Source organism: Salmo salar, unplaced genomic scaffold (genome assembly GCF_905237065.1).
Source record: "Salmo salar unplaced genomic scaffold, Ssal_v3.1, whole genome shotgun sequence".
Lineage (NCBI taxonomy): Eukaryota > Metazoa > Chordata > Actinopteri > Salmoniformes > Salmonidae > Salmo > Salmo salar.
In genome coordinates this window covers 54,727-126,815 of record NW_025548792.1, presented here as the reverse complement: position 1 = coordinate 126,815, position 72,089 = coordinate 54,727, and the positions used below count along the sequence as shown (strand labels likewise).

The window sequence follows — 72,089 nt, the reverse complement described above, 5'->3', positions numbered from 1 at the left end:
GCTGTGACTGATGGTCAACATAGTCTACCTAGATATCTACCTCTGGTGGGAGCAGATCTCACTCCTGGCTGTGACTGATGGTCAACATAGTCTACCTAGATATCTACCTCTGATGGGAACAGATCTCACTCCTGGCTGTGGCTGATGGTCAACATAGTCTACCTAGATATCTACCTCTGATGGGAGCAGATCTCACTCCTGGCTGTGACTGATGGTCAACATAGGTTACCTAGATATCTACCTCTGGTGGGAGCAGATCTCACTCCTGGCTGTGACTGATGGTCAACATAGTCTACCTAGATATCTACCTCTGATGGGAGCAGATCTCACTCCTGGCTGTGGCTGATGGTCAACATAGTCTACCTAGATATCTACCTCTGATGGGAGCAGATCTCACTCCTGGCTGTGGCTGATGGTTAACATACCTAGATATCTACCTCTGATGGGAGCAGATCTCACTCCTGGCTGTGACTGATGGTCAACATAGTCTACCTAGATATCTACCTCTGGTGGGAGCAGATCTCACTCCTGGCTGTGACTGATGGTCAACATACCTAGATATCTACCTCTGATGGGAGCAGATCTCACTCCTGGCTGTGACTGATGGTCAACATACCTAGATATCTACCTCTGATGGGAGCAGATCTCACTCCTGGCTGTGACTGATGGTCAACATACCTAGATATCTACCTCTGATGGGAGCAGATCTCACTCCTGGCTGTGACTGATAGTCAACATAGTCTACCTAGATATCTACCTCTGATGGGAGCAGATCTCACTCCTGGCTGTGACTGATGGTCAACATACCTAGATATCTACCTCTGATGGGAGCAGATCTCACTCCTGGCTGTGACTGATGGTCAACATAGTCTACCTAGATATCTACCTCTGATGGGAGCAGATCTCACTCCTGGCTGTGACTGATGGTCAACATACCCTAGATATCTACCTCTGATGGGAACAGATCTCACTCCTGGCTGTGACTGATGGTCAACATAGTCTACCTAGATATCTACCTCTGATGGGAACAGATCTCACTCCTGGCTGTGGCTGATGGTCAACATAGCCTAGATATCTACCTCTGATGGGAGCAGATCTCACTCCTGGCTGTGACTGATGGTTAACATAGGCTACCTAGATATCTACCTCTGATGGGAGCAGATCTCACTCCCGGCTCTAAGGTGATATACCTTTACTTCTATCTGCACCTGACTACTGGAGTAATGCATATTTATTATTATTTTTCAAGTTTCTCACTTTTTGCTATTTATATCTGTCACATGTGTCGTAGTGGAGAGAAGACCAAGGCGCAGCGGGAATGTGGATACTCATCTTTTAATCAAACATGAGAAAAGCCACAGGGGAAAAAACAATAAACATTACTCACGACGGCAACAGTGTAGCAGGCTCACAAACAATTACCCACAAACACACAGACAAACACACCCTACTAATATAGGACTCCCAATCAAAGGCAACTCAACACACCTGCCTTCAATTGGGAGTCCCACCCCAATTAACTATACATAGAAAACCAAAGCTAGACAGAATGTAGACACACATACCAAAACACAAAGACCTCTGCCACGCCCTGACCAAAACTAATACAATTACTCCCTCTGCTGGTCAGGACGTGACAATATCTGCAGTAAAGGCAGTGAGCGCTTTGTTTCTTGGGCTGGCAGTTATCTTTGAGTGAGAATAGTGTCAGCATAACAATCATTTAAATCTATATGATATGCAGCTCTGGTTTCTTCTCAGTTTTACTGGAGTTTGTAATTGTTGTTTATCTCGTAGTACTTCCTGTTCTATATTCCACTTTGTTGTTGTCTATAGTTTCACTCAATGCTAGGGGGTTAAGAAATCATGTAAAGCGCCTAAATGCCTTATTATTATATTGTCAAACAGCTTAAAACAGATTTACGTCAACTTCTGCAGATGTCAGTGGGGAAATGATTTCTGTCTCTCATGGTTCTGTACTCTCTGATGGAGTTATCACTCTAATTAATCATTTCAATGGTTTCTGTCTCTCTCATGGTTCTGTACTCTCTGATGGAGTAACCACTCTAATGAATCAGTTCAATGGTTTCTGTCTCTCTCATGGTTCTGAACTCTCTGCTGGAGTTACCACTCTAATGAATCATTTCAATGGTTTCTGTCTCTCTCATGGTTCTGAACTCTCTGCTGGAGTTACCACTCTAATGAATCAGTTCAATGGTTTCTGTCTCTCTCATGGTTCTGAACTCTCTGCTGGAGTAACCACTCTAATGAATCATTTCAATGGTTTCTGTCTCTCTCATGGTTCTGTACTCTCTGATGGAGTCACCACTCTAATGAATCAGTTCAATGGAAGTATTTTGCACTCAGATTGGGACCCTATTGGTCACTTTCTTTGTCTTGTCATCAACTGTGACATCATCATCATTATTACCAACATTTATTGGTTCAATTCCAAACTTGAAAATGATCAGTGACCTGAATCTTTGGAAAATCCTATTCTCTATTGGCTAACCAAGTTCCCTAATGCTTTACTTATAGTAGGTGGGGATTTTTTTATTTCTCTGAATCATTTAATTGACAGTTTATGTAAAGGTTTGATATTATTCATGTTTGGAGAGTAAAGTTTCCTAATGACTAGTCTTCCACTTGGAGTAACTAGACCCGGTCCAGACAATCACCACAGATCTTTGGTTGGTGTCTAAATGGTTTGATAAACAGGCTATTTCTGTTAACATCCTGGTCACTCCCCTTACTGATCATAGAGCTGTTTATATTGACATTACACTGTTTATCTCTGATAATGGCCCTTACTGATCATAGAGCTGTTTATATTGACATTACACTGGTCATCTCTGATAATGGCCCTTACTGATCATAGAACTGTTTATATTGACATTACACTGTTTATCTCTGATAATGGCCCTTACTGACCATAGAGCTGTTTATATTGACATTACACTGTTTATCTCTGATAATGGCCCTTACTGAACATAGAGCTGTTTATATTGACATTACACTGTTTATCTCTGATAATGGCCCTGGCAGAGCATCCTATTGGAAGATTAATAGCTCTATTAAAACATGAGTTGGTCCAGATGGAGATAAACAATGTAATTACACACTTCTGGAACAAAGCTCTAAATAACAATTCATACAGTAATAACTGGGAGCTTTTTAAATATGAGGTTGGAAAATATGCAAGAAAACATGGGAGTATTGTTGCCAAGACCAGGAGAGCTGAAGTAGAAAGTGTTATTACAAAGATCACCTGTCTTGTTCAAAAGCCTGTTGAAAGTGTTTCAGAGGAGGATAAATCTGTTCTGTTTGATCTACAACACCAGTTGGATGATATTTATAGACTGAAAGCAGACGGAACCTTTGTCACATGTAGGTAGAAATGGCTAGAGGAGGGTGGACAAAATTAAACCAGTTTTTCTTTTCAGGTTAGAAAAATACCACTCTAAAAATAATACAATTCAGCAATGAAATATGACTGGTCTCATCACAGATGATCCCATATTAATAATCTCCATCTTTAGTTCAACTTCTACAGTATTGTGAGGTGTCCTCAACTCTTTGTTTTGATTGTCTGGGGGATGTGAAATCAGTTGGTGAGGCTGACAGGGAACAGTGTGAAGACCCTACTATAGTTGAACACATCATTTATTCTATTGAACAACTTAAACATAATACGTCTCCTGGGACTGATGGTGTATCTGCTGAGTTTAACACAACTGTTTCTGTTGGAGGTCTCCTGGGACTGATGGTGTATCTGCTGAGTTTAACACAACTGTTTCTGTTGGAGGTCTCCTGGGACTGATGGTGTATCTGCTGAGTTTAACACAACTGTTTCTGTTGGAGGTCTCCTGGGACTGATGGTGTATCTGCTGAGTTTAACAGAACTGTTTCTGTTGGAGGTCTCCTGGGACTGATTGTGTATCTGCTGAGTTTAACAGAACTGTTTCTGTTGGAGGTCTCCTGGGGACTGATGGTGTATCTGCTGAGTTTAACAGAACTGTTTCTGTTGGAGGTCTCCTGGGGACTGATGGTGTATCTGCTGAGTTTAACAGAACTGTTTCTGTTGGAGGTCTCCTGGGACTGATGGTGTATCTGCTGAGTTAAACAGAACTGTTTCTGTTGGAGGTCTCCTGGGACTGATGGTGTATCTGCTGAGTTTAACACAACTGTTTCTGTTGGAGGTCTCCTGGGACTGATGGTGTATCTGCTGAGTTTAACACAACTGTTTCTGTTGGAGGTCTCCTGGGACTGATGGTGTATCTGCTGAGTTTAACACAACTGTTTCTCAACAGTTGGTATCTTTTCTGTTGGAGGTCTTTTCTGAAAGCATTGTAAATAATTCTCTCCCTCCCAGTTTGACTCAAGCTCTGACTACATTAATACCTGACCCCAAGAAAGACCTGTAAATGTATTAAACTGTGATAGAGGATCACTCTGTAAATGTATTAAACTGTGATAGAGGATCACTCTGTAAATGTATTAAACTGTGATAGAGAATCACTCTGTAAATGTATTAAACTGTGATAGAGGATCACTCTGTAAATGTATTAAACTGGGATAGAGGATCACTCTGTAAATGTATTAAACTGGGATAGAGGATCACTCTGTCAATGTATTAAACTGGGATAGAGGATCACTCTGTAAATGTATTAAACTGTGATAGAGGATCACTCTGTAAATGTATTAAACTGGGATAGAGGATCACTCTGTAAATGTATTAAACTGAGATAGAGGATCACTCTGTAAATGTATTAAACTGTGATAGAGGATCACTCTGTAAATGTATTAAACTGTGATAGTCATATAGGTTCACTTTGTAAACGCTTAAATCCCCTTTATGTCATTATTAAATCACCTTTATTATGTCATTCGTACAGCACCTTAATTATGTCATTATTAGATCACCTTTATTATGTCATTATTAAATCACCTTTAATATGTCATTATTAAATCACCTTTATTATGTCATTATTAAATCACCTTTAATTATGTCATTATTAGATCACCTTTATTATGTCATTATTAAATCACCTTTATTATATAATTATTAAATCCCCTTTATGTCATTATTAAATCACCTTTATTATGTCATTATTAAATCACCTTTATTATGTCATTATTAAATCACCTTTATTATATAATAATTAAATCACCTTTATTATGTCATTATTAAATCACCTTAATTATGTCATTATTAAATCACCTTTATTATGTCATTCTTACAGCACCTTTATTATGTCATTATTAAATCACCTTTATTATGTCATTATTAAATCACCTTTGTCTTCTTACAGCACCTTTATTATGTCATTCTTACAGCATTTGTATCTATTTATAAATGTTGATTTGCGACAAAATGGTTTATCAACTTCCATACTGATGCAGTCTGTTTGTAATTACTGTAGCTATCGAGGAGAAGGTCAATTCTGCTACTTGGCTTCGAGCTCAACTCAATTATAGTTGGATTGTCACGTCCTGACCCTAGTAAGTTGTCATTTTCTATAGTAGAGTGGTCAGGGCGTGACAGGGGCTGTTTTGTGTTTTCTATGTTTTCTACAAGACAAGACCGTGGGACAGGATTCCTGTTATATAAGGACAAGACAAGACCGTGGGACAGGATTCCTGTTATATAAGGACAAGACAAGACCGTGGGACAGGATTCCTGTTATATAAGGACAAGACAAGACCGTGGGACAGGATTCCTGTTATATAAGGACAAGACAAGACCGTGGGACAGGATTCCTGTTATATAAGGACAAGACAAGACCGTGGGACAGGATTCCTGTTATATAAGGACAAGACAAGACCGTGGGACAGGATTCCTGTGAAGACACTGTAAGGACATGGAAGTGTAGTCACCAGCAGACATGGCAGAGGCCTTAGGAGACCCTTTAAGGCATGTCTGTCTGACTGACCAGCTGCACCAGACCAGCCACGATGAGGACGCTCTTCAGAAAGTAGAGTTTTAGGGCACAACTTGATACAAAAAAACTCTAATAAAAAACAGAAAGTAAAAAAGGTCAGGTTATGTTAATAGATAATGCGTGTGGTTCTTGTTAGAAAAGAAGGACAAAGCCTTTCTCACTCAGATTTCCTTGGGATATAGTGTAAGCGCAATGGCTCTGTCTCAGCTGTTGAGATCATTGACAATTTATTGTGCAGACCTTATTGAGATAGTGGGATACGGACAGGGTTCCACTAAGGACATTATAAGGACACTAGGGTGTACAAGTACCAGCAGACATGGCTTTATCATCACACTGAAGGGCTTTACTTCAACAGGTGGACATGTACCTTATACAATGGCAGCCATTGGAAATGCTTTGATGTCATAGCATATGAGGTTTTTTGGAGACCCTTTAAGAATGGTCTAATGTTCTGTTGGCCATTAGCCCTGTATGGAATGTTTGTGCACATTCCTCAGAGGAAAACAGGAACCAAGTCGTATACTTAGGCCAGGATTCAAATGGAGGCTGCGTTGGAGAACACTTGACAGTTAAAGGTAATTTCCGATTCAACCGACATCTGCAGCGTTTACCATAAATTCCATCACTGCTGACACAGGAACATTGCCTTTAAAAAGGTCTAAGGGCCCAGGGATGGGTTTCTACTAAGCTGACATAGGGAATTGTTTTAAGATGGTCATACCAAGTATCATTTAGATAATTCATTTGGACTTTTAGGACCCCTGTAAGTAATGAAAACAGATATTTGATTAGACATTGAATTTGGCCTTACTGCTATTAGCCCACAGAAACACATTGAATAACAACAGTTCTGTAAGGTTATACATGTATATGATGTAGCCTACATAGATAACGCATGCAGACACGTGCACAAAAAACACACATGCAAGCACATGTGTCGGATAGCTACGCACGCACACACACATCCACACACAAACACACCCCAATTAATGATGCGATGGAAGTGAGTCAAATGACCAAATTTCCCTCTAGTGGCCTCATGGGTGGAACCTTATTAATATGTTTCATCATTTCATCATTAATAAACATTATATTGGTTTAAACTGAGAAAATATGGTGTTTCTGTGTCAAATGGTTTTGTTATATTTCAGTCTTCTGTGATGTATATAAAGTGTAATATTGGGAGGCAAACTCAAAATTAAATACACTATATATATATATATATATATATATATATATATATATACACTATATATGGACACCCCTTCAAATTAGTGGATTCGGCTATTTCAGCCACACCCGTTGCTGACAGGCGTATAAAATCGAGCACATGGCCAAGCGATCTCCATAGGAAAACATTGGCAGAAGAAAGGCCCTACTGAAGAGCTCAGTGAAATTCAACGTGGCACCGTCATAGGATGCCACCTTTCCACAAAGTCAGTTCGTCACATTTCTGCCCTGTTAGAGCTGCCCCGGTCAACTGTAAGTGCTGTTATTGTGAAATAGAAATGTCTTGGAGCAACAACGGCTCAGCCACGAAGTGGTAGGCCACACAAGCTCACAGAATGGGACCACAGAGTGCTGAAACGGATAGCACGTAAAAATCATCTGTCCTCGGTTGCAACACTCACTACCGAGTTCCAAACTGCCTCTGGAAGCAACGTCAGCACAAACACTGTTCATTGGGAGATTCATGGAATGGGTTTCCATGGCCTGCAGCCGCCACTTTGTGAATGTATTAAACTGGGATAGAGGATCACTCTGTAAATGTATTAAACTGTGATAGAGGATCACTATGTAAATGTATTAAACTGTGATAGAGGATCACTCTGTAAATGTATTAAACTGTGATAGAGGATCACTCTGTAAATGTATTAAACTGTGATAGAGGATCACTATGTAAATGTATTAAACTGTGATAGGGATAGAGGATCACTCTGTAAATGTATTAAACTGTGATAGAGAATCACTTTGTAAATGTATTAAAATGTGATAGAGGATCACTCTGTAAATGTATTAAACTGTTATAGAGGATCACTCTGTAAATGTATTAAACTGTTATAGAGGACCACTCTGTAAATGTATTAAACTGTGATAGAGGATCACTTTGTAAATGTATTAAACTGGGATAGAGGATCACTCTGTAAATGTATTAAACTGTGATAGAGGATCACTCTGTAAATGTATTAAACTGTGATAGAGGATCACTCTGTAAATGTATTAAACTGGGATAGAGGATCACTAAATGTATTAACCTGTGATAGAGGCTCACTTTGTAAATGTATTAAACTGTGATAGAGGATCACTCTGTAAATGTATTGAACTGGAATAGAGGATCACTCTGTAAATGTATTAAACTGTGATAGAGGATCACTCTGTAAATGTATTAAACTGTGATAGAGGGTCACTCTGTAAATGTATTAAACTGTGATAGAGGATCACTCTGTAAATGTATTAAACTGTGATAGAGGATCACTTTGTAAATGTATTAAACTGGGATAGAGGATCACTCTGTCAATGTATTAAACTGTGATAGAGGATCACTATGTAAATGTATTAAACTGTGATAGAGGATCACGATGTAAATGTATTAACCTGTGATAGAGGATCACTTTGTAAATGTATTAAACTGTGATAGAGGATCACGATGTAAATGTATTAACCTGTGATAGAGGATCACTTTGTAAATGTATTAAACTGTGATAGAGGATCACTCTGTAAATGTATTAAACTGGGATAGAGGATCACTCTGTAAATGTATTAAACTGTGCATTTTACCAGTTCCAGTCCCCTTCCTTCTGGGCATACTTTTTGAGAAGCTCTGTTCTGAGAAACTCAGTTCTGGTGACCAAATAAAAGTACATTCTACTCCAAAATGTATCAAAATAAAATTATGCTGACACCATCTAAAATATAATTTACACCTCCAGAAATGAGCCCAATAAGATATTGGTAAAAATGTTAAATGATTTTAACACATTGGAACAAAAAACCTGTATGGATGGTATATTATCAGCTATTAGTAATAAGCATTATCACCTGATGCAGCACAGTGTCTATAAATACATAGGCTGAAGCATGGGGTTTGTCTATCTACATTATCACCTGCAACCCAACTGATGCAGCATAGTGTCTATAAATACATAGGCTGAAGCATGGGGTTTGTCTATCTACATTATCACCTGTATCAACTGATGTAGCATAGTGACTATAAATACATAGGCTGAATCATGGGGTTTGTCTATCTACATTATCACCTGTATCAACTGATGTAGCATAGTGGCTATAAATACATAGGCTGAAGCATGGGGTTTGTCTAACTACATTATCACCTGTAACAACTGATGCAGCATAGTGGCTATAAATACATAGGCTGAAGCATGGGGTTTGTCTATCTACATTATCACCTGTATCAACTGATGTAGCATAGTGGCTATAAATACATAGGCTGAAGCATGGGGTTTGTCTATCTACATTATCACCTGTATGAACTGATGCAGCATAGTGACTATAAATACATAGGCTGAATCATCGGGTTAGTCTATCTACATTATCACCTGTATGAACTGATAACACATGGTCTGATAAACACTCCTAACAACCCCACCACTAGGAGGTGTCCACATGGTCTGATAAACACTCCTAACAACCAGACCACTAGGAGGTGTCCACATGGTCTGATAAACACTCCTAACAACCTCTCCACTAGGAGGTGTCCACATGGTCTGATAAACACTCCTAACAACCCCTCCACTAGGAGGTGTCCACATGGTCTGATAAACACTCCTAACAACCCGACCACTAGGAGGTGTCCACATGGTCTGATAAACACTCCTAACAACCCGACCACTAGGAGGTGTCCACATGGTCTGATAAACACTCCTAACAACCCCACCACTAGGAGGTGTCCACATGGTCTGATAAACACTCCTAACAACCCCTCCACTAGGAGGTGTCCACATGGTCTGATAAACACTCCTAACAACCCCACCACTAGGAGGTGTCCACATGGTCTGATAAACACTCCTAACAACCCCACCACTAGGAGGTGTCCACATGGTCTGATAAACACTCCTAACAACCCCACCACTAGGAGGTGTCCACATGGTCTGATAAACACTCCTAACAACCCCACCACTAGGAGGTGTCCACATGGTCTGATAAACACTCCTAACAATCTCACCACTAGGAGGTGTCCACATGGTCCTAAATCACACCGTTTCCTCATTTTGTATCACATTCCAATGATAAAACTGGTCATGTTGCCTAGTGGTTAGAGTGTTGGGAATGTAGCTGAAAGGTCACTGGTTTGAATACCTGAGCTGTCAAGGTGTAAATCTGTCTATGTGCCGTTAAGCAAGGCACTTAACCCTAATTTGCTCCAAGGGAACCGTACTACTATGGCTGACCCTGTAAAACAACACATTACACTGCACCTATCATACTACTGTCTGACCCTGTACAACAACACATTACACTGCACCTATCATACTACTGTCTGACCCTGTATAACAACACATTACACTGCACCTATCATACTACTGTCTGACCCTGTACAACAACACATTACACTGCACCTATCATACTACTGTCTGACCCTGTACAACAACACATTACACTGCACCTATCATACTACTGTCTGACCCTGTACAACAACACATTACACTGCACCTATCATACTACTGTCTGACCCTGTACAACAACACATTACACTGCACCTATCATACTACTGTCTGACCCTGTACAACAACACATTACACTGCACCTATCATACTACTGTCTGACCCTGTAAAACAACACATTACACTGCACCTATCATACTACTCGAATTACACTGCACCTATCATACTACTGTCTGACCCTGTACAACAACACATTACACTGCACCTATCATACTACTGTCTGACCCTGTACAACAACACATTACACTGCACCTATCATACTACTGTCTGACCCTGTACAACAACACATTACACTGCACCTATCATACTACTGTCTGACCCTGTACAACAACACATTACACTGCACCTATCATACTACTGTCTGACCCTGTACAACAACACATTACACTGCACCTATCATACTACTGTCTGACCCTGTACAACAACACATTACACTGCACCTATCATACTACTGTCTGACCCTGTACAACAACACATTACACTGCACCTATCATACTACTGTCTGACCCTGTACAACAACACATTACACTGCACCTATCATACTACTGTCTGACCCTGTACAACAACACATTACACTGCACCTATCATACTACTATGGCTGACCCTGTACAACAACACATTACACTGCACCTATCATACTACTGTCTGACCCTGTACAACAACACCTATCATACTACTATGGCTGACCCTGTACAACAACACATTACACTGCACCTATCATACTACTGTCTGACCCTGTACAACAACACCTATCATACTACTATGGCTGACCCTGTACAACAACACATTACACTGCACCTATCATACTACTGTCTGACCCTGTACAACAACACATTACACTGCACCTATCATACTACTGTCTGACCCTGTACAACAACACATTACACTGCACCTATCATACTACTGGCTGACCCTGTACAACAACACATTACACTGCACCTATCATACTACTGTCTGACCCTGTACAACAACACATTACACTGCACCTATCATACTACTGTCTGACCCTGTACAACAACACATTACACTGCACCTATCATACTACTGTCTGACCCTGTACAACAACACATTACACTGCACCTATCATACTACTATGGCTGACCCTGTACAACAACACATTACACTGCACCTATCATACTACTGTCTGACCCTGTACAACAACACATTACACTGCACCTATCATACTACTGTCTGACCCTGTACAACAACACATTACACTGCACCTATCATACTACTGTCTGACCCTGTACAACAACACATTACACTGCACCTATCATACTACTATGGCTGACCCTGTACAACAACACATTACACTGCACCTATCATACTACTATGGCTGACCCTGTACAACAACACATTACACTGCACCAATCATACTACTGTCTGACCCTGTACAACAACACATTACACTGCACCTATCATACTACTGTCTGACCCTGTACAACAACACATTACACTGCACCTATCATACTACTGTCTGACCCTGTACAACAACACATTACACTGCATCTATCATACTACTGTCTGACCCTGTACAACAACACATTACACTGCACCTATCATACTACTGTCTGACCCTGTACAACAACACATTACACTGCACCAATCATACTACTGTCTGACCCTGTACAACAACACATTATACTGCACCTATCATACTACTGTCTGACCCTGTACAACAACACATTATACTGCACCTATCATACTACTGTCTGACCCTGTACAACAACACATTACACTGCACCTATCATACTACTGTCTGACCCTGTACAACAACACATTACACTGCACCTATCATACTACTGTCTGACCCTGTACAACAACACATTACACTGCACCTATCATACTACTGTCTGACCCTGTACAACAACACATTACACTGCACCTATCATACTACTGTCTGACCCTGTACAACAACACATTACACTGCACCTATCATACTACTGTCTGACCCTGTACAACAACACATTACACTGCACCTATCATACTACTGTCTGACCCTGTACAACAACACATTACACTGCACCTATCATACTACTGTCTGACCCTGTACAACAACACATTACACTGCACCTATCATACTACTATGGCTGACCCTGTACAACAACACATTACACTGCACCTATCATACTACTGTCTGACCCTGTATAACAACACATTACACTGCACCTATCATACTACTATGGCTGACCCTGTACAACAACACATTACACTGCACCTATCATACTACTGTCTGACCCTGTACAACAACACATTACACTGCACCTATCATACTACTATGGCTGACCCTGTACAACAACACATTACACTGCACCTATCATACTACTGTCTGACCCTGTATAACAACACATTACACTGCACCTATCATACTACTGTCTGACCCTGTACAACAACACATTACACTGCACCTATCATACTACTGTCTGACCCTGTACAACAACACATTACACTGCACCTATCATACTACTGTCTGACCCTGTATAACAACACATTACACTGCACCTATCATACTACTGTCTGACCCTGTACAACAACACATTACACTGCACCTATCATACTACTGTCTGACCCTGTATAACAACACATTACACTGCACCTATCATACTACTATGGCTGACCCTGTATAACAACACATTACACTGCACCTATCATACTACTGTCTGACCCTGTACAACAACACATTACACTGCACCTATCATACTACTGTCTGACCCTGTATAACAACACATTACACTGCACCTATCATACTACTGTCTGACCCTGTATAACAACACATTACACTGCACCTATCATACTACTGTCTGACCCTGTAAAACAACACATTACACTGCACCTATCATACTACTGTCTGACCCTGTACAACAACACATTACACTGCACCTATCATACTACTGTCTGACCCTGTATAACAACACATTACACTGCACCTATCATACTACTGTCTGACCCTGTACAACAACACATTACACTGCACCTATCATACTACTGTCTGACCCTGTATAACAACACATTACACTGCACCTATCATACTACTGTCTGACCCTGTATAACAACACATTACACTGCACCTATCATACTACTGTCTGACCCTGTATAACAACACATTACACTGCACCTATCATACTACTGTCTGACCCTGTACAACAACACATTACACTGCACCTATCATACTACTGTCTGACCCTGTACAACAACACATTACACTGCACCTATCATACTACTATGGCTGACCCTGTACAACAACACATTACACTGCACCTATCATACTACTATGGCTGACCCTGTACAACAACACCTATCATACTACTGTCTGACCCTGTACAACAACACATTACACTGCACCTATCATACTACTATGGCTGACCCTGTACAACAACACATTACACTGCACCTATCATACTACTGTCTGACCCTGTACAACAACACATTACACTGCACCTATCATACTACTGTCTGACCCTGTACAACAACACATTACACTGCACCTATCATACTACTGTCTGACCCTGTACAACAACACATTACACTGCACCTATCATACTACTATGGCTGACCCTGTACAACAACACATTACACTGCATCTATCATACTACTATGGCTGACCCTGTATAACAACACATTACACTGCACCTATCATACTACTGTCTGACCCTGTAAAACAACACATTACACTGCACCTATCATACTACTGTCTGACCCTGTACAACAACACATTACACTGCACCTATCATACTACTGTCTGACCCTGTACAACAACACATTACACTGCACCTATCATACTACTGTCTGACCCTGTACAACAACACATTACACTGCACCTATCATACTACTATGGCTGACCCTGTACAACAACACCTATCATACTACTGTCTGACCCTGTACAACAACACATTACACTGCACCTATCATACTACTATGGCTGACCCTGTACAACAACACATTACACTGCACCTATCATACTACTGTCTGACCCTGTACAACAACACATTACACTGCACCTATCATACTACTGTCTGACCCTGTACAACAACACATTACACTGCACCTATCATACTACTGTCTGACCCTGTACAACAACACATTACACTGCACCTATCATACTACTATGGCTGACCCTGTACAACAACACATTACACTGCATCTATCATACTACTGTCTGACCCTGTACAACAACACATTACACTGCACCTATCATACTACTGTCTGACCCTGTAAAACAACACATTACACTGCACCTATCATACTACTGTCTGACCCTGTATAACAACACATTACACTGCACCTATCATACTACTGTCTGACCCTGTACAACAACACATTACACTGCACCTATCATACTACTGTCTGACCCTGTATAACAACACATTACACTGCACCTATCATACTACTGTCTGACCCTGTACAACAACACATTACACTGCACCTATCATACTACTATGGCTGACCCTGTACAACAACACATTACACTGCACCTATCATACTACTATGGCTGACCCTGTAAAACAACACCTATCATACTACTGTCTGACCCTGTACAACAACACATTACACTGCACCTATCATACTACTATGGCTGACCCTGTAAAACAACACCTATCATACTACTGTCTGACCCTGTACAACAACACATTACACTGCACCTATCATACTACTATGGCTGACCCTGTAAAACAACACCTATCATACTACTATGGCTGACCCTGTAAAACAACACATTACACTGCACCTATCATACTACTGTCTGACCCTGTACAACAACACATTACACTGCACCTATCATACTACTATGGCTGACCCTGTAAAACAACACCTATCATACTACTATGGCTGACCCTGTAAAACAACACATTACACTGCACCTATCATACTACTGTCTGACCCTGTACAACAACACATTACACTGCACCTATCATACTACTGTCTGACCCTGTACAACAACACATTACACTGCACCTATCATACTACTGTCTGACCCTGTACAACAACACATTACACTGCACCTATCATACTACTGTCTGACCCTGTACAACAACACATTACACTGCACCTATCATACTACTGTCTGACCCTGTACAACAACACATTACACTGCACCTATCATACTACTGTCTGACCCTGTACAACAACACATTACACTGCACCTATCATACTACTGTCTGACCCTGTACAACAACACATTACACTGCACCTATCATACTACTGTCTGACCCTGTACAACAACACATTACACTGCACCTATCATACTACTGTCTGACCCTGTACAACAACACATTACACTGCACCTATCATACTACTGTCTGACCCTGTACAACAACACATTACACTGCACCTATCATACTACTGTCTGACCCTGTACAACAACACATTACACTGCACCTATCATACTACTGTCTGACCCTGTACAACAACACATTACACTGCACCTATCATACTACTGTCTGACCCTGTACAACAACACATTACACTGCACCTATCATACTACTGTCTGACCCTGTACAACAACACATTACACTGCACCTATCATACTACTATGGCTGACCCTGTACAACAACACATTACACTGCACCTATCATACTACTGTCTGACCCTGTACAACAACACCTATCATACTACTATGGCTGACCCTGTACAACAACACATTACACTGCACCTATCATACTACTGTCTGACCCTGTACAACAACACCTATCATACTACTATGGCTGACCCTGTACAACAACACATTACACTGCACCTATCATACTACTGTCTGACCCTGTACAACAACACATTACACTGCACCTATCATACTACTGTCTGACCCTGTACAACAACACATTACACTGCACCTATCATACTACTGGCTGACCCTGTACAACAACACATTACACTGCACCTATCATACTACTGTCTGACCCTGTACAACAACACATTACACTGCACCTATCATACTACTGTCTGACCCTGTACAACAACACATTACACTGCACCTATCATACTACTGTCTGACCCTGTACAACAACACATTACACTGCACCTATCATACTACTATGGCTGACCCTGTACAACAACACATTACACTGCACCTATCATACTACTGTCTGACCCTGTACAACAACACATTACACTGCACCTATCATACTACTGTCTGACCCTGTACAACAACACATTACACTGCACCTATCATACTACTGTCTGACCCTGTACAACAACACATTACACTGCACCTATCATACTACTATGGCTGACCCTGTACAACAACACATTACACTGCACCTATCATACTACTATGGCTGACCCTGTACAACAACACATTACACTGCACCAATCATACTACTGTCTGACCCTGTACAACAACACATTACACTGCACATATCATACTACTGTCTGACCCTGTACAACAACACATTACACTGCACCTATCATACTACTGTCTGACCCTGTACAACAACACATTACACTGCATCTATCATACTACTGTCTGACCCTGTACAACAACACATTACACTGCACCTATCATACTACTGTCTGACCCTGTACAACAACACATTACACTGCACCAATCATACTACTGTCTGACCCTGTACAACAACACATTATACTGCACCTATCATACTACTGTCTGACCCTGTACAACAACACATTATACTGCACCTATCATACTACTGTCTGACCCTGTACAACAACACATTACACTGCACCTATCATACTACTGTCTGACCCTGTACAACAACACATTACACTGCACCTATCATACTACTGTCTGACCCTGTACAACAACACATTACACTGCACCTATCATACTACTGTCTGACCCTGTACAACAACACATTACACTGCACCTATCATACTACTGTCTGACCCTGTACAACAACACATTACACTGCACCTATCATACTACTGTCTGACCCTGTACAACAACACATTACACTGCACCTATCATACTACTGTCTGACCCTGTACAACAACACATTACACTGCACCTATCATACTACTGTCTGACCCTGTACAACAACACATTACACTGCACCTATCATACTACTATGGCTGACCCTGTACAACAACACATTACACTGCACCTATCATACTACTGTCTGACCCTGTATAACAACACATTACACTGCACCTATCATACTACTATGGCTGACCCTGTACAACAACACATTACACTGCACCTATCATACTACTGTCTGACCCTGTACAACAACACATTACACTGCACCTATCATACTACTATGGCTGACCCTGTACAACAACACATTACACTGCACCTATCATACTACTGTCTGACCCTGTATAACAACACATTACACTGCACCTATCATACTACTGTCTGACCCTGTACAACAACACATTACACTGCACCTATCATACTACTGTCTGACCCTGTACAACAACACATTACACTGCACCTATCATACTACTGTCTGACCCTGTATAACAACACATTACACTGCACCTATCATACTACTGTCTGACCCTGTACAACAACACATTACACTGCACCTATCATACTACTGTCTGACCCTGTATAACAACACATTACACTGCACCTATCATACTACTATGGCTGACCCTGTATAACAACACATTACACTGCACCTATCATACTACTGTCTGACCCTGTACAACAACACATTACACTGCACCTATCATACTACTGTCTGACCCTGTATAACAACACATTACACTGCACCTATCATACTACTGTCTGACCCTGTATAACAACACATTACACTGCACCTATCATACTACTGTCTGACCCTGTAAAACAACACATTACACTGCACCTATCATACTACTGTCTGACCCTGTACAACAACACATTACACTGCACCTATCATACTACTGTCTGACCCTGTATAACAACACATTACACTGCACCTATCATACTACTGTCTGACCCTGTACAACAACACATTACACTGCACCTATCATACTACTGTCTGACCCTGTATAACAACACATTACACTGCACCTATCATACTACTGTCTGACCCTGTATAACAACACATTACACTGCACCTATCATACTACTGTCTGACCCTGTATAACAACACATTACACTGCACCTATCATACTACTGTCTGACCATGTACAACAACACATTACACTGCACCTATCATACTACTGTCTGACCCTGTACAACAACACATTACACTGCACCTATCATACTACTATGGCTGACCCTGTACAACAACACATTACACTGCACCTATCATACTACTATGGCTGACCCTGTACAACAACACCTATCATACTACTGTCTGACCCTGTACAACAACACATTACACTGCACCTATCATACTACTATGGCTGACCCTGTACAACAACACATTACACTGCACCTATCATACTACTGTCTGACCCTGTACAACAACACATTACACTGCACCTATCATACTACTGTCTGACCCTGTACAACAACACATTACACTGCACCTATCATACTACTATGGCTGACCCTGTACAACAACACATTACACTGCATCTATCATACTACTATGGCTGACCCTGTACAACAACACATTACACTGCACCTATCATACTACTGTCTGACCCTGTAAAACAACACATTACACTGCACCTATCATACTACTGTCTGACCCTGTACAACAACACATTACACTGCACCTATCATACTACTGTCTGACCCTGTACAACAACACATTACACTGCACCTATCATACTACTGTCTGACCCTGTACAACAACACATTACACTGCACCTATCATACTACTATGGCTGACCCTGTACAACAACACCTATCATACTACTGTCTGACCCTGTACAACAACACATTACACTGCACCTATCATACTACTATGGCTGACCCTGTACAACAACACATTACACTGCACCTATCATACTACTGTCTGACCCTGTACAACAACACATTACACTGCACCTATCATACTACTGTCTGACCCTGTACAACAACACATTACACTGCACCTATCATACTACTGTCTGACCCTGTACAACAACACATTACACTGCACCTATCATACTACTATGGCTGACCCTGTACAACAACACATTACACTGCATCTATCATACTACTGTCTGACCCTGTACAACAACACATTACACTGCACCTATCATACTACTGTCTGACCCTGTAAAACAACACATTACACTGCACCTATCATACTACTGTCTGACCCTGTATAACAACACATTACACTGCACCTATCATACTACTGTCTGACCCTGTACAACAACACATTACACTGCACCTATCATACTACTGTCTGACCCTGTATAACAACACATTACACTGCACCTATCATACTACTGTCTGACCCTGTACAACAACACATTACACTGCACCTATCATACTACTATGGCTGACCCTGTACAACAACACATTACACTGCACCTATCATACTACTATGGCTGACCCTGTAAAACAACACCTATCATACTACTGTCTGACCCTGTACAACAACACATTACACTGCACCTATCATACTACTATGGCTGACCCTGTAAAACAACACCTATCATACTACTGTCTGACCCTGTACAACAACACATTACACTGCACCTATCATACTACTATGGCTGACCCTGTAAAACAACACCTATCATACTACTATGGCTGACCCTGTAAAACAACACATTACACTGCACCTATCATACTACTGTCTGACCCTGTACAACAACACATTACACTGCACCTATCATACTACTATGGCTGACCCTGTAAAACAACACCTATCATACTACTATGGCTGACCCTGTAAAACAACACATTACACTGCACCTATCATACTACTGTCTGACCCTGTACAACAACACATTACACTGCACCTATCATACTACTGTCTGACCCTGTACAACAACACATTACACTGCACCTATCATACTACTATGGCTGACCCTGTAAAACAACACATTTCACTGCATCTATCATACTACTATGGCTGACCCTGTAAAACAACACATTTCACTGCATCTATCATACTACTATGGCTGACCCTGTAAAACAACACATTTCACTGCATCTATCATACTACTATGGCTGACCCTGTAAAACAACACATTTCACTGCATCTATCATACTACTATGGCTGACCCTGTAAAACAACACCTATCATACTACTATGGCTGACCCTGTAAAACAACACCTATCATACTACTATGGCTGACCCTGTAAAACAACACATTTCACTGCATCTATCATACTACTATGGCTGACCCTGTAAAACAACACCTATCATACTACTATGGCTGACCCTGTAAAACAACACATTTCACTGCATCTATCGTACTACTATGGCTGACCCTGTAAAACAACACCTATCATACTACTATGGCTGACCCTGTAAAACAACACCTATCATACTACTATGGCTGACCCTGTATAACAACACATTACACTGCATCTATCATACTACTATGGCTGACCCTGTAAAACAACACCTATCATACTACTATGGCTGACCCTGTAAAACAACACCTATCATACTACTATGGCTGACCCTGTAAAACAACACCTATCATACTACTATGGCTGACCCTGTAAAACAACACATTTCACTGCATCTATCATACTACTATGGCTGACCCTGTAAAACAACACATTTCACTGCATCTATCATACTACTATGGCTGACCCTGTAAAACAACACCTATCATACTACTATGGCTGACCCTGTAAAACAACACATTTCACTGCATCTATCGTACTACTATGGCTGACCCTGTAAAACAACACCTATCATACTACTATGGCTGACCCTGTAAAACAACACCTATCATACTACTATGGCTGACCCTGTATAACAACACATTACACTGCATCTATCATACTACTATGGCTGACCCTGTAAAACAACACCTATCATACTACTATGGCTGACCCTGTAAAACAACACCTATCATACTACTATGGCTGACCCTGTATAACAACACATTTCACTGCATCTATCCGCTGTCTGTGACAATAAAACATTTTTAAAGCAAGCTAACATAGAAAATGACAGCATTGATTTTTTTTAATTATATAACAACAGTTAATTTAACAATGCTGGTTATAAATCTTGTTGACATACATCCAAGGACAGCTTGACTTGCATTACACTCTCACTGCAGAAAAATATTCTCATGAAATCACATGACTTCTAGTTAGAGAAAAGGATTCCTGTAAACACGGCCTGCTACAAGCAGGAAACAAGTTATGGACGAACCAGAAATGTCACATATATGTTTGATAGTAACCCTGGATGATGAATGTGTGAACTATCTTGTCATCTTTTTGGGTAACCACAATGGAACATTCTAGTCTTTAAGGACATGAACTGGCAGAACAGGTTTCAGCAAAGTATGGAGTCATTGTTTTCAGGAAGGTGTACCCATGGCCAGTGGTGTAAAGTACTTCAGTAAAAATACTATAAAGTACTACATAAGTAGTTTTTTTGGGGGGTATCTGTACTTTACTTTTGAATTTATATTTTTGCAAATTTTACATCACTACAGTCCCAAAGAAAATAATGTACTTTTTAATCTATACATTTGACCTGACACCCAAAATAACTCATTACATTTTGAATGCTTAGACAGGACAGGAAAATGGTCATCTCTACTGCCTCTGATCTGGCGGAGCCAGGAAACACAAATGCATCTTTTGTAAATTACGTCTTCGTTTTGGTATGTGCCCCCTATCCATACATTTTAAAAACAAGAAAATGGTGACGCCTGATTTTCTTAACAAAAGGAATTTGAAACGATTTATACTTTTAATTTTACTTTTCATACTTAAGTATATTTAGAACCAAATATTTTTAGACTTTTACTCAGGTATGACAATTGGGTACTTTTTCCACAACTGTCTATGATGATAGGAGAGACAGGAGGCAGACTAAGAGCAGCCACCTGAACTACTGCCCTAGAAAAGTCAAGGAGCAGTCTACACACACAGCCACCTGAACTACTGCCCTAGAAAAGACAAGGAGCAGTCTACACAAACAGCCACCTGAACTACTGCCCTAGAAAAGACAAGGAGCAGTCTACACAAACAGCCACCTGAACTACTGCCCTAGAAAAGACAAGGAGCAGTCTACACACACAGCCACCTGAACTACTGCACTAGAAAAGACAAGGAGCAGTCTACACAAACAGCCACTTGAACTACTGCCCTAGAAAAGACAAGGAGCAGTCTACACAAACAGCCACCTGAACTACTGCCCTAGAAAAGACAAGGAGCAGTCTACACAAACAGCCACCTGAACTACTGCCCTAGAAAAGACAAGGAGCAGTCTACACAAACAGCCACCTGAACTACTGCCCTACAAAGACAAGGAGCAGTCTACACACACAGCCACCTGAACTACTGCCCTAGAAAAGACAAGGAGCAGTCTACACAAACAGTGAATCTGAGAAAAATGGTTTCAAGTTAGTTTTTTAGTCCATGCATATCAACCATGACCACTGATCTGACCTATGACCCCTAAAACGCAAAAGAAAAGTTCAATATCTAGAAATCTGAATGTGTTTATTCAGCTTTCTTGTTGTTTTTCTCTTTGATGGAACTAGTTGAGAGTTCTGTGTTATTTCTTATTTTATGTACCTTTATGTACCTTTATTTAACCAGGTGGCCAGTTGAGAACAAGTTCTCATTTATAACTGCGACCAGGCCAAGATAAAGCAAAGCAGTGTGACACAAACAACACAGAGTTACACATGGGATAAATGTCACGTCCTGACCAGTGAAAGGGGTTATTTGTTATTGTAGTTTGGTCAGGACGTGGCAGGGGGAAGTTTGTTTTGTGTGTTTCGGGGTTTTGATGTACGTTCTATATTTTCTATTTCTATGTTTATTCTAGGTTTCTCTTTCTATGTTGTGTTTTTTCAATGACCTCCAATTAGAGGCAGCTGGTATTGTGACCAGTGAGCTGAGATAAGGGGTGGCTTTACCTAGCAAAGGCTTATAGATGACCTGGAGCCAGTGGGTTTGGAGACGAATATGAAGCGAGGGCCAGCCAACGAGAGCATACAGGTCGCAGTGATGGGTAGTATATCGGGCTTTGGTGACAAAACGGATGGCACTGTGATAGACTACATCCAATTTGCTGAGTAGAGTGTTGGAGGCTATTTTGTAAATGACATCACCGAAGTCAAGGATCGGTAGGATAGTCAGTTTTACAAGGGTATGTTTTGGCAGCATGAGTGAAGGAGGCTTTGTTGTGAAATAGGACGCCGATTCTAGATTTCATTTTGGATTGGAGATGCTTAATGTGAGTCTGGAAGGAGAGTTTACAGTCTAACCAGACACCTAGGTATTTGTAGTTGTCAAAATATTCTAAGTCAGAACCGTCCAGAGTAGTGATGCTTGATGGGCGGGCAGGTGCGGCCAGCGATCGGTTGAAGAGCATGCATTTAGTTTTACTTGCATTTAAGAGCAGTTGGAGGCCTCAGAAGGAGAGTTGTATGGCATTGAAGCTCGTCTGGAGGGTTGTTAACACAGTGTCCAAAGAAGGGCCAGAAGTATACAGAATGGTGTCGTCTGCGTAGAGGTGGATCATAGAATCACCAGCAGCAAGAGCAACATCATTGATGTATACAGAGAAAAGAGTCGGCCCGAGAATTGAACCCTGTGGCACCCCCATAGAGACTGCCAGAGGCCTGGACAACAGGCCCTCCGATTTGACACACTGAACTCTATCAGAGAAGTATTTGGTGAATCAGGCGAGCCAGTCATTTGAGAAACCAAGGCTGTTGAGTTTGCTGATAAGAATACAGTGATTGACAGAGTCGAAAGCCTTGGCCAGGTCGATGAAGACGGCTGCACAGTATTGTCTTTTATCAATGGCGGTTATGATATCGTTTAGGACCTTGAGCGTGGCTGAGGTGCACCCATGATCAGCTCTGAAACCAGATTGCATAGCGGAGAAGGTACGGTGGGATTCGAGATGGTCGGTGATCTGTTTATTAACTTGTCTTTCGAAGACTTTAGAAAGGCAGGGCAGGATAGATATAGGTCTGTAACAGTTTGGGTCTAGAGTGTCACCCCCTTTGAAGAGGGGGATGACCGCGGCAGCTTTCCAGTCTTTAGCGATCTCAGACGATACGAAAGAGAGGTTGAACAGGCCAGTTATGTAGTTGTGTTTTCATGTTTTGAATGTTGTATTGTAGTAGGCCTAACCCTCACCAATTATTCTGGTGATGGAGAGAAACACCAGACAAGACACAGAGACATCAACAGAAGAATAGGATATGATGGAGAGAGACACCAGACAAGACACAGAGACAGCAACAGACGACACAGAGAAAGTGATGGAGAGAGGCAGAGGAGGGGAGTGTACAGTGGACTGTATTACTTATAGCTGCTATAGGGGTTCTAATTACTGCACTGTTTGTGAGTCTGTATGTGTGTGTGAGAGAGAGAGGGAGAGAGACAGAGAGACAGAGAGAGAGAGAGAGAGAGACAGAGAGAGGCAGAGAGATAGAGAGAGTGAGTGTTTAGGTACTGTGGGATTCTTTAATCAGTTTGGCTCATTAGACAGGTCAGAGTCTATGTTTGAAGTTCTTGAGTGATTTTTGGCAGTACACTGGTGTTTTATTCATGGTTTTAGCTGTTGAAATTCCGTCCCGGACCCCCCTACTGGCTATGGGCTAAGCCACCAATGTCTTCACATCCTAGGGGAGAGAGAAGCTGCTAACCCTGGGGAGAGAGGACCTGCTACCCCTGCGGAGAGAGGACCTGCTACGACTGGGGAGAGAGGAGCTGCTACCCCTGGGGAGAGAGGAGCGGCTACCCCTGGGGAGAGAGGAGCTGCTACCCCTGGGGAGAGAGGAGCTGCTACCCCTGGGGAGAGAGGAGCTGCTACCCCTGGGGAGAGAGGAGCTGCTACCCCTGGGGAGAGAGGAGCTGCTACCCCTGGGGAGAGATAGGAGCTGCAACCCCTGGGGAGAGAGGAGCTGCTACCCCTGGGGAGAGAGGAGCTGCAACCCCTGGGGAGAGAAGAGCTGCTACCCCTGGGGAGAGAGGAGCTGCTACCCCTGGGGAGAGAGGAGCTGCTACCCCTGGGGAGAGATAGGAGCTGCAACCCCTGGGGAGAGAGGAGCTGCTACCCCTGGGGAGAGAGGAGCTGCTACCCCTGGGGAGAGAGGAGCTGCTACCCCTGGGGAGAGAGGAGTTGCAACCAGGAGAGACTGTGACCCTGCTCGGGAAGAGCTTAACGATTGGTGATTGTTGGGGCACGATTGGCAGGAGCTTCAGTGATGAAGACTGCTGCACTTGCTGATGTTTCACAATATGCCACGGCCGTCTCAGTCACCAGGTCTCAACACAATAGAACACCACCATCCCTCCAATAGACTTCCAGACAGTTGTAGAATGTTTGCCAAGGCTCATTGTAAGAGCTGTAAAGAGAGAGGGACTCGGAGAGAGAACAGGTAGAACCTGATATGTAAATGAGCAGAGCAAACGAAAGCAACTTTCGAAGACCGAATGATCATTCAGACTCTGTTTCTATTGAGAGATAAAAGGTAAGACGACGATTGTTGTGTGTATTCATATAGTTGATGATATTGTTGTGTGTATTAATATAGTTGATGGTATTGTTGTGTGTATTAATATAGTTGATGATATTGTTGTGTGTATTCATATAGTTGATGATATTGTTGTGTGTATTAATATAGTTGATGGTATTGTTATGTCTATTCATATAGTTGGTGATATTGTTATGTGTATTAATATAGTTGATGATATTGTTATGTGTATTAATATAGTTGATGATATTGTTGTGTGTATTAATATAGTTGATGATATTGTTGTGTGTATTAATATAGTTGGTGATATTGTTATGTGTATTCATATAGTTGATGATATTGTTGTGTGTATTAATATAGTTGATGATATTGTTGTGTGTATTAATATAGTTGATGATATTGTTGTGTGTATTCATATAGTTAATTATGTTTTTGGTGGACAGTGTTATAATAGTCCTTCTCTCCTTAAAATGTTTTCGATATAAATTAGATGCGTGGGGTGAATTCGTTCTGTGCCCATCTGTGTGCCCCAGGGTGATCGCTCCTACACTATCTACAATCTAAAAGGGTTCTTTGGCTGTCCCCATAGGAGAACCCTTTGTAGAACCCTTTTTTTGGTACTAGGTAGAACACTTTTGGGTTCCGTGAAGAACCCTTTCCACAGAGGGTTCTACATGGAAGCCAGAAGGGTTCTACCTGGAACCCAAAAGCGTTCTCCTATGGGGACGGCCGGAGGACCCGTTTGGAACCCTTTATTCTAAGAGTGTACTGTATCATAGGTCTATAGACTTGTCTTCTCAAAACAGGCTTAAAACACAACTAGCAACAAACAAACATTTTCTCTTTATAATCTACAGTTAACTCTTTTCACTCAGGAAGGTATGTTGTGTGAAAGAGAGACAAATAAATAATGTTCGAGAGACTAACAACAACTTACACTTCCTCAAAACAGTTTGTGGTATTCATTAGTGCCCACCGTAGCAAAACGTTTGGCAACAGAAACCGTTTAGGTCACATTGTACAGCGTTTAGAGTAAACGGTTCATGTTTTATTTAACATCTTAAAACTGTTGGCTGTGGAGTAAACTAATGAATACAACCCAGGTTGTCGCCTACGACTCGGCATGCTGATACCTGCCTCTTGCTGAAACCTGAACGTAGCCTGAGGGGTATACTATGATACAGGCTTGATATACTGGTTTTCTAAAGCTAGCCAGCTTCAGTTAGCTTCACATTCCAGCTCAGGCCTCACCCATCAGAATATACAGAACAGAACAGAAAAAAATCACAATGAAGTTTCAAGGTGAGAATCCTGCCAGGGATTATTGTAAAGTGTGTAGATAAATTAAATGTAATGTTAGTATAGTGAATGACAGTAAAACACTCCTAACGGTCTACTACTACTGAGACAGGTTGGTGTAATGTTAGTATAGTGAATGACAGTAAAACACTCCTAACAGTCTACTACTACTGAGACAGGTTGGTGTAATGTTAGTATAGTGAATGACAGTAAAACACTCCTAACAGTCTACTACTACTGAGACAGGTTGGTGTCAGTTTAATCAGACAAAATGGAGCTGACTGGATGTGGTCAAGTCAAATTCAATATATCAATATTCAGATACTATAGTTCAGGTGCGACCTGGGTTCACTTCCCTGCCCAGCTGTTTGCTACATTGGTGTCAGAAGTGGTATGGTGTCTGTGAGGTCATCAGAATGGACCGGATGTGTGAGGGGTCTGAGTAGCTGAAGCACGGGACTAATTAACACTGATACTGGGTTAACCCTATTGATACTGATACTGGGTTAACACTATTAATACTGATACTGGGTTAACCCTATTAATACTGATACTGGGTTAACCCTATTAATACTGATACTGGGTTAACCCTATTGATACTGATACTGGGTTAACCCTATTGATACTGATACTGGGTTAACACTATTAATACTGATGCTGGGTTAACCCTATTGATACTGATACTGGGTTAACACTATTGATACTGATACTGGGTTAACACTATTAATACTGATACTGGGTTAACACTATTGATACTGATACTGGGTTAACACTATTAACACTGATACTGGGTTAACCCTATTAATACTGATACTGGGTTAACCCTATTAATACTGATACTGGGTTAACCCTATTGATACTGATACTGGGTTAACCCTATTGATACTGATACTGGGTTAACACTATTAATACTGATACTGGGTTAACACTATTGATACTGATACTGGGTTAACAATATTAATACTGATACTGGGTTAATCTTACTTGGGGCGGCAGGTAGCTGCGCTCCAACGCTCTAGAGCGTTGTTAACCACAGGTGTTAACCACAACCAACATGCTGGATCTCTGTTTAGTTGTCACTGTGTTAACCACAACCAACATGCTGGATCTCTGTTTAGTTGTCACTGTGTTAACCACAACCAACATGCTGGATCTCTGTTTAGTTGTCACTGTGTTAACCACAACCAACATGCTGGATCTCTGTTTAGTTGTCACTGTGTTAACCACAACCAACATGCTGGATCTCTGTTTAGTTGTCACTGTGTTGACCACAACCAACATGCTGGATCTCTGTTTAGTTGCCACTGTGTTAACCACAACCAACATGCTGGATCTCTGTTTAGGGGTCACTGCTCTAAAATGAGTCTCTCTTGGAAGAGAGAGGAGGAGGGCCCTGCCTCTAAAAGGAGTGTCTCTGGGGAACATGGCACCAAATCTAAGAGGTGAGATTAGTTTTGTAAAGAATTTATCAAGAGTTTATATCCAAAACACTATATCCACCATTTCTTCTCATTTGTGTTTTTTCTTCAGAAATTAAGGCTTATGGGTGTGTAAAATATTACTGTTCTAAGATTTAAAATTAAAGATTTTAGCGTATGACATTTTACTGAGAACATCACAGCAAGATGACACAAATATTGTTGCATTCTCTAGATTCTGCATTCATAGATTCTCACACTTCATTTGCGTTATAGAGCCCCACAGTGGAGGTGTCATAATACCCATAACACCTAGCGGTCAAACAGGGAAATGGTTCCAATAGTTTTATAGAGCCCCACAGTGGAGGTGTTATAATACCCATAACACCTTGTGGTCAAACAGGGAAATGTTCCAATAGTTTTATAGAGCCTGTGCCTTCTTCAGGGTGATGTCATCAATACTTGAACCAGGTTATGTAGACAAACAGTGCAATTAGTGCAACCAATGACAATACAGAGGGGTGTGTCATAATTATTAAGTTAATTAGAATGAATTGAGTGAAACTGTTAAAAAACAATAGTTTCTGGCATATTGAATATATCAGGCTATTGTTATCATATAGAAACATAACTGATAATTGTACATAACATTAGCGTCAACATACATTATTGTTTTATTCAATTTCACATATTTAATTGTTTCCTATTTCAATAAAAACGTTTGTTCCATGTAATGTTTTGGTTCAACCATAATGCATAATGAGCATCATCAACAGGGGAACATATTGGATGTACTCTGATAAGCTGTAGAAAGAATATATCCATTTAAAACAGAGAACTGTTCATAAGGGCCTGAGAACAAAGTCAATATTCAGACCACTAGGGGTCCATGTTTTTAGACAGGATCTCCAGTAAGCCTCCCTTTGTAGTAGTAGGATCTCCATGTTACCTCCTCTCCTTGGTAGAGCAACATGCTCAATGCCTGTGTATTTGAGGGAGGAGATTGGATGGTCAGCTTCAACAAAGTGAGCTGCTATTGGACAGTCAATGTTCTTACACCTGATTGAGCTGCGGTGTTCAGCTATGCGTTGTTTTAATTGTCTTTTCGTTTGTCCTACGTAGGCTTTCCCACATGAACAGGTGATGAGATAGATTACTCCCTTGGTGTTGCATGAGATGATCCCTCTAACAGGGATTTTTCTACTTGTATGTTGATGTCTGAAGATGGATGTTTTTATAGTGCTGTTGCACTGTGCGCATGAGCCACGTTTGTAGTTCCCATTTGGGATGGGTGTCAAGAGTGTCTGAGTGGGCTCAGAGGGCAGGTCAGATCTCACCAAACTATCTACAATATTGCAACCACGCTTATAGACCACCAGTGGGGGGTTCCTTGAAGAGGTGTGTGATTGTTTTGTCTGACTGCAGACTATTCCAGTGCTTTTCCAGTATTGCTATCTATCAGAATACTTGGTGTACTTGGTGCAAAAGACGGTTGTTTTCCTTCTTTGGTTGAGTTTTTAGCAATTCCTCTGTTGGTTTTTGAGATATTTTCATCATTGCTGCATCAAGAGTTCTGTCCTTTTAGCCTCTCATTTTGAATTTATCTGTAACTTCTTAGCATTGCTGTCAAAATCCATTTTTTCCCCTACCATACAGTTTTCCCATAGGGAATTATAGAAACACTTAAAATAAGGGATGTGTTTCGTATAGGGTGGGGTGGCGCGGCGGTCCTTGTGGGCAAATTCTGTCATCAAAGTATGTCATTCTCTGGATTTATGGTGTTTTCAAGACAACTGTGAACTGGGAAGTTCTAATGATGACGTCAGTGATCTTCGGGTTGGAGCTCTAGAAAGAGGCCGAGATCCCCACTTGGAATTTCGAGTTGGATGACTGTTCAAACCGTATTTTCTCAGTCGGAGCTCGTTTTTTTTTCAGAGTTGTCCTGAACTCACTGAAGTCTGATATTTCCCAGGTTCCAGTTGTTTTGAACGTTGCAGAAGTCATGCTGGATTCACAGCATGGCCAATGTATTCAACCTTTTCTGTCCCTTGGTGTTGCATGTGAATGTTTATCCTTTTAAGTTTGGAAAAGAGACCCTTAACTTCTCCTGGGATGCTACCGTCCCACCCACGGTTCACACTATTCAACAGCCTGTGAAATGTCAGGGCGCCAAATTCAAAACAACAAAATGTCATAATTCAAAGTTCTCAAACATATCACTATTTTACACCATTTTAAAGATACACGTCTCCTTAATGTAACCACGTTGTCCGATTTCAAAAAGGCTTTACGGCATAAGCATAAAGTTAGATTATGTTAGGACAGTGAAAACACAAGAAAAACCACACAGTCATTTTCCAAGCAGGAGAGGGGTCACAAAAACCATAAATTCAGCTAAAATTAATTAAGCACTAACCTTTGACGATCTTCATCAGATGACACTCCTAGGACTCAATGTTAGACAATACATGTATGTTTTGTTCAATAAAGTTCATATTTATATCCAAAAACAGCATTTTACATTGGCGCGTGATGTTCAGAAAATATTTTGCCTCCAATACTGCCGGTGAATCAGCACAACAATTTACAAAAATACTCATCATAAACGTTGATAAAATATTAAACTGTTATTCAAGGAATTATAGATGAACATCTCCTTTATGCAACCGCTGTGATAGATTTCAAAAAAGCTTCATGGGGAAAGCATACTTTGCAATAATCTGAGTACTGCACTCAGAAAAAGACATCAAGCAAGACAGATACCTGCCATTTTGGAGTCATCTAAAATCACATTCGAAATATTCACTTACCTTTGATGATCTTCATCAGAAGGCACTTCCAGGAATCCCAGGTCCACAATAAATGTTGTTTTGTTCGATAAAGTCCATAATTTATGTCCAAATACCTCGTTGTTTGCGCGTTCAGTAAGCTACTCCAAATGTAGGAAGCGCGGCCAAAATGTCACGCCGAAAAGTAAAAGAAAAGTTATATTTACGTTCGTTCAAACATGTCAAACGTTGTATAGCATCAATCTTTAGGGCCTTTTTAACTTAGAACTTCAATAATATTCCAACCGGACGATTCCAATGTCTTGAAAAACGTTATGGAACACAGCTACCTCATCACGTGAATGTGCGTCACAAAACCCATGTAATTTTCTGAATCACCTAATTCCAGGTCCTCTTGTTCGCTCTGTGTTCACCGCAAAAGCCTGAAACTAGGTTCTAAAGACTGTTGACATCTAGTGGAAGCCTTAGGAAGTGCAAAATGAACCCTAAGTCACTGTATGTTAGATAGGCAATGACTTGAAAAGACTACATGCATCAGATTTCCCACTTCCGGGTTGTATTTTTCTCAGGTTTTTGCCTGCCATATGAGTTCTGTTATACTCACAGACATCATTAAAACAGTTTTAGAAACTTCAGAGTTTTTTCTATCCAAATATACTAATAATATGCATATCCTACCTTCTGAGCCCTAGTAGCAGGCAGTTTTATTTGGGCACATTTTTCATCCGAAATCGAAAATACTGCCCCCTATACATTGACAGGTTAAACGCAGAATTGGACCAGTCCAATCAAAGCCATGGTAGATATAACGTGATTTGACAATTTTATCTGTGGCCAATGACCTTGAGCCTTTTGGATGGGCACTTCTAATGTAACTCTATGGCAGCACCCAATGGGCTTGAATTTTTGAGCTCTCCCTGTAGATTTTGCGGTGACGTAGTGTCTCCATGAGTGACAGAACACTGAGCCAATCAAGGCGCAACTACAGAACATTACCAACCCCTACGCTCAGTATTTTCCTCTGGCTGCCCCACCACCACAGAAAGCACTGAGCTAGGCTGAAACACCTGCATTTAGGAGCTGCCTAACTCAAGACAACAAAAAAAGAGCATGTTTGTATGCAGCTTTATTATTATTTGTTTTACATTGTTTGCAAACTAATATGTGACACGTATTAACTAGGCAAGTCAGTACAAATTCTTATTTACAATGACGCCTACCCCGGCCAAACCCGGACGACGCTGGGCCAATTGTGCGCCTCCCTATGGGACTCCCAATCACGGACGGATTCGAACCAGGTACTGGCAGTGTGTTAGACAACTGTGCCAGTCGGGTGCCAATGTATATTGTATGTTGACTTTGACATGTTGTGGCTTTCAATATAAAAGAATATAAATATGAAGACTCGTATTTCACTTACCAGTCTAATGTAACGTTAGCAGGTAACGTTAGCGTCCTCTCCTTTAGCTGTTGTCTCAAAAAAAAATGTAAGCAAGAATATCGTCAAAAATCTCTATGCTTGGACATTGATTTAGCTTTTCCAGTATTAGTAGCCATATTGTAAGTTCAAAATTTGCAAAACACTTTGTTTTAATAACTTTCATAACTCATAGATATGCGTAACGCGCTTCGCCATATACTTGCATAAATGGCCAAAAGGAACTAGCCTCCTGGTGCGCAAGCAAGCAATTGGTGTGGGATAGGTGAGGCAGGTTTGAGACTGATCTAATGAATTTACAAGAAAAATACACTTTATTTCTCAGCTGCCTCACCAACGTCTGAATGTGAATTAATAACTTTTAATTGGTAAATATTTCCAATAGATGGCAGCATAAGACCACGAAGCATCAGTTATAGGCTACAAGCAGCAATATGATTGACATAAAATAACATGCAACCACAGACTATATGTCCCATGATTTTCTAAAATGGTCACTCATTACTTTAGGTAGCTATATATCTTGTATTAGGCCTGTGTTGCTTTTGGGAGAGCAAATAAACAGTGACTATAGCAGGTATTGAACCCCAGGTAAATAATCACTAGTCAGAACCTCAACCTTATCATTGTGATTAGGATGCATTATAAAAAATCATTTTAAATATCTGATATTGTGAGTAAACAACCTCGGAATAGAAAAGACAAGACTGCATCTTCCATCCTGCCAATAAATTACATCGTACAAACCTCGTGGTTAGAAAATTACCTCAACATGCCCCTCGTTTTGCTCGAGAAGGCAGAGTGCACGTACTGAACCACAGCTACTGTAGTTTCAAATGGGACTAGAAATAAGAATTACAATTCTCAGACCTTACACTTCCTGGTTGAAATGTTCTCAGGTTTTTGCCTGCAATATGAGTTCTGTTATACTCACAGACACCATTCAAACAGTTTTAGAAACTTCAGAGTGTTTTCTATCCAAATCTACTAATAATATGCATATTCTATTTCCTGGGCAAGAGTAGTAACCAGTTTAAATTGGGTACATTTTTCATCCGGCCGTGAAAATACTTCCCCCTAGTCCCAAGAAGTTAAATAATTGTTATATATTTTGTCAACGTTTATGATGAGTATTTTTGTAAATTGATGTGCACATTCACCGATGGTTTTGGTGGGAATACATTTTCTGAACATCACGCGCCAATGTAAAATGCTGTTTTTGGATATAAATATGAACTTTATCGAACAAAACATACATGTATTGTGTAACATAATGTCCTAGGAGTGTCATCTGGTGAAGATCGTCAAAGGTTAGTGCTTCATTTAGCTGTGTTTTGGGTTTTATTGACACATGTCCTTGCTTGGAAAATGGCTGTGTGATTATTTTTGTCTATGTACTCTCCTAACATAATCTAATCTTTTGCTTTCGCTGTAAAGCCTTTTTGAAATCGGACAATGTGGTTACATCAAGGAGAAGTGTATCTTTAAAATGGTGTAAAATAGTCATGTATTTGAGAAATTGAAATTATTAGATTTTTGCGCTAGCGCCCCATGTAGCCCATAGAAGTTAAACAGTTTTAGAAATGTCAGAGTGTTTTTTATCCAATACTACCATGCATATGCATATCCTAGCTTCTGGGCCTGAGTAACAGGCAGTTTACTTTGGGCACGTTTGTCATCGAAACTTCAAAATTCTGCCCCCTACCCTAAAAGCTAATTCATGAACGTTTCTGAAAGTGATATATAGCGTTTTGTAATGAAACTCTTCTTATGTTTCCCCATCTGAGATCAGAGTAGATGAGAGATGTAATGTTTGTCTCTGTTGTGTTGAAGTCCAATCAAGCAGGAGAGACCAGCCTCCCCTGTTCCCAGCTGTGTGTCCATGAGTGACCGGTCTATGGACCAACCTATAAACTTTAGAGAGGGAGACGTTTCTACTGAACAGAGGTAAGAAGAACTCATGGGTCATGGTCAGTGAGTTAAACAACACTGTCTCTAGTCATTTCTCCTCTCCCATTTTCACATTTATTTTGGTTGTTTTCATAATCCACAGGCTAATCCTTTTGTCCATTTTCATAGTCCTAAAACAATATTAAACAAACACAACGTTCCCTCCCTGTGTGTGTGTGTGTGTGTGTGTGTGTGTGTGTGTGTGTGTGTGTGTGTGTGTGTGTGTGTGTGTGTGTGTGTGTGTGTGTGTGTGTGTGTGTGTGTGCTCTCCCTGGATGAGGAGATATAATCTCTATCCTGATTGCCTAGTCACTTTTACCCCTACCTACATGTACATATTACCTCAACTACCTGGTACCCCTGCACATTGACTCAGTACTGGTACTCCTTATAGTCTCATTATTACCTCAACTACCTGGTACCCCTGCACATTGACTCAGTACTGGTACTCCTTATAGTCTCATTATTACCTCAACTACCTGGTACCCCTGCACATTGACTCAGTACTGGTACTCCTTATAGTCTCATTATTACCTCAACTACCTGGTACCCCTGCACATTGACTCAGTACTGGTACTCCTTATAGTCTCATTATTACCTCAACTACCTGGTACCCCTGCACATTGACTCAGTACTGGTACTCCTTATAGTCTCATTATTACCACAACTACCTGGTACCCCTGCACATTGACTCAGTACTGGTACTCCTTATAGTCTCATTATTACCTCAACTACCTGGAACCCCTGCACATTGACTCAGTACTGGTACTCCTTATAGTCTCATTATTACCTCAACTACCTGGTACCCCTGCACATTGACTCAGTACTGGTACTCCTTATAGTCTCATTATTACCACAACTACCTGGTACCCCTGCACATTGACTCAGTACTGGTACTCCTTATAGTCTCATTATTACCTCAACGACCTGGAACCCCTGCACATTGACTCAGTACTGGTACTCCTTATAGCCTCATTATTACCTCATCTACCTGGTACCCCTGCACATTGACTCAGTACTGGTAATCCTTATAGCCTCATTATTACCTCAACTACCTGGTACCCCTGCACATTGACTCAGTACTGGTACTCCTTATAGTCTCATTATTACCTCAACTACCTGGTACCCCTGCACATTGACTCAGTACTGGTACTCCTTATAGCGTAATTATTGTTATTTTGTGTTACTATTTCCTTTTTTTTATTTACAAGGTATAAGGTCAACGTAGCAAGTCTGGTGGACAGGGCAGAGCTCCATATCCGCAGGCAAACCAGCAGAAACTGGATCAGCAGCACTACAAGGTATCACGTCTGGTGGACAGGTCAGAGTTCATATCCTCAGTCAGACCAGTAGAAACTGGATCAGCGGCACTACAAGGTATCACGTCTGATGGAGCAAGTATCAATACTGATAGGATGGAAAGAAAGGGAACGCTGCTCTCGGATCAGTTTTCTCCATTCAGATATTTCCTTAACATTATAATTATGTCACAATACTGACCCAGGATCAGCTTCTATTAGCACCTATGGCTGCAAGTATTGGGGAGGCTTAGTCTAATGCTTACCCAATAAAAACGCACTAAATCACAGATTTGGCACATCATTGTGTTCATGTTTGGATACACATCATGAAATATATTGAGACATATTTCAGACAGTAGCCTACAAGTATCAAAATATTACTCAATATATTGAACAATATGATTGAAATAGTCCTAAAGACTACTGTTCATATTTTAATGTAGTCATCTCAGTTTCATTTGAAGCAAATCTGCAGACGTCCCTTGATTGAATCAAATGCAAAGACATTGGCAACTTCGTATTTGTAGTCAACTTTGTTCTGAATTCATCTGCTGTCACAGAGAGATGGATAAACTATATGATTCTATGTTTAGCAGAGATCTTCTGTGTATAAAGTCAAGTGGAAGGGCAAAAAAAGCATCTAATGACGCACTCAGCTGTTCTAGTGGTCTGAGGGAGGAGGTAGATTACTCAGCTGTTCTAGTGGTCTGAGACAGGAGGTAGATTACTCAGCTGTTCTAGTGGTCTGAGGGAGGAGGTAGATTACTCAGCTGTTCTAGTGGTCTGAGACAGGAGGTAGATTACTCAGCTGTTCTAGTGGTCTGAGGCAGGAGGTAGATTACTCAGCTGTTCTAGTGGTCTGAGACAGGAGGTAGATTACTCAGCTGTTCTAGTGGTCTGAGGCAGGAGGTAGATTACTCAGCTGTTCTAGTGGTCTGAGACAGGAGCTAGATTACTCAGCTGTTCTAGTGGTCTGAGACAGGAGGTAGATTACTCAGCTGTTCTAGTGGTCTGAGGCAGGAGGTAGATTACTCAGCTGTTCTAGTGGTCTGAGACAGGAGGTAGATTACTCAGCTGTTCTAGTGGTCTGAGGCAGGAGGTAGATTACTCAAAATATGGTTATTTGTTAGATTTGAACCTAGCAGTACTACTGATTTCACTGAGAGGCAGATATATATTATTACTGTGTAAAACCTAGCAGTACTACTGATTTCTCTGAGAGTGAGGCAGATATATATTATTACTGTATTAAACCTAGCAGTACAACTGATTTCACTGAGAGGCAGATATATATTATTACTGTGTTAAACCTAGCAGTACTACTGATTTCTCTGAGAGGCAGATATATATTATTACTGTGTATAACCTAGCAGTACTACTGATTTCTCTGAGAGGCAGATATTATTACTGTGTATAACCTAGCAGTACTACTGATTTCTCTGAGAGTGAGGCAGATATATATTATTACTGTATTAAACCTAGCAGTACTACTGATTTCTCTGAGAGGCAGATATATATTATTACTGTGTAAAACCTAGCAGTACTACTGATTTCTCTGAGAGTGAGGCAGATATATATTATTACTGTATAAAACCTAGCAGTACTACTGATTTCTCTGAGAATGAGACAGATATATATTATTACTGTGTTAAACCTAGCAGTACTACTGATTTCTCTGAGAGGCAGATATATATTATTACTGTGTTAAACCTAGCAGTACTACTGATTTCTCTGAGAGTGAGGCAGATATATATTATTACTGTATAAAACCTAGCAGTACTACTGATTTCTCTGAGAATGAGACAGATATATATTATTACTGTGTTAAACCTAGCAGTACTACTGATTTCTCTGAGAGGCAGATATATATTATTACTGTGTTAAACCTAGCAGTACTACTGATTTCTCTGAGAGTGAGGCAGATATATATTATTACTGTATTAAACCTAGCAGTACTACTGATTTCTCTGAGAGGCATATATATATTTTTGTGTCTGCAGTACTTTTTTTTAAGCAGATATATATATTACTGTATACCTAGCAGTACTACTGATTTCTCGAAGAGATATATATTATTACTGTGTATAACCTAGCAGTACTACTGATTTCTCTGAGAGGCAGATATTATTACTGTGTATAACCTAGCAGTACTACTGATTTCTCTGAGAGTGAGGCAGATATATATTATTACTGTATTAAACCTAGCAGTACTACTGATTTCTCTGAGAGGCAGATATATATTATTACTGTGTAAAACCTAGCAGTACTACTGATTTCTCTGAGAGTCAGGCAGATATATATTATTACTGTATAAAACCTAGCAGTACTACTGATTTCTCTGAGAATGAGACAGATATATATTATTACTGTGTTAAACCTAGCAGTACTACTGATTTCTCTGAGAGGCAGATATATATTATTACTGTGTTAAACCTAGCAGTACTACTGATTTCTCTGAGAGTGAGGCAGATATATATTATTACTGTATAAAACCTAGCAGTACTACTGATTTCTCTGAGAATGAGACAGATATATATTATTACTGTGTTAAACCTAGCAGTACTACTGATTTCTCTGAGAGGCAGATATATATTATTACTGTGTTAAACCTAGCAGTACTACTGATTTCTCTGAGAGTGAGGCAGATATATATTATTACTGTATTAAACCTAGCAGTACTACTGATTTCTCTGAGAGGCAGATATATATTATTACTGTGTTAAACCTAGCAGTACTACTTATTTCTCTGAGAGGCAGATATATATTATTACTGTATAAAACCTAGCAGTACTACTGATTTCTCTGAGAGGCAGATATATATACTGCTCAAAGAAATAAAGGGAACACTAAAATAACACATCCTAGATCTGAATGAATGAAATAAATAATCTTATTAAAGACTTTTTTCTTTACATAGTTGAATGTGCTGACAACAAAATCACACAATAATATTCAATGGAAATCCAATTTATCAACCCATGGAAGTCTGGATTTGGAGTCACACTCAAAATTAAAGTGGAAAACCACACTACAGGCTGATCCAACTTTGATGTAATGTCCTTAAAACAAGTCAGAATGAGGCTCAGTAGTGTGTGTGGCCTCCACGTGCCTGTATGACCTCCCTACAACGCCTGGGCATGCTCCTGATGAGGTGGCGGATGGTCTCCTGAGGGATCTCCTCCCAGACCTGGACTAAAGCATCCGCCAACTCCTGGACGGTCTGTGGTGCAACGTGGCGTTGGTGGATGGAGCGAAACATGATGTCCCAGATGTGCTCAATTGGATTCAGGTCTGGGGAACGGGCGGCCAGTCCATAGCATCAATGCCTTCCTCTTGCAGGAACTGCTGACACACTCCAGCCACATGAGGTCTAGCATTGTCTTGCATTAGGAGGAACCCAGGGCCAACCGCAGCAGCATATGGTCTCACAAGGGGTCTGGGGATCTCATCTCGGTACCTAATGGCAGTCAGGCTACCTCTGGCGAGCACATGGAGGGCTGTGCGGCCCCCCAAAGAAATGCCACCCCACACCATGACTGACCCACCACCAAACCGGTCATGCTGGAGGATGTTGCAGGCAGCAGAACGTTCTCCACGGCGTCTCCAGACTCTGTCACGTATGTCACGTGCTCAGTGTGAACCTGCTTTCATCTGTGAAGAGCACAGGACGCCAGTGGCGAATTTGCCAATCTTGGTGTTCTCTGGCAAATGCCAAACGTCCTGCACGGTGTTGGGCTGTAAGCACAACCCCCACCTGTGGACGTCGGGCCCTCATACCACCCTCATGGAGTCTGTTTCTGACCGTTTGAGCAGACACATGCACATTTGTGGCCTGCTGGAGGTCATTTTGCAGGGCTCTGGCAGTGCTCCTCCTGCTCCTCCTTGCACAAAGGCGGAGGTAGCGGTCCTGCTGCTGGGTTGTTGCCCTCCTACGGCCTCCTCCACGTCTCCTGATGTACTGGCCTGTCTCCTGGTAGCGCCTCCATGCTCTGGATACTACGCTGACAGACACAGCAAAACTTCTTGCCACAGCTCGCATTGATGTGCCATCCTGGATGATCTGCACTACCTGAGCCACTTGTGTGGGTTGTAGACTCCGTCTCATGCTACCACTAGAGTGAAAGCACCGCCAGCATTCAAAAGTGACCAAAACATCAGCCAGGAAGCATAAGAACTGAGAAGTGGTCTGTGGTCACCACCTGCCGTACCACTCCTTTATTGGGGGTGTCTTGGTAATTGCCTATAATTTCCACCTGTTGTCTATTCCATTTGCACAACAGCATGTGAAATGTATTGTCAATCAGTGTTGCTTCCTAAGTGGACAGTTTGATTCCACAGAAGTGTGATTGACTTGGAGTTACATTGTGTTGTTTAAGTGTTCCCTTTATTTTTTTGAGCAGTGTATTATTACTGTATAAAACCTAGCAGTACTACTGATTTCTCTGAGAGTGAGGCAGATATATATTATTACTGTGTTAAACCTAGCAGTACTACTGATTTCTCTGAGAGGCAGATATATATTATTACTGTGTAAAACCTAGCAGTACTACTGATTTCTCTAAGAGGCAGATATATATTATTACTGTGTTAAACCTAGCAGTACTACTGATTTCTCTGAGAGGCAGATATATATTATTACTGTATTAAACCTAGCAGTACTACTGATTTCTCTGAGAGGCAGATATATATTATTACTGTGTTAAACCTAGCAGTACTACTGATTTCTCTAAGAGTGAGGCAGATATATATTATTACTGTGTTAAACCTAGCAGTACTACTGATTTCTCTGAGAGTGAGGCAGATATATATTATTACTGTATTAAACCTAGCAGTACTACTGATTTCTCTGAGAGTGAGGCAGATATATATTATTACTGTATTAAACCTAGCACTACTACTGATTTCTCTGAGAGTGAGGGAGATATATATTATTACTGTGTTAAACCTAGCAGTACTACTGATTTCTCTGAGAGGCAGATATATATTATTACTGTGTAAAACCTAGCAGTACTACTGATTTCTCTGAGAGTGAGGCAGATATATATTATTACTGTGTTAAACCTAGCAGTACTACTGATTTCTCTAAGAGGCAGATATATATTATTACTGTGTTAAACCTAGCAGTACTACTGATTTCTCTGAGAGGCAGATATATATTATTACTGTATTAAACCTAGCAGTACTACTGATTTCTCTGAGAGGCAGATATATATTATTACTGTGTTAAACCTAGCAGTACTACTGATTTCTCTAAGAGTGAGGCAGATATATATTATTACTGTGTTAAACCTAGCAGTACTACTGATTTCTCTGAGAGTGAGGCAGATATATATTATTACTGTATTAAACCTAGCAGTACTACTGATTTCTCTGAGAGTGAGGCAGATATATATTATTACTGTATTAAACCTAGCACTACTACTGATTTCTCTGAGAGTGAGGGAGATATATAGCATTTAGCAAAAAAACATTATTTGTCTCTCTGAAATGAAACCATCAAGTGATAGATTTTAAACAAATACATGTCTGTCATTGAACAACCCCATGCCATGATTAGATAGTGAATAAACACACCAATCTCTTTACTAATTTCTTTAAACAATAAAGACTAATTTATGAACATTTCTGTAAAGTGATATGTTCCGTTTTGGAATGAAAGTCTTCTTATGTTCCCCATCTGAGATCAGAGTGGATGAGAGATGTAATGTTTGTCTCTGTTGTGTTGAAGACCAATCAAGCAGGAGAGACCAGCCTCCCCTGTACCCAGCTGTGTGTCCATGAAGAGTGACCGGTCTATGGGTCAACCTGAAGAGTTTAGAGAGGGAGACTTTTCTACTGAACAAAGGTAAGAAGAACTCATGGGTCATGGTCAGTGAGTTAAACAACACTGTCTGTAGTCATTTCTCCTCTCCCATTTTCACATTTCTTTTGGTTGTTTTCATAATCCACAGGCTAATCCTTTTGTCCATTTTCATAGTCCTAAAACAATATTAAACAAACACAACGTTCCCTCCCTGTGTGTGTGTGTGTGTGTGTGTGTGTGTGTGTGTGTGTGTGTGTGTGTGTGTGTGTGTGTGTGTGTGTGTGTGTGTGTGTGTGTGTGTGTGTGTGTGTGTGTGTGTGTGTGTGTGTGTGTGTGCTCTCCCTGGATGAGGAGATATAATCTCTATCCTGATTGCCTAGTCACTTTTACCCCTACCTACATGTACATATTACCTCAACTACCTGGTACCCCTGCACATTGACTCAGTACTGGTACTCCTTATAGTCTCATTATTACCTCAACTACCTGGTACCCCTGCACATTGACTCAGTACTGGTACTCCTTATAGTCTCATTATTACCTCAACTACCTGGTACCCCTGCACATTGACTCAGTACTGGTACTCCTTATAGTCTCATTATTACCTCAACTACCTGGTACCCCTGCACATTGACTCAGTACTGGTACGCCTTATAGTCTCATTATTACCTCAACTACCTGGTACCCCTGCACATTGACTCAGTACTGGTACTCCTTATAGTCTCATTATTACCTCAACTACCTGGTACCCCTGCACATTGACTCAGTACTGGTACTCCTTATAGTCTCATTATTACCTCAACTACCTGGTACCCCTGCACATTGACTCAGTACTGGTACTCCTTATAGTCTCATTATTACCACAACTACCTGGTACCCCTGGACATTGACTCAGTACTGGTACTCCTTATAGTCTCATTATTACCTCAACTACCTGGAACCCCTGCACATTGACTCAGTACTGGTACTCCTTATAGTCTCATTATTACCTCAACTACCTGGTACCCCTGCACATTGACTCAGTACTGGTACTCCTTATAGTCTCATTATTACCTCAACTACCTGGAACCCCTGCACATTGACTCAGTACTGGTACTCCTTATAGTCTCATTATTACCTCAACTACCTGGTACCCCTGCACATTGACTCAGTACTGGTACTCCTTATAGCCTCATTATTACCTCATCTACCTGGTACCCCTGCACATTGACTCAGTACTGGTACTCCTTATAGCCTCATTATTACCTCAACTACCTGGAACCCCTGCACATTGACTCAGTACTGGTACTCCTTATAGCCTCATTATTACCTCATCTACCTGGTACCCCTGCACATTGACTCAGTACTGGTAATCCTTATAGCCTCATTATTACCTCAACTACCTGGTACCCCTGCACATTGACTCAGTACTGGTACTCCTTATAGTCTCATTATTACCTCAACTACCTGGTACCCCTGCACATTGACTCAGTACTGGTACTCCTTATAGCCTCATTATTACCTCAACTACCTGGTACTCCTTATAGCGTAATTATTGTTATTTTGTGTTACTATTTCCTTTTTTTTATTTACAAGGTATAAGGTCAACGTAGCAAGTCTGGTGGACAGGGCAGAGCTCCATATCCGCAGGCAAACCAGCAGAAACTGGATCAGCAGCACTACAAGGTATCACGTCTGGTGGACAGGTCAGAGTTCATATCCTCAGTCAGACCAGTAGAAACTGGATCAGCGGCACTACAAGGTATCACGTCTGATGGAGCAAGTATCAATACTGATAGGATGGAAAGAAAGGGAACGCTGCTCTCGGATCAGTTTTCTCCATTCAGATATTTCCTTAACATTATAATTATGTCACAATACTGACCCAGGATCAGCTTCTATTAGCACCTATGGCTGCAAGTATTGGGGAGGCTTAGTCTAATGCTTACCCAATAAAAACGCACTAAATCACAGATTTGGCACATCATTGTGTTCATGTTTGGATACACATCATGAAATATATTGAGACATATTTCAGACAGTAGCCTACAAGTATCAAAATATTACTCAATATATTGAACAATATGATTGAAATAGTCCTAAAGACTACTGTTCATATTTTAATGTAGTCATCTCAGTTTCATTTGAAGCAAATCTGCAGACGTCCCTTGATTGAATCAAATGCAAAGACATTGGCAACTTCGTATTTGTAGTCAACTTTGTTCTGAATTCATCTGCTGTCACAGAGAGATGGATAAACTATATGATTCTATGTTTAGCAGAGATCTTCTGTGTATAAAGTCAAGTGGAAGGGCAAAAAAGCATCTAATGACGCACTCAGCTGTTCTAGTGGTCTGAGGGAGGAGGTAGATTACTCAGCTGTTCTAGTGGTCTGAGACAGGAGGTAGATTACTCAGCTGTTCTAGTGGTCTGAGGGAGGAGGTAGATTACTCAGCTGTTCTAGTGGTCTGAGACAGGAGGTAGATTACTCAGCTGTTCTAGTGGTCTGAGGCAGGAGGTAGATTACTCAGCTGTTCTAGTGGTCTGAGACAGGAGGTAGATTACTCAGCTGTTCTAGTGGTCTGAGGCAGGAGGTAGATTACTCAGCTGTTCTAGTGGTCTGAGACAGGAGCTAGATTACTCAGCTGTTCTAGTGGTCTGAGACAGGAGGTAGATTACTCAGCTGTTCTAGTGGTCTGAGGCAGGAGGTAGATTACTCAGCTGTTCTAGTGGTCTGAGACAGGAGGTAGATTACTCAGCTGTTCTAGTGGTCTGAGGCAGGAGGTAGATTACTCAAAATATGGTTATTTGTTAGATTTGAACCTAGCAGTACTACTGATTTCACTGAGAGGCAGATATATATTATTACTGTGTAAAACCTAGCAGTACTACTGATTTCTCTGAGAGTGAGGCAGATATATATTATTATTGTATTAAACCTAGCAGTACAACTGATTTCACTGAGAGGCAGATATATATTATTACTGTGTTAAACCTAGCAGTACTACTGATTTCTCTGAGAGGCAGATATATATTATTACTGTGTATAACCTAGCAGTACTACTGATTTCTCTGAGAGGCAGATATTATTACTGTGTATAACCTAGCAGTACTACTGATTTCTCTGAGAGTGAGGCAGATATATATTATTACTGTATTAAACCTAGCAGTACTACTGATTTCTCTGAGAGGCAGATATATATTATTACTGTGTAAAACCTAGCAGTACTACTGATTTCTCTGAGAGTGAGGCAGATATATATTATTACTGTATAAAACCTAGCAGTACTACTGATTTCTCTGAGAATGAGACAGATATATATTATTACTGTGTTAAACCTAGCAGTACTACTGATTTCTCTGAGAGGCAGATATATATTATTACTGTGTTAAACCTAGCAGTACTACTGATTTCTCTGAGAGTGAGGCAGATATATATTATTACTGTATAAAACCTAGCAGTACTACTGATTTCTCTGAGAATGAGACAGATATATATTATTACTGTGTTAAACCTAGCAGTACTACTGATTTCTCTGAGAGGCAGATATATATTATTACTGTGTTAAACCTAGCAGTACTACTGATTTCTCTGAGAGTGAGGCAGATATATATTATTACTGTATTAAACCTAGCAGTACTACTGATTTCTCTGAGAGGCAGATATATATTATTACTGTGTTAAACCTAGCAGTACTACTTATTTCTCTGAGAGGCAGATATATATTATTACTGTATAAAACCTAGCAGTACTACTGATTTCTCTGAGAGGCAGATATATATACTGCTCAAAAAAATAAAGGCAACACTAAAATAACACATCCTAGATCTGAATGAATGAAATAAATAATCTTATTAAAGACTTTTTTCTTTACATAGTTGAATGTGCTGACAACAAAATCACACAATAATATTCAATGGAAATCCAATTTATCAACCCATGGAAGTCTGGATTTGGAGTCACACTCAAAATTAAAGTGGAAAACCACACTACAGGCTGATCCAACTTTGATGTAATGTCCTTAAAACAAGTCAGAATGAGGCTCAGTAGTGTGTGTGGCCTCCACGTGCCTGTATGACCTCCCTACAACGCCTGGGCATGCTCCTGATGAGGTGGCGGATGGTCTCCTGAGGGATCTCCTCCCAGACCTGGACTAAAGCATCCGCCAACTCCTGGACGGTCTGTGGTGCAACGTGGCGTTGGTGGATGGAGCGAAACATGATGTCCCAGATGTGCTCAATTGGATTCAGGTCTGGGGAACGGGCGGCCAGTCCATAGCATCAATGCCTTCCTCTTGCAGGAACTGCTGACACACTCCAGCCACATGAGGTCTAGCATTGTCTTGCATTAGGAGGAACCCAGGGCCAACCGCAGCAGCATATGGTCTCACAAGGGGTCTGGGGATCTCATCTCGGTACCTAATGGCAGTCAGGCTACCTCTGGCGAGCACATGGAGGGCTGTGCGGCCCCCCAAAGAAATGCCACCCCACACCATGACTGACCCACCACCAAACCGGTCATGCTGGAGGATGTTGCAGGCAGCAGAACGTTCTCCACGGCGTCTCCAGACTCTGTCACGTATGTCACGTGCTCAGTGTGAACCTGCTTTCATCTGTGAAGAGCACAGGACGCCAGTGGCGAATTTGCCAATCTTGGTGTTCTCTGGCAAATGCCAAACGTCCTGCACGGTGTTGGGCTGTAAGCACAACCCCCACCTGTGGACGTCGGGCCCTCATACCACCCTCATGGAGTCTGTTTCTGACCGTTTGAGCAGACACATGCACATTTGTGGCCTGCTGGAGGTCATTTTGCAGGGCTCTGGCAGTGCTCCTCCTGCTCCTCCTTGCACAAAGGCGGAGGTAGCGGTCCTGCTGCTGGGTTGTTGCCCTCCTACGGCCTCCTCCACGTCTCCTGATGTACTGGCCTGTCTCCTGGTAGCGCCTCCATGCTCTGGATACTACGCTGACAGACACAGCAAAACTTCTTGCCACAGCTCGCATTGATGTGCCATCCTGGATGATCTGCACTACCTGAGCCACTTGTGTGGGTTGTAGACTCCGTCTCATGCTACCACTAGAGTGAAAGCACCGCCAGCATTCAAAAGTGACCAAAACATCAGCCAGGAAGCATAAGAACTGAGAAGTGGTCTGTGGTCACCACCTGCCGTACCACTCCTTTATTGGGGGTGTCTTGGTAATTGCCTATAATTTCCACCTGTTGTCTATTCCATTTGCACAACAGCATGTGAAATGTATTGTCAATCAGTGTTGCTTCCTAAGTGGACAGTTTGATTCCACAGAAGTGTGATTGACTTGGAGTTACATTGTGTTGTTTAAGTGTTCCCTTTATTTTTTTGAGCAGTGTATTATTACTGTATAAAACCTAGCAGTACTACTGATTTCTCTGAGAGTGAGGCAGATATATATTATTACTGTGTTAAACCTAGCAGTACTACTGATTTCTCTGAGAGGCAGATATATATTATTACTGTGTAAAACCTAGCAGTACTACTGATTTCTCTAAGAGGCAGATATATATTATTACTGTGTTAAACCTAGCAGTACTACTGATTTCTCTGAGAGGCAGATATATATTATTACTGTATTAAACCTAGCAGTACTACTGATTTCTCTGAGAGGCAGATATATATTATTACTGTGTTAAACCTAGCAGTACTACTGATTTCTCTAAGAGTGAGGCAGATATATATTATTACTGTGTTAAACCTAGCAGTACTACTGATTTCTCTGAGAGTGAGGCAGATATTATTACTGTATTAAACCTAGCAGTACTACTGATTTCTCTGAGAGTGAGGCAGATATATATTATTACTGTATTAAACCTAGCACTACTACTGATTTCTCTGAGAGTGAGGGAGATATATAGCATTTAGCAAAAAAACATTATTTGTCTCTCTGAAATGAAACCATCAAGTGATAGATTTTAAACAAATACATGTCTGTCATTGAACAACCCCATGCCATGATTAGATAGTGAATAAACACACCAATCTCTTTACTAATTTCTTTAAACAATAAAGACTAATTTATGAACATTTCTGTAAAGTGATATGTTCCGTTTTGGAATGAAAGTCTTCTTATGTTCCCCATCTGAGATCAGAGTGGATGAGAGATGTAATGTTTGTCTCTGTTGTGTTGAAGACCAATCAAGCAGGAGAGACCAGCCTCCCCTGTACCCAGCTGTGTGTCCATGAAGAGTGACCGGTCTATGGGTCAACCTGAAGAGTTTAGAGAGGGAGACTTTTCTACTGAACAAAGGTAAGAAGAACTCATGGGTCATGGTCAGTGAGTTAAACAACACTGTCTGTAGTCATTTCTCCTCTCCCATTTTCACATTTCTTTTGGTTGTTTTCATAATCCACAGGCTAATCCTTTTGTCCATTTTCATAGTCCTAAAACAATATTAAACAAACACAACGTTCCCTCCTTTGTGTGTGTGTGTGTGTGTGTGTGTGTGTGTGTGTGTGTGTGTGTGTGTGTGTGTGTGTGTGTGTGTGTGTGTGTGTGTGTGTGTGTGTGCTCTCCCTGGATGAGGAGATATAATCTCTATCCTGATTGCCTAGTCACTTTTACCCCTACCAACATGTACATATTACCTCAACTACCTGGTACCCCTGCACATTGACTCAGTACTGGTACTCCTTATAGTCTCATTATTACCTCAACTACCTGGTACCCCTGCACATTGACTCAGTACTGGTACTCCTTATAGTCTCATTATTAGCTCAACTACCTGGTACCCCTGCACATTGACTCAGTACTGGTACTCCTTATAGTCTCATTATTACCTCAACTACCTGGTACCCCTGCACATTGACTCAGTACTGGTACTCCTTATAGTCTCATTATTACCTCAACTACCTGGTACCCCTGCACATTGACTCAGTACTGGTACTCCTTATAGCCTCATTATTACCTCAACTACCTGGTACCCCTGCACATTGACTCAGTACTGGTACTCCTTATAGCCTCATTATTACCTCAACTACCTGGTACCCCTGCACATTGACTCAGTACTGGTAATCCTTATAGCCTCATTATTACCTCAACTACCTGGTACCCCTGCACATTGACTCAGTACTGGTACTCCTTATAGCCTCATTATTACCTCAACTACCTGGTACCCCTGCACATTGAATCAGTACTGGTACTCCTTATAGTCTCATTATTACCTCAACTACCTGGCACCCCTGCACATTGACTCAGTACTGGTACTCCTTATAGTCTCATTATTACCTCAACTACCTGGTACCCCTGCACATTGACTCAGTACTGGTAATCCTTATAGCCTCATTATTACCTCAACTACCTGGTACCCCTGCACATTGACTCAGTACTGGTACTCCTTATAGTCTCATTATTACCTCAACTACCTGGTACCCCTGCACATTGACTCAGTACTGGTACTCCTTATAGTCTCATTATTAGCTCAACTACCTGGTACCCCTGCACATTGACTCAGTACTGGTACTCCTTATAGTCTCATTATTACCTCAACTACCTGGTACCCCTGCACATTGACTCAGTACTGGTACTCCTTATAGCCTCATTATTACCTCAACTACCTGGTACCCCTGCACATTGACTCAGTACTGGTACTCCTTATAGCCTCATTATTACCTCAACTACCTGGTACCCCTGCACATTGACTCAGTACTGGTACTCCTTATAGCCTCATTATTACCTCAACTACCTGGTACCCCTGCACATTGACTCAGTACTGGTACTCCTTATAGCCTCATTATTACCTCAACTACCTGGTACCCCTGCACATTGACTCAGTACTGGTACTCCTTATAGCCTCATTATTACCTCAACTACCTGGTACCCCTGCACATTGACTCAGTACTGGTACTCCTTATAGTCTCATTATTACCTCAACTACCTGGTACCCCTGCACATTGACTCAGTACTGGTAATCCTTATAGCCTCATTATTACCTCAACTACCTGGTACCCCTGCACATTGACTCAGTACTGGTACTCCTTATAGCCTCATTATTACCTCAACTACCTGGTACCCCTGCACATTGACTCAGTACTGGTACTCCTTATAGTCTCATTATTACCTCAACTACCTGGTACCCCTGCACATTGACTCAGTACTGGTACTCCTTATAGTCTCATTATTACCTCAACTACCTGGTACCCCTGCACATTGACTCAGTACTGGTACTCCTTATAGCCTCATTATTACCTCAACTACCTGGTACCCCTGCACATTGACTCAGTACTGGTACTCCTTATAGTCTCATTATTACCTCAACTACCTGGTACCCCTGCACATTGACTCAGTACTGGTACTCCTTATAGCCTCATTATTGCCTCAACTACCTGGTACCCCTGCACATTGACTCAGTACTGGTACTCCTTATAGCCTCATTATTGCCTCAACTACCTGGTACCCCTGCACATTGACTCAGTACTGGTACTCCTTATAGCGTAATTATTGTTATTTTGTGTTACTATTTCCTTTTTTTATTTACAAGGTATAAGGTCAACGTATCATGTCTGGTGAACAGGGCAGAGCTCCATACCCGCAGTCAGACCAGCAGAAACTGGATCAGCAGCACTACAAGGTATCACGTCTGGTGAACAGGTCAGAGTTCATATCCTCAGGCAGACTAGCAGGAACTGGATCAGCAGCACTACAAGGTATCATGTCTGGTGGACAGGTCAGAGTTCATATCCTCAGGCAGACCAGTAGAAACTGGATCAGCAGCACTACAAGGTATCACGTCTGGTGGACAGGTCAGAGTTCATATCCTCAGGCAGACCAGTAGAAACTGGATCAGCAGCACTACAAGGTATCACGTCTGGTGGACAGGTCAGAGTTCATATCCTCAGTCAGACCAGTAGAAACTGGATCAGCAGCACTACAAGCTATCATGGTTGGTCGACAGGTCAGAGTTCATATCCTCAGGCAGACCAGTAGAAACTGGATCAGCAGCACTACAAGGTATCACGTCTGGTGGACAGGTCAGAGTTCATATCCTCAGTCAGACCAGTAGAATCTGGATCAGCAGCACTACAAGGTATCACGTCTGGTGGAGCATGTATCAATACTGATAGGATGGAAAGAAAGGGAGCGCTGCTCTCGGATCAGTTTTCTCCATTCAGATATTTCCTTAACATTATAGTTATGTCACAATACTGACCCAGGATCAGCTTCTATTAGCACCTATGGCTGCAAGTATTGGGGAGGCTTAGTCTAATGCTTACCCAATAAAAACGCACTAAATCACAGATTTGGCACATCATTGTGTTCATGTTTGGATACACATCATGAAATGTATTGAGACATATTTCAGACAGTAGCCTACAAGTATCAAAATATTACTCAATATATTGAACAATATGATTGAAATAGGCCTAAAGACTACTGTTCATATTTTAATGTAGTCATCTCGGTTTTCATTTGAAGAATAATTTTATGCGTCGCTTGTTTTTATCAAATGCAAAGACATTGGCAACTTCGTATTTGTAGTCAACTTTGTTCTGAAATCATCTGCTGTCACAGAGAGATGGATAAACTATATGATTCTATGTTTAGCAGAGATCTTCTGTGTATAAAGTCAAGTGGAAGGGCAAAAAAGCATCTAATGACGCACTCAGCTGTTCTAGTGGTCTGAGGGAGGAGGTAGATTACTCAGCTGTTCTAGTGGTCTGAGACAGGAGGTAGATTACTCAGCTGTTCTAGTGGTCTGAGACAGGAGGTAGATTACTCAGCTGTTCTAGTGGTCTGAGACAGGAGGTAGATCACTCAGCTGTTCTAGTGGTCTGAGACAGGAGGTAGATTACTCAGCTGTTCTAGTGGTCTGATACAGGAGGTAGATTACTCAGCTGTTCTAGTGGTCTGAGACAGGAGGTAGATTACTCAGCTGTTCTAGTGGTCTGAGACAGGAGGTAGATTACTCAGCTGTTCTAGTGGTCTGAGACAGGAGGTAGATTACTCAGCTGTTCTAGTGGTCTGAGGGAGGAGGTAGATTACTCAGCTGTTCTAGTGGTCTGAGACAGGAGGTAGATTACTCAGCTGTTCTAGTGGTCTGATACAGGAGGTAGATTACTCAGCTGTTCTAGTGGTCTGAGGGAGGAGGTAGATTACTCAGCTGTTCTAGTGGTCTGAGGCAGGAGGTAGATTACTCAGCTGTTCTAGTGGTCTGAGGGAGGAGGTAGATTACTCAGCTGTTCTAGTGGACTGAGACAGGAGGTAGGTTACTCAGCTGTTCTAGTGGTCTGAGACAGGAGGTAGATTACTCAGCTGTTCTAGTGGTCTGAGACAGGAGGTAGATTACTCAGCTGTTCTAGTGGTCTGAGACAGGAGGTAGATTACTCAGCTGTTCTAGTGGTCTGAGACAGGAGGTAGATTACTCAGCTGTTCTAGTGGTCTGAGACAGGAGGTAGATTACTCAGCTGTTCTAGTGGACTGAGACAGGAGGTAGATTACTCAGCTGTTATAGTGGTCTGAGACAGGAGGTAGATTACTCAGCTGTTCTAGTGGTCTGAGGGAGGAGGTAGATTACTCAGCTGTTCTAGTGGTCTGAGACAGGAGGTAGATTACTCAGCAGTTCTAGTGGTCTGAGACAGGAGGTAGATTACTCAGCTGTTCTAGTGGTCTGAGACAGGAGGTAGATTACTCAGCTGTTCTAGTGGTCTGAGACAGGAGGTAGATTACTCCGCTGTTCTAGTGGTCTGAGACAGGAGGTAGATTACTCAGCTGTTCTAGTGGTCTGAGGGAGGAGGTAGATTACTCAGCTGTTCTAGTGGTCTGAGACAGGAGGTAGATTACTCAGCTGTTCTAGTGGTCTGAGACAGGAGGTAGATTACTCAGCTGTTCTAGTGGTCTGAGGGAGGAGGTAGATTACTCAGCTGTTCTAGTGGTCTGAGACAGGAGGTAGATCACTCAGCTGTTCTAGTGGTCTGAGACAGGAGGTAGATTACTCAGCTGTTCTAGTGGTCTGATACAGGAGGTAGATCACTCAGCTGTTCTAGTGGTCTGAGACAGGAGGTAGATTACTCAGCTGTTCTAGTGGTCTGAGACAGGAGGTAGATTACTCAGCTGTTCTAGTGGTCTGAGGCAGGAGGTATATTACTCAGCTTTTCTAGTGGTCTGAGACAGGAGGTAGATTACTCAGCTGTTCTAGTGGTCTGAGACAGGAGGTAGATTACTCAGCTGTTCTAGTGGTCTGAGGCAGGAGGTAGATTACTCAGCTGTTCTAGTGGTCTGAGGGAGGAGGTAGATTACTCAGCTGTTCTAGTGGACTGAGACAGGAGGTAGATTACTCAGCTGTTCTAGTGGTCTGAGACAGGAGGTAGATTACTCAGCTGTTCTAGTGGTCTGAGACAGGAGGTAGATTACTCAGCTGTTCTAGTGGTCTGAGACAGGAGGTAGATTACTCAGCTGTTCTAGTGGTCTGAGACAGGAGGTAGATTACTCAGCTGTTCTAGTGGTCTGAGACAGGAGGTAGATTACTCAGCTGTTCTAGTGGTCTGAGGCAGGAGGTAGATTACTCAGCTGTTCTAGTGGTCTGAGACAGGAGGTAGATTACTCAGCTGTTCTAGTGGTCTGAGACAGGAGGTAGATTACTCAGCTGTTCTAGTGGTCTGAGACAGGAGGTAGATTACTCAGCTGTTCTAGTGGTCTGAGACAGGAGGTAGATTACTCAGCTGTTCTAGTGGTCTGAGGCAGGAGGTAGATTACTCAGCTGTTCTAGTGGTCTGAGACAGGAGGTAGATTACTCAGCTGTTCTAGTGGTCAGAGACAGGAGGTAGATTACTCAGCTGTTCTAGTGGTCTGAGGCAGGAGGTAGATTACTCAGCTGTTCTAGTGGTCTGAGACAGGAGGTAGATTACTCAGCTGTTCTAGTGGTCTGAGACAGGAGGTAGATTACTCAGCTGTTCTAGTGGACTGAGACAGGAGGTAGATTACTCAGCTGTTCTAGTGGTCTGAGACAGGAGGTAGATTACTCCGCTGTTCTAGTGGTCTGAGGGAGGAGGTAGATCACTCAGCTGTTCTAGTGGTCTGATACAGGAGGTAGATTACTCAGCTGTTCTAGTGGTCTGAGACAGGAGGTAGATTACTCAGCTGTTCTAGTGGTCTGAGACAGGAGGTAGATTACTCAGCTGTTCTAGTGGTCTGGGCAGGAGGTAGATTACTCAGCTGTTCTAGTGGTCTGAGACAGGAGGTAGATTACTCAGCTGTTCTAGTGGTCTGAGACAGGAGGTAGATTACTCAGCTGTTCTAGTGGTCTGAGGGAGGAGGTAGATTACTCAGCTGTTCTAGTGGTCTGAGACAGGAGGTAGATTACTCAGCTATTCTAGTGGTCTGAGACAGGAGGTAGATTACTCAGCTGTTCTAGTGGTCTGAGGCAGGAGGTAGATCACTCAGCTGTTCTAGTGGTCTGAGACAGGAGGTAGATTACTCAGCTGTTCTAGTGGTCTGAGACAGGAGGTAGATCACTCAGCTGTTCTAGTGGTCTGAGACAGGAGGTAGATCACTCAGCTGTTCTAGTGGTCTAAGACAGGAGGTAGATCACAAGCATTTTCCAAGTGTAATGTTATTGATGGTTTCACGAAACAGCTCTTTTACGAAATCCATGCGGGTTACTGTTATCAGCTCCTCACAACCCCAAGCTGAACATCCCCCACAACCAGAGCCTGATCGTCAAGGGGGAACCATAAACCTGCCTCTCCAACTCTCCCTGACCTGAGTGTTTTAACTCCTGAGTGTCTAGGGGGGAACCATAAACCTGCCTCTCCATCTCTCCCTGACCTGAGTGTTTTAACTCCTGAGAGTCTAGGGGGGGGGGAACCATAAACCTGCCTCTCCAACTCTCCCTGACCTGAGTGTTTTTACTCCTGAGAGTCTAGGGGGGAACCATAAACCTGCCTCTCCAACTCTCCCTGACCTGAGTGTGTTAACTCCTGAGAGTCTAGGGGGGAACCATAAACCTGCCTCTCCATCTCTCCCTGACCTGAGTGTGTTAACTCCTGAGAGTCTAGGGGGGAACCATAAACCTGCCTCTCCATCTCTCCCTGACCTGAGTGTGTTAACTCCTGAGAGTCTAGGGGGCGAACCATAAACCTGCCTCTCCATCTCTCCCTGACCTGAGTGTGTTAACTCCTGAGAGTCTAGGGGGGAACCATAAACCTGCCTCTCCAACTCTCCCTGACCTGAGTGTGTTAACTCCTGAGTGTCTAGGGGGAACCATAAACCTGCCTCTCCAACTCTCCCTGACCTGAGTGTGTTAACTCCTGAGAGTCTAGGGGGGAACCATAAACCTGCCTCTCCATCTCTCCCTGACCTGAGTGTTTTAACTCCTGAGTGTCTAGGGGGAACCATAAACCTGCCTCTCCATCTCTCCCTGACCTGAGTGTGTTAACTCCTGAGAGTCTAGGGGGGAATAATAAACCTGCCTCTCCATCTCTCCCTGACCTGAGTGTTTTAACTCCTGAGTGTCTAGGGGGAACCATAAACCTGCCTCTCCATCTCTCCCTGACCTGAGTGTTTTAACTCCTGAGAGTCTAGGGGGGAATAATAAACCTGCCTCTCCATCTCTCCCTGACCTGAGTGTTTTAACTCCTGAGTGTCTAGGGGGAACCATAAACCTGCCTCTCCATCTCTCCCTGACCTGAGTGTTTTAACTCCTGAGTGTCTAGGGGGAACCATAAACCTGCCTCTCCAACTCTCCCTGACCTGAGTGTGTTAACTCCTGAGTGTCTAGGGGGAACTATAAACCTGCCTCTCCAACTCTCCCTGACCTGAGTGTGTTAACTCCTGGGCTACTTTATTCCCCTCTGGCTGGGGGTGGAGTCAGTGAGTCACAAACCAGTAAAATAGGTAGAGACGGGTCGCTCTCTTTCAAGCTCTGAGATTTAACGATGTTCCTATGAAGGTTCTAACGATTAATTTAGCCTTCAGATGCTTTTGGGAAACCAGGCCCTGGATAAGAACATCTGCTAAAAAAAGTGTTAAATGTAAAAAATTTACAAACAGATCACATATACATTTCTTGAATATTTTAAAAAAATATATATATATTGATGTCACAAATGTATCATTTGTACATATCTTTATTAAAAATGTAGTAATTTGTTATATTTGACTGTATGATTTCTCTGAGAGTGATGCAGATATATATTATTACTGTATTAAACCTAGCAGTACTACTGATTTCTCTGAGAGTGAGGCAGATATATATTATTACTGTGTTAAACCTAGCAGTACTACTGATTTCTCTGAGAGGCAGATATATATTATTACTGTGTTAAACCTAGCAGTACTACTGATTTCTCTGAGAGGCAGATATATATTATTACTGTATTAAACCTAGCAGTACTACTGATTTCTCTGACAGTGAGACAGATATATATTATTACTGTATTAAACGTAGCAGTACTACTGATTTCTCTGAGAGTGAGGCAGATATATATTATTACTGTGTAAAACCTAGCAGTACTACTGATTTCTCTGAGAGGCAGATATATATTATTACTGTGTAAAACCTAGCAGTACTACTGATTTCTCTGAGAGGCAGATATATATTATTACTGTGTTAAACCTAGCAGTACTACTGATTTCTCTGAGAGTGAGGCAGATATATATTATTACTGTGTTAAACCTAGCAGTACTGCTGATTTCTCTGAGAGTGAGGCAGATATATATTATTACTGTATTAAACCTAGCAGTAGTACTGATTTCTCTGAGAGTGAGGCAGATATATTGCATTTAGCAAAAAACATTATTTGTCTCTGAAATGAAACCATCAAGTGATAGATTTTAAACAAATACATGTCTGTCGTTGAACTACCCCATGTAATGATTAGATAGTGAAAAAACACACCAATCTCTTTACTAATTTCTTTAAACAATAAAGACTAATTTACGAACATTTCTGTAAAGTGAAATGTTGCGTTTTGTAATGAAACTCTTCTTATGTTTCCCCATCTGAGCTCAGAGTAGATGAGAGATGTAATGTTTGTCTCTGTTGTGTTGAAGACTAATCAAGCAGGAGAGACCAGCCTCCCCTGTACCCAGCTGTGTGTCCATGAAGAGTGACCAGTCTATGGATCAACCTATAAAGTTTAGAGAGGGAGACTTTTCTACTGAACAAAGGTAAGAAGAACTCATGGGTCATGGTCAGTGAGTTAAACAACACTGTCTCTAGTCATTTCTCCTCTCCCATTTTCACATTTCTTTTGGTTGTTTTCATAATCCATAGGCTAATTCTTTTGTCCATTTTCATAGTCCTAAAACAATATTAAACAAACACAACGTTCCCTCCCTTTGTGTGTGTGTGTGTGTGTGTGTGTGTGTGTGTGTGTGTGTGTGTGTGTGTGTGTGTGTGTGTGTGTGTGTGTGTGTGTGTGTGTGTGTGTGTGTGTGTGTGTGTGTGTGTGTGTATGTGTGTGTGTGTGTGTGTACTCCCTGGATGAGGAGATGTAATCTCATGTTTTGTGCACAGAAACCAACAGGAGAGATCAGAGTCAGAGATTCTCAGTGGTCAGTCTTCCCAGAGTCATCAAACAGACCTGGCCTCCATATTCAGTGTATGTGGTCCTGTTATGAACATTTGTTTTTGTTGACCTCAAGTAAAGTTGATCTGTCAATCATTCATTAATGTGTTAATGAGAAAGCCTTTCTTCTCTTGCTTAACTTATTTACTTGATTTATTTCAGTTGCTTGAAGAGAAAATGATGACATTTGTGAAGAACGAGCTGAAGATGTTCAAGACGATTCTTAGTCCAGAACTCCCAGAAGGCTTTGAGAGTCAGAAGCAGGATAAGGAAGTGGTGGATGCTGAAGATGAGAAGCAGGAGAGCAGTGCCAGAGAGGGGGCTCTGAAGATCACACTGCACATCCTGAGGAAAATGAACCAGAAGGAGCTTGCTGACACACTGGAGAAATGTAAGATCTGTCTGCCTCATGTTGAATGCTGTTTTATAACATTTAAAAGCTGTAGCTAAAGTACAGCTAAAGTAGCTGTGTAACTCAATGATATTGTAGCAGCCTTAACACAACACCTAGTGACCTCATCACGTAGCAGCAGCAGAGAGAGAGAGACAACATTAATAATACCATCAATAATACCAAAAATAATGTAATCAGTCACACCAGTCTGTAATGCATTATGAAAACATTTACACATTTATACAGTCAGTTAAGAGAATAAATGATTATAATTTAACTTTATAACAGTCCTACAATACTGTAGGCATTAAAACAAATGTAATATTAATATAATCCTTGTTATTTCTTCATTCAGATGAACTTGCTGTGATTTGCCAACGTGAACTCAAATCTAATCTAAAGAAGAAGTTTCAATATGTATTTGAGGGGATCGCTAAACAAGGAAACCCAACACTTCTCAATAAGATCTACACAGAGCTCTACATCACAGAGGGTGGAACAGGAGAGGTCAATAATGAACATGAGCTGAGACAGATTGAGACAACAACCAGGAAACAAGCAAGACCAGAGACTGCAATCAAATGTAACGACATCTTCAAACCCTTAACTGGACAAGACAAACTCATCAGAACTGTGCTGACAAAGGGAGTCGCTGGCATTGGAAAAACAGTCTCTGTGCAGAAGTTCATTCTGGACTGGGCTGAAGGAAAAGCAAATCAGGATGTTCAATTTGTGTTTTCATTCCCTTTTCGGGAGCTGAATTTGATGAAAGGGGACAAACACACTTTCATTGAACTTGTCAATCACTTCTCAATGGAAACCAAACAATCAAGAATCTCCAATTACAACAAGTACAAAGTTCTGTTCATCTTTGATGGTCTGGATGAGTGCCGACTGCCCCTAGACTTCCAGAAGAACAAGATCTGTTGGGACGTCACAGAGTCAACCTCAGTGGATGTTCTTCTGACAAATCTCATCAAGGGAAATCTGCTTCCCTCTGCTCTCCTCTGGATAACTACCCGACCTGCAGCAGCCAATAAGATCCCTTCAGGGTGTGTTGACCAGGTGACAGAGGTACGAGGGTTCAATGACCCACAGAAGGAGGAGTACTTCAGGAAGAGATTCAGTGATGAGGACCTGGCCAGCAGAATCATCTCACACATAAAGACATCAAGGAGCCTCCACATCATGTGCCACATTCCAGTCTTCTGTTGGATTTCTGCAACAGTCCTCGAACACATGCTGAAACATAAGAGAGAAGAGATGCCCAAGACTCTGACTGAGATGTACACACACCTTGTGGTGTTTCATACCAAACAGAAGAATGAAAAGTATCTTGGGAAAGAAGAGACAGATCCACACTTGAGTAACGAGAGCATTCTGTCACTGGGAAAACTGGCTTTTCAACAGCTTGTGAATGGCAATCTGATTTTCTATGAAGAAGACCTGAAAGAGGCTGGCATTGATGTCAATGAAGCCTCAGTGTACTCAGGATTGTGCACACAGATCTTTAAAGAGGAATGTGTGCTGCACCAGATGAAGGTGTACTGCTTCGTGCATCTGAGCATTCAGGAGTTTCTGGCTGCTGTGTATGTGTTCCTCTCATTCATCAACAACAATGAGAATCTAATGGACAAACAGCAAACAAAGTCCAGTATATTTTCTTTGCTGTACAGAGACGAGCCTGAAGTTACTGTCTACAAGAGTGCTGTGGATAAAGCCTTACAAAGTGAGACAGGAAACCTGGACCTTTTCCTCCGCTTCCTTCTGGGCCTCTCACTGGAGTCCAATCAGAAGCACTTACGAGGTCTACTGACAAAGACAAGAATCAGCTCACAGAGCCATGAAGAAACAGTCAAGTACATCAAGGAGAAGATCAGGGAGAATACCTCTCCAGAGAGGAGCATCAATCTGTTCCACTCTCTGAATGAACTGAATGACCATTCTCTAGTGGAGGAGATCCAAAGCTACCTGAAATCAGGAAGTCTCTCAAAACCCAACCTGTCACCTGCACAGTGGTCAGCTCTGGTCTTTGTGTTGCTGACTTCAGAAAAGGAGCTGGATGTGTTTGACCTGAAGAAATACTCCAGATCAGAGGAAGGTCTTCTGAGGCTGCTGCCAGTGGTCAAAGCCTCCAGAGCTGCTCTGTGAGTAAATAAAATGACATATAAGAAGTAATCATCAGGAAGAAAGAAATATTATGTTTAGAGAAAAATGTGTATTATAATATGTATATAATATTAAATTGAATAACATATTGAATCAGATATTCAATCTAGTATTACAATATGACCATACAATTCTAGGAGACGGAAGATGAATCTATATGTTGTTTGAGAGAATAAACCAAATGCATCTACCGTTGTCCTTCTACACTACTGGTGTTAAATTAACAGTGTGTTTGTGAAGTCATGATGATCTCGTTGCAGGCTGTCAGGCTGTGGAGTCACAGAGGAAGGCTGTGCTTCTCTGGTCTCAGTTCTCAGTTCAAACCCCTCACACCTGAGAGAGCTGGACCTGAGTAACAATGACCTGAAGGATTCAGGCGTGAAGCTGCTCTCTGCTGGACTGGAGAATCCCCACTGCAAACTGGAGACTCTGAGGTCAGTATTCCTTTAGTTGGTCAACAAGTGATAACTGTTCACCAGATCCACATGTGTTTACCAGGCACACATAGTCCACACCATATGTGTTTGGACAGTGAAGCTTACAGTTGTACATTTGGTTGTGTTTTAGATTGTAGCCTCTGTTATTGGTAATGGTGAGAGGTTAGCATGTTTTGTTGTATCCTCTGTTATTGGTAATGGTGAGAGGTTAGCATGTTTTGTTGAATCCTCTGTTATTGGTAATGATGAGAGGTTAGCATGTTTTGTTGTAGCCTCTGTTATTGGTAATGGTGAGAGGTTAGTATGTTTTGTTGTATCCTCTGTTATTGGTAATGGTGAGAGGTTAGCATGTTTTGTTGAAGCCTCTGTTATTAGTAATGATGAGAGGTTAGCATGTTTTGTTGTAGCCTCTGTTATTGGTAATGGTGAGAGGTTAGCATGTTTTGTTGTAGCCTCTGTTATTGGTAATGGTGAGAGGTTAGCATGTTTTGTTGTAGCCTCTGTTATTGGTAATGGTGAGAGGTTAGCATGTTTTGTTGTAGCCTCTGTTATTGGTAATGGTGAGAGGTTAGCATGTTTTGTTGTAGCCTCTGTTAATGGTAATGGTGAGAGGTTAGCATGTTTTGTTGTAGCCTCTGTTATTGGTAATGGTTAGTATGTTTTGTTGTAGCCACTGTTTTTGGTAATGGTGAGAGGTTAGCATGTTTTGTTGTGTCCTTTGTTATTGGTAATGGTGAGAGGTTAGCAGGTTTTGTTGTATCCTCTGTTATTGGTAATGGTGAGAGGTTAGCATGTTTGTTGTAGCCTCTGTTATTGGTAATGGTGAGAGGTTAGCATGTTTTGCTGTAGCCTCTGTTATTAGTAATGGTGAGAGGTTAGCATGTTTTGTTGTATCCTCTGTTAGTGGTAATGGTGAGAGGTTAGCATGTTTTGTTGTAGCCTCTGTTATTGGTAATGGTGAGAGGTTAGCATGTTTTGTTGTAGCCTCTGTTAATGGTAATGGTGAGAGGTTAGCATGTTTTGTTGTAGCCTCTGTTATTGGTAATGGTGAGAGGTTAGCATGTTTTGTTGTAGCTTCTGTAACTTTTCTCACTCATTATTATTAAAATAACTGCAAATGCGTCAATGTCACCTCTTATGAAACATTTGATCTGAAATCCAAAATGCTGGAGTGTAGGGCCACATTTAAATGTTTTGCTTCACTATCAAAATAGATATGGTGTGGACTGTATACTCAATACAATCTAAATCTGATACCTCACTGTCTGTCTTTTGACTGATACTGCTTTTAAACTGGTCTGGTCAGTCTACTCAAATATTTGTACTATACATGTTTCTATCTGCAGGAAAAACTTTGATAATTTGTCATTTTTAATGACGATATATTAATTTACAAATAGATATGGAAGGTTTCATATGTTGAAAAAATATACCGCCACTATTTTCACCACCAAAGAATAGCAGTGTGATTTTAATATGATTTGACTCTTTGCAGGCTGTCAGCCTGTGGAGTCACAGAGGAAGGCTGTGCTTCTCTGGTCTCAGTTCTGTGATCAAACCCAACACATTATTTGTAAACGGGTAACAGTGTAAACAGGGAAAGCTAAGCGTATCATTTTAATACAAAATGTCTGTCATTGTATTTCTTCTGTGTTGGCAGACTCACTGGCTGTAAACTCACAGACACATCCTGTAAAGTGTTGGCCTCAGTTCTCAGTTCAAACCCCTCACACCTGAGAGAGCTGGACCTGAGTAACAATGACCTGAAGGATTCAGGAGTGGAGCTGCTCTCTGCTGGACTGGAGGATCCACACTGTAAACTGGAGACTCTGAGGTCAGTATTCCTGTAGTTGGTCAACAAGTGATAACTGTTCACCAGATCCACATGTGTTTACCAGACACACATAGTCCACACCATATGTGTTTGGACAGTGAAGTTTACAGTTTTAAATGTGGTGCTATGCTCCAGCATTTTGGATTTGAGATGTTTCATATTAGGTGACAGTACAGAATGTCACCTTTTATTTAAACGTATTCATACATATACAGTCGTGGCCAAAAGTTTTGAGAATGACACAAATATTAATTTCCACAAAGTTTGCTGCTTCAGTGTCTTTAGATATTTTTGTCAGATGTTACTGTGGAATACTGAATTATAATTACAAGCATTTCATAAGTGTCAAAGGCTTTTATTGACAATTACATGAAGTTGAAGCAATGAATCAATATTTACATTTAAAAATTATTAATTATTTGGACAAATGTATTTAGTCAAAAGTTGAATGTTTTGTCCCATATTCATGCCTGCAGTGATTACATCAAGCTTGTGATTCTACTAAATTGTTGAATTAATTTGCTGTTTGTCCTAGTTGTGTTTTAGATAATATTTTTCCTAATCGTAACTTAATGGTGAATAATGTCCTGTAATTTTGGAGTCACTTCACTTGTATTGTCAGTAAGAATAGAAGATGTTTCTGAACACTTCTACATTCATGTGGATGCTACCATGATTATGAATAATCAGGAATGAATCGTGAATAATGATAAATGAGCCTCTGTTATTGGTAATGGTGAGAGGTTAGCATGTGTTGTTGTAGTCTCTGTTATTGGTAATGGTGAGAGGTTAGCATGTTTTGTTGTAGCCTCTGTTATTGGTAATGGTGAGAGGTTAGCATGTTTTGTTGTAGCCTCTGTTATTGGTAATGGAGAGAGGTTAGCATGTTTTGTTGAAGTCTCTGTTATTGGTAATGGTGAGAGGTTAGCATGTTTTTTGCAGCCTCTGTTATTGGTAATGGTGAGAGGTTAGCATGTTTTGTTGTAGCCTCTGTTATTGGTAATGGAGAGAGGTTAGCATGTTTTGTTGTAGCCTCTGTTATTGGTAATGGTGAGAGGTTAGCATGTTTTGTTGTAGCCTCTGTCATTGGTGATGCTGAGAGGTTAGCATGTTTTGTTGCAGCCTCTGTTATTGGTAATGGTGAGAGGTTAGCATGTTTTGTTGTATCCTCTGTTATTGGTAATGGTGAGAGGTTAGCATGTTTTGTTGTAGCCTCTGTTATTGGTAATGGTGAGAGGTTAGCATGTTTTGTTGTAGCCTCTGTCATTGGTGATGCTGAGAGGTTAGCATGTTTTGTTGTAGCCTCTGTTATTGGTAATGGTGAGAGGTTAGCATGTTTTGTTGTAGCCTCTGTTATTGGTAATGGTGAGAGGTTAGCATGTTTTGTTGTAGCCTCTGTTATTGGTAATGGTGAGAGGTTAGCATGTTTTGTTGTATCCTCTGTTTTAGGTAATGGTGAGAGGTTAGTATGTTTTGTTGTAGCCTCTGTTATTGTTAATGGTGAGAGGTTAGCATGTTTTGTTGTATCCTCTGTTATTGGGAGTGTTGAGAGGTTAGCATGTTTTGTTGTAGCCTCTGTTATTGGTAATGGTGAGAGGTTAGCATGTTTTGTTGTAGTCTCTGTTATTGGTAATGGTGAGAGGTTAGCATGTTTTGTTGTAGCCTCTGTTATTGGTAATGGTGAGAGGTTAGCATGTTTTGTTGTAGCCTCTGTTATTGGTAATGGTGAGAGGTTAGCATGTTTTGTTGTATCCTCTGTTATTGGTAATGGTGAGAGGTTAGCATGTCTTGTTGTAGCCTCTGTTATTGGTAATGGTGAGAGGTTAGCATGTTTTGTTGTATCCTCTGTTATTCGTAATGGTGAGAGGTTAGCATGTCTTGTTGTAGCCTCTGTAACTTTCTCACTCATTATTATTCATGATTCATTCATGATTTGTAGTAATCATGGCATAATCAGGATTCATTTAGTAGTGTTTAGAAACATGTTATCTACTCACTTAGACAGAAAATTATCCAGTCATCATCCACCATTTTATTATTGGGCAAAACACAACCAAAACAAACTGCAAATGCAACCAACTAGTTTACAACGAAACACTAATCTATTGACTACTTTAATACACTATAAATGAATTGGTCAGAATACTTATGACTTCTTCAAATGGGGGGACTAGATACATAAACTGCTTTCATTTCTAAATGGTGAATCAGATATGTATGAAAATATCCTCAAATAAAAGGTGACATTATATACTGTTACCTCATATGAAACATTTGATCTGAAATCCAAAATGTTGGAGTTTAGAGCCACATTTAAAATATTAGCTTGGATCATCATTGGATCATCATTGCAGGCTCCGTGCCTTGGATCACCACTGGAGGCTCCGGGCCATGGATCATCACTGGAGTCTTCGTGCCATGGATCATCACTGGAGGCTCCGGGCCATGGATCATCCCAACAGCCTTCTTGCCATGGATTATCACTGGAGACTCCAGGCCATGGATCATCACTGGAGGCTTCGTGCCATGGATCATCACTGGAGGCTTCGTGCCATGGATCATTATTGGAGGCTTCGTGCCATGGATCATCACTGGAGTCTTCGTGCCATGGATCATCATTGGAGGCTTCGGACCATGGATCATCACTGGAGGCTTTTTACATGGAGCCGGAACAGGTCTCACCGGACTGGGGAACGTCGCTGGAGGCTCCGGACTGGGGGACGTTGCCGGAAGCTCTGGACTGGGAAGGCGTACTGGAGGCCTGATGCGTGGGGCTGGCACAGGTGGCGCCAGACTGGTAACACACACCTCAGGGCAAGGAGCAGGAACAAGACACACCGGACTGGGCAGGCGCACTAGAGACCTGATGCGTGGGGCTGGAACAGGTGGCGCCCGACTGGTGACACGCACCTCAGGGCAAGTGCGAGGAGCAGGAACAGGGCGTACCAGGCTGGATAGACTCACTGGAGGCCTGGTACGTGGGGCAGGCACAGAGCTCACCGGGCTGTGAATGCGCACTGGCGACACAGTGCGCATCACCGCATAACACGGTGCTTGCTCAGTCACTCGCTCCCCACGGTAAGCATGAGGAGCTGGCTCAGGTCTCCAACCTGACTGTGCCAATCTCCCTAATTTTTTGGGGGGTGTGTCTGCCTCTCGTGCTTCCCTTGTTGCCGCGCTCTCGCTGCCTCCACCTGTTCTCGTGGGAGGTGCTTTTCTCCTGCCCCTAATTCCTCCAAAGCCCTGGATATACTCCTCCTAACCTCCGCAATAGTCCACAGGTCCATATCACGTTGGAATGACAAGTGGACTACACGTCTCGAATGTTCAGAAAGTTAAGCTTACGTTGCAAAAATCTTATTGACTAAAATTACAAATGATGCAGTACTGCTGGCTGGTGAAGTAGGCTAGCTAGCAGTGGCTGCGTTGTTGACTTTGCCATACTTGTTGTAGTCAACACCATCAGCCTCATTCATCTATTCCTCCATCAATATCACCATCGTTGTTGTAGTCATCACCCTCAGCCTCATTCATCTATTCCTGTCAAAATAGATATGGTGTGGACTGTATACTCAATACAATCTAAATCTGATACCTCAATGTCTGTCTTTTGACTGATACTGCTTTTAAACTGGTCTGGTCAGTCTACTCAAATATTTGTATTATATATTTTTCTCTCTACAAGATGATTTTACTCGTTGCAGGCTGTCAGGCTGTCTAGTCACAGAGGAAGGCTGTGCTTCTCTGGTCTCAGCTCTGTGGTCAAACCCAACACATTATTTGTAAACGGGTAACAGCGTAAACATGGAAAGCTAAGAATATAATTTTAATACAACCTGTCTGTCATTGTATTTCTTCTGTGTTGGCAGACTCACTGGCTGTAAACTCACAGACACATCCTGTAAAGTGTTGGCCTCAGTTCTCAGTTCAAACCCCTCACACCTGAGAGAGCTGGACCTGAGTAACAATGACCTGAAGGATTCAGGAGTGAAGCTGCTCTCTGCTGGACTGGAGGATCCACACTGCAGACTGGAGACTCTGAGGTCAGTATTCCTGTAGTTGGTCCACAAGTGTTTTGTTGTAGTCTCTGTTATTGGTAATGGTGAGAGGTTAGCATGTTTTGTTGTAGCCTCTGTTATTGGTAATGGTGAGAGGTTAGCATGTTTTGTTGTAGCCTCTGTTATTGGTAATGGTGAGAGGTTAGCATGTTTTGTTGTAGCCTCTGTTATTGGTAATGGTGAGAGGTTAGCATGTTTTGTTGTAGTCTCTGTTATTGGTAATGGTGAGAGGTTAGCATGTTTTGTTGTAGCCTCTGTTATTGGTAATGGTGAGAGGTTAGCATGTTTTGTTGTAGCCTCTGTTATTGGTAATGGTGAGAGGTTAGCATGTTTTGTTGTAGCCTCTGTTATTGGTAATGATGAGAGGTGTCGTGTCTTTGGGGGTACCATTAAACGGAAGATATGTTTATCAATTAGCTCCCTGTAATTATTATCACGCGATTAAACTGATTAATCATTTAATTGTAATTAACTAGGAGGTCGGGGCACCAAGGAGAATATTCAGATTACAAAGCTATAATTTTCCTAATATAACTTTCCTGTACTATAATATTATATTCTATTATAATATAGGTCGATTATCTTCTAAGTTTAAATGGTGTATTTACCTCTAGTCCAGTCTCATTCCAAAACGTCATAAATTGTTGTATCTGCACGAACCCAGTCTTTACTAAAATCATCCATACATCAATTGTCTTAAAATCATTTATTTACTACACTAAGTAATTAACAGAAAAACATACAAACAGTAATTATCGTCACAAAGGATTGGTAGAGGAATGTGCCCTTGTGGGCTAAACAGGCAGGTCGGCCTGTTGAACAATGGGTCATAAACGGTCCGCTGAGAAGTTACACAGAGTTCATTAATATTAACAATTGACAATTGAAGGCTCACTCATTCGGGAACAATTGCAATCAATATATATTTACGCTCAGTGTGTCGTCGTTCTTTGTTGGAGAGTTCGGTTCTGTTGGAGAGTCTCTCTCTCGGTTAGAATGGATCTTTCAAAGCAACATTCATTAATGTCGTCATAGAATGGTGGTTTCGTTGGTCTTCGCGTTCGATGATATAATTTACTTAGCTGCAGACTAATAATTAATATCAAAGACTTGTTCTTATTCTGTCGGTATCAATAGTCTAAAAGTTAACCACGTGGTATGGTTCACTTTCAGTAGAGGAATTGGAAGGTAGAACCTATGTGCCAACGGAGTGTAGGCCTGGTCTGGAGAAATGTAAATCAGGGAGTGTTTTATAGTGCCCATAGAACAGCTTGTCAAATGAAGCCTGGTCCTGTATGGGTGTTGGTACAAAGGGGAGGGGGGTCAACTGTCCTTCCTGTACCCAAAGAGGCCAACGTCATGACAGAGGTTAGCATGTTTTGTTGTGGCCTCTGTAACTTTTTCACTCATTATTTTTCATGATCCTTCTCAATCATGGCAGTCACAGGCTTGATGTCGTCATTGCAGTCAAAGAATATGGGACCAAATACTAAACTTTTGACTATTTTAACACACTATGATTTAATTGGTCAGAAAACATATGACTTATTTAAATAGGGGGACTAGATACATGAAGTGCTTTCATTTTACTAAATGGTGAAACAGATATGTATGAAAATATCCTCAAATAAAAGGTGACATTATATACTGTCACCTCATATGAAACATTTGATCTCAAATCCAAAATGTTGGAGTTTAGAGCCACATTTAAAATGTTATCTTCACTGTCAAAATAGATATGGTGTGGACTGTATACTCAATACAATCTAAATCTGATACCTCACTGTCTGTCTTTTGACTGATACTGCTTTTAAACTGGTCTGGTCAGTCTACTCAAATATTTGTACTATACATGTTTCTATCTGCAGGCAAAACGTTGATAATTTGTAATTTATAATATGATACATTAATTTATGAATAGATATGGCAGGTTTCAGGACACTGATATATCTGAATATGTTTAAGAAATATACTGCCACTATTTTCACCACCAAAGACTAGCAGTGTGATTTTAATATGATTTTACTCTTTGCAGGCTGTCAGGCTGTCTAGTCACAGAGGAAGGCTGTGCTTCTCTGGTCTCAGCTCTGAGGTCAAACCCCTCACACCTGAGAGAGCTGGACCTGAGCTACAATCACCCAGGAGACTCAGGAGTCAGACTGCTGACTGCTGGACTGGAGGATCCACACTGCAGACTGGAGAAACTCAAGTATGTAGAGGGTTTATGTCAATGTTCATATCAGACATGTTTGACTTTTCAGGCTAGTTAAGACAAACATTCTGACCACCACTTGGACAAAATTATATGCTGTGTGTGTGTGTGTGTGTGTGTGTGTGTGTGTGTGTGTGTGTGTGTGTGTGTGTGTGTGTGTGTGTGTGTGTGTGTGTGTGTGTGTGTGTGTGTGTGTGTGTGTGTGTGTGTGTGTGTGTGTGTGTGTGTGTGGTGAGTTCAGGTGTATCCCTCAATGACTGTCTGTTTTTCTGCTTACCGCTACAGTGTGGAACATGGTGAAGAGATCAGAATGAAACCTGGGCTTAGAAAATGTGAGTGTTGACTGCTGTGAAGAATATGACTAAGAATAAGTCTTAATTCAAGTTAAGTCAAAGTCAAAGACCACCATCATTACTGACTTGGTCATATTAAATATCAGCTGGAGTTCTACAGAAGCAGAAATCAGGGACACCAAAGTTTACAAAGAGTTGATGTGTGTGTGTGTGTGTGTGTGTGTGTGTGTGTGTGTGTGTGTGTGTGTGTGTGTGTGTGTGTGTGTGTGTGTGTGTGTGTGTGTGTGTGTGTGTGTGTGTGTGTGTGTGTGTGTGTGTGTGTGTAATTAATGTGAATAAGTGTGTATTATATTACCATACAGTATAACATATGATCATTCAACAAGTCTCAAGTTACCTTAACTTCTCCTTTTGATACCTAGAAACATCTACATTAAATGAATTAGTGAAAAGTGAGTTAACATTCTAATGTGAATGATGATGATTTCTAATATTGTGTCTGGTTTCATCCATCAGATGTCTGTGATCTCACACTGGACCTAAACACAGTAAACAGACTCCTCTCTCTGTCTGAGGAGAACAGAAATGTGACATGGAGGAGAGAGAAGCAGCTGTATCCTGATCACCCAGAGAGATTTGAGGACTGTAGACAGGTGCTGTGTAGAGAGGGTCTGACTGGGCGCTGTTACTGGGAGGTAGAGTGGAATGGGGGGGCTGATATAGGAGTGACATATAAAGGAATCAGCAGGAGAGGAGGGGTTAAGGACTGTTGTCTTGGATACAATGACAAGTCCTGGTGTCTGTTCTGCTCTGACAACAGATACACTGCCTGTCACAATAATAATCCCACTACCATAGACGTCCCCTCCTCCAGCCCCCACAGAGTAGGAGTGTATCTGGACTGGCCAGCCGGCACTCTGTCCTTCTATAGAGCCTCCTCTGACACACTGACCCACCTGATCACATTCACCTCCACATTCCCTGAGCCCCTCTATCCAGGGTTTAGGGTTTGTGATGTTGACTCCTCAGTGTCCCTGAAATAATAACTGGACACACACACACACACACACACACACACACACACACACACACACACACACACACACACACACACACACACACACACACACCCCATGGACACACACACTGGACACAGACACACACTGAACACACACACACACTGGACACACACTCACTGGACACACACACACACACCTCACTGGACACACACACACGCTTGACACACACGCTTGACACACACACGCTTGACACACACATGCTTGACAAACACACTGGATACACACACACACACTCTGGGGACACACACACAAACACTGACACACACACACACACACACTGACACACATAAACACAGACACACACACACACACTGAACACACACACACACACACAAACCCACTGGACACACACACACACACACACACACACACACACACACACACACACACACACACACACACACACACACACACACACACACACACACACACACACACTGGACACAGACACCACGAACACACACACACACTGGACACACACTCACTGGACACACACACACACTCACTGGACACACACACACACGCTTGACACACACACGCTTGACACACACATGCTTGACAAACACACTGGATACACACACACACACTCTGGGGACACACACACAAACACTGACACACACACACACACACACTGACACACATAAACACAGACACACACACACACACTGAACACACACACACACACACACACACACACACACACACACACACACACACACACACACACACACACACACATGGACACAGACACACACACTGAACACACACACACACTGGACACACACTCACTGGACACACACACACACTCACTGGACACACACACACACGCTTGACACACACACGCTTGACACACACATGCTTGACAAACACACTGGATACACACACACACACACTCTGGACACACACACACAAACACTGACACACACACACACACTGACACACATAAACACAGACACACACACACACACACACACACTGAACACACACACACAAACCCACTGGACACACACACACACACTCACTGGACACACACACACACACACACACACACACACACACACACACATGAACACACACACACTGAACACACACAATGGACAAACACACACTGGACACTCACACATGACAGGCTTGTAATATTTTCTGATCTTTTTCCACTTTGCCTTTTTTATGATATATTTTACTGTTTGTGTTTGTACCACAGGAGGTTGGTGGGACCTTATTTAGGGAGGACAGGCTTGTAATGGCTGGAGTGGAATAAGTGGAATGGTATTGTCATGACGTTGGCCTGTGGGTAAGGTTTATGACCCCCCCCCCATAAATACCTTTCTCCCTTCCCCTCTCTGACCCTACTGAAGGACTTGAATAGCCTGTGTTAAATATAGAGAGTCTGGGAACATCAAACAAATGGGGAAAGGAACCATATTTTGGTAATAAAACCAGTTGGAAATATGCTTGGGAACGTAATGAGTATGCATGTAAGGTTCGGTTGTCATCTGAGACATTATGACTGATGACAGGACGACATAAACTGTACCTGAGAAAGTATACACCCTCTAGTTATCAGAGTAACATGGAATTGTTATGCAATTGAAATGTTTGATATTGGAATTGTTTGTTAGGAGATTAAATGTAATTTTAGCTTCCAAATGAGAGAATTGGGTTTTCATAAGGAAAGTGCCCTGCTTGATCAGTGGCCCACCCCTGTGAAGAGGAGGGGTTATAAACGATGAAACACATCCTTCCCCCCTCTCCACTATATAAGCCTTTGACGAAAAGATAATCACGTTGTTCCAGTACGGGAGGTCTTCAGCCTCTACGTTAGAAGGACACACATGTCAAGTACAGAACTAAGCCAACATCGGCGTGAGCTTTGGTGGCGAATGGTATGAACTTTGAGCTTATTCACTACAGAAGTGATACTTCCTAGCCGTTGAGTTAGCAGCGGCCGCTGTAGACGTGGGCTAGGAAAGGACGGACGACGGATCCAGTCTAA

At 41.6% G+C, this 72,089-nt stretch overlaps 1 long non-coding RNA gene across 1 annotated transcript; it reads left to right on the top strand.

Moving 5' to 3' along the window:
- The first annotated feature begins 48,302 nt into the window (after window positions 1-48,302).
- Window positions 48,303-57,155, top strand: LOC123733297 (uncharacterized). The gene is made up of 3 exons (XR_006763732.1): window positions 48,303-48,360; window positions 50,591-50,680; window positions 57,100-57,155. It is a non-coding gene; the product is annotated as an uncharacterized lncRNA (long non-coding RNA).
- The last annotated feature ends 14,934 nt before the right edge of the window (window positions 57,156-72,089 follow it).